The sequence below is a fragment of the Microcaecilia unicolor genome, chromosome 11 (genome assembly GCF_901765095.1).
Source record: "Microcaecilia unicolor chromosome 11, aMicUni1.1, whole genome shotgun sequence".
Taxonomy (NCBI): Eukaryota; Metazoa; Chordata; class Amphibia; order Gymnophiona; family Siphonopidae; genus Microcaecilia; species Microcaecilia unicolor.
The window spans coordinates 100,140,443-100,212,531 of NC_044041.1; the positions used below are offsets into that span (position 1 = coordinate 100,140,443).

Consider the following 72,089-nt stretch of genomic DNA (forward strand, 5'->3'; position numbering starts at 1 on the left):
AGCCATCCTTCCGGGGATCCTGGAAGGGCTGATGCACCAGACCGTGCCGGCACCGGGGGTGCTTGCGCCCTCGGCGCCATTGATGGAGGCGCCGGCGGGCTCTAGCCCGGTGCCGAGGCCTTCGAAGCCGCTTGCGGCACCGGTCTCGACTGCCACGCAGGTGGAATCCCCGTCGACGTAGGGAGCTTCATCCCCGCCGGCGCGGGAGTCCACCGCTCGACGACCGAGGTCTCGGTGCCTCGACGTCGAGCCGGGCCCGGTTGAGGACTGAGCTGCAGGAGCTCATGTCCGACACCGAGGAAGAGGCCTCGTGGGGGGAGGAGGAGGACCCCAGATATTTCTCCTCAGAGGAGTCTGTGGGCCTTCCCTCCGACCCCACTCCTTCACCTGAGAGGCCTGAACAAATTCCTGATCAAAGAAAAGTTCAGGATGCTTTCCTTGAGCACCCTTCTGCCAATGATTCAGAAAAACGATTGGCTATGTTCCCTGGATTTAAAGGATGCATACACTCTGTGAAAATGATGAGGCTATTGTGATGAGGAAGCTCCCACCTCAGGATCCCAGATCCCTCTTTCACTCAGGGTGAGCTGGTTCTCAGTATGCAGATTTTATGCAAATTAATATACTACCCTTTTCTGCTCAGGGTGACCTGCTTCTCAAAAGGCAAACATAGTCAGGTCTCACCAATCAGGCTATTTTCATACACATCTTTATTCCAGCCTCTGGGGCACACTTCTTTTAGCTTAAAACGCTTTCACAAGCTTACACAGTTCTTCCAGCTTAAACAATTCATTTCTTTCTACTCAGTGCAATCTTCCCTTTTAAACATTTCTTCTTGCACAGTTCAATATCCATGGATTTCTTCCCCCTGAGCCCTCTCACACAGGCATTTGGGCTCAGTACTAACTCAATCCCTGGACACACAGTCCCTCCTTGTAGCACCCAGCTCTAGACCCACAGTCTCTTCCTCTGGGACACACAGTACCTCTTCACTGTTCTAGACACAGTCTTTTCACCTGGGACACACAGTACCTCTTCACTGTTCTAGACACAGTCTTTTCACCTGGGACACACAGTACCTCTTCCCTGTTCTAGACACAGGCTTTTCACCACCAGGCCATAGGGCTCAGCCAGTACTTCTCATGGGGATACCTCTGCTTCAGTTACCAGCCCTCTTCCTCAGCTGCCAGCTCTTCTCCTCCCTCACAACTCAGGTGGAGTATAAGTGGTTAATAGCCAAACAGGACCCAGCCCATAACCTGCTGCACCTGTTTCTATCCCCAGGACTCTCCTCGGTCCTAGCGACCTCCTGCTATACCTCCCCTTTACTGGCTCCCTTCAGCAACTCACCCAGCCCTTCTCCCTGGACATTTTAGGGGAACCGCGCCCTCTAGGGGCCCAACCAGGGTAGGACAGCCTCTTCCTTATCACATACTCACATCCCGATACTGCCAGCTCACAGACAGTATCTCAGATTCCGTCTGGGCACACGGCACTTTCAGTATTGTGTACTGCCCTTTGGGCTCGCCTCTGCCCCACGGGTGTTCACCAAGTGCCTCGTGGTGGTTGCGGCGTATCTACGCAAGCTGGGAGTGCACGTGTTCCCATATCTCGATGATTGGCTGGTCAAGAACACCTCGGAGGCAGGAGCTCTCCGGTCCATGCAGTGCACTATTCACCTCCTGGAGCTGCTGGGGTTTGTAATAAATTACCCAAAGTCCCATCTCCAGCCAGCCCAGTCTCTGGAATTCATAGGAGCTCTGCTGAATACTCAGACGGCTCAGGCCTTCCTTCCCGAAGTGAGGGCCAACAACCTCCTGTCCCTGGCTTCCCAGACCAGAGCGTCTCAGCAGATCACAGCTCAGCAGATGTTGAGACTTCTGGGTCATATGGCCTACACAGTTCATGTGACTCCCATGGCTCGTCTTCACATGAGATCTGCTCAATGGACCCTAGCTTCCCAGTGGTTTCAAGCCACCGGGAATCTAGAAGATGTCATCCGCCTCTCTACCAGTTGCCGCACTTCACTGCACTGGTGGACCATTCGGACCAATTTGACCCTGGGACGTCCATTCCAAATTCCACAGCCCAAGAAAGTGCTAACGACAGATGCATCTCGCCTGGGGTGGGGAGCTCATGTTGATGGGCTTCACACCCAGGGACTGTGGTCCCTCCAGGAAAAGGATCTTCAGATCAACCTCCTGGAGCTCCGAGCGGTCTGGAACGCACTGAAGGCTTTCAGAGATCGGCTGTCCTGTCAAATTATCCAAATTCGGACAGACAATCAGGTTGCAATGTATTACATCAACAAGCAGGGGGGCACCGGATCTCGCCCCCTGTGTCAGGAAGCCGTCGGGTTGTGGCGTTGGGCTTGCCAGTTCGGCATGCTCCTCCAAGCCACATACCTGTCCATGCTCCATTCCAGAGTGGTACGCAAGATCTTCCGAGAGTGCGGCACCCCCTCGGTGGACCTTTTCGCCTCTCAGACCAACCACAAGCTGCCTCTGTTCTGTTCCAGACTTCAGGCACACAGCAGGCTAGCGTCGGATGCCTTTCTCCTCCATTGGGGGACCGGCCTCCTGTATGCTTATCCTCCCATACCTTTGGTGGGGAAGACCTTACTGAAGCTCAAGCAAGACCACGGCACCATGATTCTGATAGCGCCTTTTTGGCCCCGCCAGATCTGGTTCCCTCTTCTTCTGGAGTTGTCCTCCGAAGAACCGTGGAGATTGGAGTGTTTTCCGACTCTCATTTCGCAGAACGACGGAGCGCTTCTGCACCCCAACCTTCAGTCTCTGGCTCTCACGGCCTGGATGTTGAGGGCGTAGACTTTGCTTCGTTGGGTCTGTCTGAGGGTGTCTCCCGTGTCTTGCTTGCCTCTAGGAAGGATTCCACTAAAAAGAGTTACTTTTTCAAGTAGAGGAGGTTTGTCGTTTGGTGTGAGAGCAAGGCCCTAGAACCTCGTTCTTGTCCTGCACAGAACATGCTTGAATACCTTCTGCACTTATCAGAGTCTGGCCTCAAGACCAACTCAGTAAGGAATCACCTTAGTGCGATTAGTGCTTACCATTATCGTGTGGAGGGTAAAGCCATCTCTGGAGAGCCTTTAGTTGTTCGATTCATGAGAGGCTTGCTTTTGTCAAGGCCCCCTGTCAAGCCTCCAGCAGTGTCATGGGATCTCAACGTCGTCCTCACCCAGCTGATGAAACCTCCTTTTGAGCCACTGAATTCATGCCATCTGAAGTACTTGACCTGGAAGGTCATTTTTTTGGTGGCAGTTACTTCAGCTCGTAGGGTCAGTGAGCTTCAAGCCCTGGTAGCTCATGCTCCATATACAAAATTTCATCATAACAGAGTAGTGCTCCGCACTCACCCTAAGTTCCTGCCAAAGGTGGTGTCGAAGTTCCATCTTAACAAGTCAATTGTCTTGCCAACATTCTTTCCCAGACCGCATACCCGCCCTGCTGAACGTCAGTTGCACACATTGGACTGCAAAAGAGCATTGGCCTTCTACTTGGAGCGGACACAGCCCCACAGACAGTCCGTCCAATTGTTTGTTTCTTTCGACCCCAACAGGAAAGGGGTCGCTGTCGGGAAACGCACCATCTCCAATTGGCTAGCAGATTGCATTTCCTTCACTTACGCCCAGGCTGGGCTGACTCTTGAGGGTCATGTCACGGCTCATAGTGTCAGAGCCATGGTAGCGTCGGTGGCTCACTTGAAGTCAGCCACTATTGAAGATATTTGCAAGGCTGCGACGTGGTCAACTGTCCACACATTCACATCGCATTACTGCCTCCAGCAGGATACCCGACGCGACAGTCGGTTCGGGCAGTCGGTGCTGCAGAATCTGTTTGGGGTTTAAATCCAACTCCACCCTCCAGGACCCGAATTTATTCTGGTCAGGCTGCACTCTCAGTTAGTTGTTCTTCGTAGGTCAATTTCTGTTATACCCTCGCCGTTGCGAGGTTAAATTGACCTGGGTTCTTGTTTTGAGTGAGCCTGAGAGCTAGGGATACCCCAGTCGTGAGAACAAGCAGCCTGCTTGTCCTCGGAGAAAGCGAATGATACATACCTGTAGCAGGTGTTCTCCGAGGACAGCAGGCTGATTGTTCTCACCTACCCTCCCTCCTCCCCTTTGGAGTTGCGTTTTTGATCATTTGCTTGTCATTCAACTGAGCGGGAACGGTCGCGCACGGGCGAGAAGGCGGCCGCGCATGCGCGGTGGGCGTGCCCTGCGTGCGGGACCGCCCGCGAAGTTTTCTTCCGGTTGGTGGGGGCTGCCATGGACGTCAACCCAGTCATGAGAACAATCAGGCTGCTGTCCTCGGAGAACACCTGCTACAGGTATGTATCATTCGCTATTCTAGTGTCGCGTGCTCGAGGACCTTGGCAGACGGTCAGGCTTCTTCCCCGGGAGCACTGGGTTCGTGAGTCCTTGGGCCACTACCGTGGAGCGGCAGTGGCAGGCAAGATCACCTTCAAGGTAGAGATGAGACAAGACTGGACCAGAACCCCGGACTGGAGTTTGTGATAAACACAGTGCCTGCCCTTACATGAGGAGGCCGCCAGAGGGCGCTCTCCCATGGAAAACCTAAAAATGCCCATTCTGGCCACTAGAGGGAGCCCAAGGGTAGTCCATGGTAGTGACCAGAAGGAACAGAAAGGGGGTACTCGTGGCATAGGACCTGTACTTCCCTGGGGAGGCCACCAGGGGGACTCTCTGAGTGGAAGCTGGAAAGGTGGAGAGAGTTCTGGGTGCAGACCTTTCTGGAAGCAGGGGGAGAGGCCTAATGAGAGGTGGGATGGATTATTGGGCACCCTATAAAAGCCTCCTCTAAGCCTAGGGAGGAGGGAAGATGGGGGAACCTGTAACACCCAGAGCCGGAGGAGTACTAGCAGGAAGGCTGAAGAAGGAGGCCTGCTGGAGGAGAGTCAGGAGAGCCTGATGCAGGAGAGGGTTTCCTCCAAGACCCGAGAGGTACTTACCTGATGGGGACCAGCCCCGGAGTACTAGGAAAGGATTGTTATGAACAATGGCTACTGGAGTGTTTGACAAGAAATAACAGCCGTGGGGTGGAGGATAGGACCGTAAGGTTAATGTGAATAAAAGAAGGTCCTATCCGGGGGAGGAGGCTGTTATACCCTGAGACCCAGAGGTCCCCAGTAAATGGTCTCAGGGAAGATGAGAATTGCAGTCAGAGAAGAGTTGGAATGCCAAGTTCCCAAAAGACTGTAACCTAGCTAATAAACTGAATTTACATACAAACCAGCTAATTTGCATCTTTTGGCAAGCAGGGAAAGCTGTGCTATCTATCCAGAGAAGGGGACCTAGGGGCCCCACCAGAAGAACTGGTAAGGTGGGTCTGTTACTAGGGGATACAGCGGAGAGACCGGGCCAGGACTGCCGGTTAAGGAAGAGGTCACCCTGAGGGAAAGGGGAGGACCAAACCTAGAGGCCTGAATGAATGCAGTCACAGAGGAGTCTTGGTTTCAAGGTGGTTCCCTGAGGCAAAAGGCTGGTGAGGCCAGGCAGGAGCCACTAGAGGGCCAATGCACACCAGAGAGCGTCCCTGTGGGGGTTACAAAGGGCACTATCCCAGATGGGACCTTGTGGTTGAATAACCCCCTGAAGACAAGGACACCAGAGACTCCCTGCTACCCTTGACAGTTGAATAACAGTGACTGAAAGGTGAAACCAAGGGAAGAGCAGAGGGTGGGTGGGACCCAGGCAATAATTGTATCCCCAGGGAAGTGTGCAGAAAGGCCCACTGACTACAGGCTGGATCTGGGGGGACTAGAGAACTCAAGGGGAGGCTGAGTGGAAAAGGCATCAGGCTCCAGAGGAGGTTTCTTGTGTGGGTGAAGACAGACAGCACGGAGAGGTGCCGGTCGAGAGCAGACAGCACGGAGAGGTGCTTTCTTACAAGTTCTACACAGGAATAAACGGAACTGGAATGCACCGGACAGGTGCGCACTGGAGTGGAGCCCGCTGGACTGGAACACACTGAAGTGGCCCCACTGGACTGGAACATACAGGAGTGAAACCCGCTGGACTGGAACACACTGGAGCGGAACCCACGGGACCGGAACCCGCTGGACTGGAAACACTGGACCTAGGCTTCAGCTACGTTTAACCACCTTTCCCCGAGGGTTGAGCCCTCAGGTTCGGGCGGCTGGCAGGGCTTACAGGAAAAACCAGAACTGGAACTTGCAAGCAGGAACAGCAGGAATAAGGATCCAGGAGTGCCCCCTGGCACCTAGGCGAAGGCAAGGCAGACAGGCAGGGAATGTCCGGGTTCCGTCAGTAGGCAGGTTTAAACACAAAGACTAGTAAACTGTACCCAAGCTAATAGGAAGCTATGCCCAGGCAAACCAGTCATACACAAGAAACATACACTAAGCAAACTCAGGAGACTTAGTAAGCTATACACCAGCTAACAACCAAAGCTGTGCCCAAGCTAACCAGTCATACACTGGAAACAAACACAGTGAACTAGCAAAGCCACACACAGGCTAACAAGCAAAGCTGTGCCCAAGCTAACATGTCCTACACTAGGAACATACACAGAGAACTAGCAAAGCCACACAGGCTAACAAGCAAAGCTGTGCCCAAGCTAACAAGTCCTACACTAGGAACATACACAGAGAACTAGCGAAGCTATACACAGGCTAACAAGCAATGCTGTGCCCAAGCTAACAAGTCCTATACTAGGAACATACACAGAGAACTAGCGAAGCTATACACAGGCTAACAAGCAATGCTGTGCCCAAGCTAACAAGTGCTACACTAGGAACAAACACAGAGAACTAGCAAAGCTATACACAGGCTAACAAGCCAAGCGGTGCCTAAGCTAGCTAGTCAAACACTAGGAACAAACACAGAGAACTAGCAAAGCTATACACAGGCTAACAAGCCAAGCGGTGCCTAAGCTAGCTAGTCAAACACTAGGAACAAACACAGAGAACTAGCAAAGCTATACACAGGCTAACAAGCCAAGCGGTGCCCAAGCTAGCTAGTCAAACACTAGGAACAAACACAGAGATCTAGCAAAGCTATACACAGGCTAACAAGCCAAGCGGTGCCTAAGCTAGCTAGTCAAACACTAGGAACAAACACAGAGAACTAGCAAAGCTATACACAGGCTAACAAGCCAAGCGGTGCCCAAGCTAGCTAGTCCAACATAGAAACTCACACAGAGCAAACAATGTAGCAGTGAACAGAGCACTCCACATACCAGGGCCCTAAGACGAAATGCAAAGGCCCGGGCTGTAGTCTCTAAGTGATTAATAAAGCCCTTCCACACCAGAGGCACAGCTGCAGCAATCACCTTGCATCCAAACAGAGGCTTGGCACACAGAGAAGTCAGCCCAGCGGGAGCCATCTTGGATACTGGCATAGAGGAGTCGGCGGCAGCCATCTTGGAAGAGGCATAGCCCACACAGGTGAGGTTCAGTAGGGCAATCAGCACACAGAGCCAGAGAGAAACTAAGACAGAGACAGACACAGAGACAAGCAGAAGCCAGCACAGCCACTGACTCCCAGAAACAGGGTAAGTCTGAGGGTGGTCACGGGCACAGCCGTGACAGTATCCCCTCCTCAAGACCCCCCTCTCGGTCTCCCTGAGGCGGTCAGGTATCCAGGGGTAACTATGGTGAAACTTCCTGATGGGTCTCAAAAGCCAGACATAGATCACTGGACTGGAAGTCACAAGGAAATGCAAAACTGGCAGACAAAAGTAGAACTTGTGACCAGGAAGCTTCTTTGAGTCACCACGGGGCAACCTCAGGAACATGGATGCATCAAGAGGAACACAATTCAAAAGTAACCCTCCCCTGAGGGAACCCACAATGTCCTGGACCTCTTGGCAATTCCATGTAATGACAGGAACAAGGCTGGAGCCACTACCCCAGCTAACATCAACAGCTGGGCTGGGGCCCAAAGTGGCATCCCAGTCTTGACAGGAACTAGAAGTCTGAACAGAAGTAGATCTGGAACTGGAACCTGGGTTGGCATTCAAAACGGAGCCGGGATTGGGACCCGGACTGGAATCAACCCCTTGACTGTAATTGGAACTCAGCAAGAGGTCAGCCTCCTGACGGACACTGATACTGGAACCGGACTCAGCCTCCTGGCTGATCCTGGAACCTGGAGCGGACTCAGCATCTTGGCTGGCACTAGAACGCAGAAGAAATTCAGCTGTAAGGCTAGACGCTCCCCTCTGGCCGGATTGGGATGTCTCTCTAGCATTAGCTTCAGGAGGCGTCCGCCGAGCAGGGTTCAAGAGGAAACGGCCCTGGTAACCCCAGAGCATGCTAAGACGAAATGCAAAGGCCCGGGCTGTAGTCTCTAAGTGATTAATAAAGCCCTTCCACACCAGAGGCACAGCTGTAGCAATCACCTTGCATCCAAACAGAGGCTTGGCACACAGAGAAGTCAGCCCAGCGGGAGCCATCTTGGATACTGGCATAGAGGAGTCGGCGGCAGCCATCTTGGGAGAGGCATAGCCCACACAGGTGAGGTTCAGTAGGGCAATCAGCACACAGAGCCAGAGAGAAACTAAGACAGAGACAGACACAGAGACAAGCAGAAGCCAGCACAGCCACTGACTCCCAGAAACAGGGTAAGTCTGAGGGTGGTCACGGCCACAGCCGTGACATCTAGAAGGAAAATTTGTTTCTCAAGCAGCTAGCAGACATGCTGATAGGCTTCATACAGCCATCTTGACTCCTCCCCTCTCTTAAAAACCCCAAAACAATTGAAAGAATTCAATAGTTCACTATTTTCTTTACAATTTAGTTTCTTGAACATAGGTTTCAACTTACCTAGAAAAATCCCACTCTGCAATGAATAATTCACTAATCAAGCCAAGCAATTACTTATTCCTTCATTCTCTCAGGCCCCCTTAATCAACCAAGAGGGACATGGGTCGTTTATGCCTAGTGAGATGCATTATTGTCATTATTTCCACTATTTCTGATTTGCTCACATACTAAAAGAGTATCTCAATACCAGTTCGTCTTGCTTATAACCTCCAGTTCCTACCCCAATTTAAATGAAACATCCAGAGCCTGATCTTTATTTTATATTGATAAAAGCTATTTCTGAAAATACTTAGCCATACCATCACATCATTCCTGACTCCAATTATAATCATGAGTTAATGAGTGAGGCACAATCAAGTTAACTAACATAAACAGTTCTCTGGCATGGTTCTTGCTCCTCCCTGTCTTCTTGGACCAAAAGGGCTTCATCATCACTTTCACATTTTGAAGCTTCCCTATTAAACTCTAATTTAAGTTCTAATGACTAACTTTCATACCACATTCTCTCCTTTCTCTCCTTCCTTCTAACATTCCTCTCAGTATCCTAAAATCCTTTGTAAACCATGGAAGGATTTGGAGATTCTCAACTCCCTCCTAACTAATGGAATGATTTAATCCAGTCCTGCCCACTTTTCAGAATCCCTTTACAGTACTGCCTTATTCATATCAGTATTCAAACAAAATATTTCTATTGTCATACTTTGGCAAGAACTACAATTATGCATGCTTCCAACAGGAAGATAGCCTATGGTCTGGCCAAGGAACAGTTTGCATCCTCAGGTTTCTCAACCAGTTATCACTAGTTTTTTCCCCGTTGGTACAGAACCAAGTCTAAGTATGCCCGGCATCATATGTTGGCTCTGAAACAATTTGTATAAGATTCTCAATGAATTGAACAACTCTCAAACCCGTTGTTGGCACAATCCCATGACAAATTAAAATCCTCAGAAACCAAAAATAACTCGCTGACAATTAGACTTTCAGCTGTAGTAACTCTATCAATGATGACCCTGTATACTAGCCATAAAGGGGGAAATTTTATAAATGGCACTGTACAATGGGTGCCGAAAAGAATCACGCTTAGTGCTGATTCCCACGCCTAACTGTAGGCACCAGACATGCCTAATGAAACCTGGTGTAAATGCTGGTACCCAAGTTAGGCATGCTGAGACAATGTTCTGTAACTACATGTGCAGCTTTTCAAAACATGCTCTGACACACCCATGGCCATGCCCCCTTTTGAGTTGCGTGCTAGTAGAGTTAGGTGCCATGCCTTATAGAATAGCACACAGCCAGATGTGCATGCAAATCCTAAGTGGTGCCAATTAAATTTAATAATTAGTTATTCTCCGAGGACAAGCAGGCTGCTTGTTCTCGCAATTGGATCGTCATTGTCCACGGCAGCCCAGGAACCAGAAGAAAAAATTTTCCCAGCAAAAATGAAGATTTTCGGGAATGTTCCGCCGTGCGAGCAGGATGAACTGCGCATGCGCGAACGGCTTCCTGCCTGCCGCACGAGCATGTCTCCTTAGTCTTTTTTGCTCCACGGTTAGGTACAGCAGTGTTTTTTGCTCCACTCCATTTGACCCAGGACAAAGACTTCGCGATCCTTGTTTGCTTTCTTTTTCTTTTATTTCAACATATTTAAAAAATATATATATACAAGCCGTTAAGCCCATTAAAACGGGCAAGATTTTTTATTTCTGAAATGTAAAGAGAGTGAGAGTGTGTATATATATATGTGTGTGTGTGTGTGTGTGTGTGTGAGAGAGAGAGAGACAAAGTGTGTGTGTAATCGTCTGTGTGTGTGTGAGAGAGAGAGACAGAAAGTGTGTGTGTGCGTGCGTCTGTGTGTGTGTGTGAGAGAGAGAGACAGAGAAAGTGTGTGTGTATGCATCTGTGTGAAAGAGAGAGACTGTGAGAGTGAGTTAAGAGAGAGAGAGTGAGAGTGTGTATATGTGTGTGTGAGAGAGAGAGAGACAGAGAAAGTGTGTGTGTGTGCGTCTGTGTGAAAGAGAGAGTGTGAGTGAGTTCAGAGAGAAAGAGACAGAGTGAGAGTGTGTATATTGTAAAGAGTATGTAGGACAGGCCCCAAAGGAACCCTGGGATAGGCCAGAATACCCCCGTTATAGGCAGGCATTCCCCAGGAAAAAACTAGAAATAAAGAACTACAACTCCCAGCATGCCCCAAGGGAGACCGGGGATAAGAGGAATTATGTGCATTCCCAGGAGTCTCCAGAGGAGGGCCGCAGGGGAAGGAATAAGGCTGATTCTCCAACCTGGTGGAAGAGGTGGTGGAACAGGTGGGTGGAGAAAGAAGAGCCACCAAAGAGCTTTAATGAAAGAAAGGGTGAGCAGCTGGGAGAAGGGCGGGGCGAGGAGAATATGGATTGGGCTCCTGAGGAGAGAGAGGCAGAGAGTGAGCCTTGCCCTATGGAGTTGACTGAACCGGAGAACACCCTGGAAGAGCCGATGGACTTTTCGGCTCTGGCTCAGCGAAAGCCAAGGAAGTAGCGGGGCCAAGCCGGGTCAAGCGGGAGGAGGTCAGGTAGGAGTATGACTGACCAAGAGGGTGGGACCCTAGGCTTTGAGCCCGCGCAAAGCCAGAACTGAACTGTATTTTGAAAGCCTGACTAAACTGAGCTGTGGTTTTGCAAGCTTGGCTAGAACTGAACTTTGTTGTGAAAGCCTGGCTAAACTGAGCTGTGTTTTGAAAGCTTGGGCCTAAAATTGAACTGTATTTTGAAAGCCTGACTAAACTGAGCGGTGTTTTGCAAGCTTGGCTAAAATTGAACTGTATTTTGAAAGCCTGGCTAAATTGAGCTGTGTTTTGGAAAGCTTGGCTAGAACTGAACTGTATTTTGAAAGCCTGGCTAAATTGAGCTGTGTTTTGGTAAAGCTTGACTAAAAGTGAACAGGGGTTTTGGAAAAACCCGCTACACTGAACAGGGTATTTGTTTTTCTTTTTTTTTATTATTTGCTGCTACTCTTCCCCCAGGAGGGAGGGAGAGGAAGCAGCTGTGGAAGCCTGGACTGGGAAACTAACCGGCTTGAGAAAGGTGAACGATAACTGTGCTTTGTTTTGTGTTTTGGTGCCACAACTGAGGAAAGGAGGGAAACCCCTTCTAGGCAATAAAAAGCTTCATTGTTCTGAGGAAAGAAGGGAGCAGTACTGGAAGGTGTTCTTCAGGTTGTGGAGAGCTGCAACCGCTGAGAAAAGAGGATCCACTTTACAATTGGTGTCAGAAGTGGGATCGCTTTGCGGACCTGTCGCTCGAGGAGGCCAAGACTAGCAGGACAGAAAAGCCCGACGGAGGGGCCAACGCTGAGAAAGGCGCAGACCCGTCTGGGGTTCCGGTAAGCGGGGCCTAGATTGGGGGAAATAAAGGGATCGTAGTAAAAGGGGAAACATAAGTAGTGAAACCGCACTTGGAGGTGTCCTCTGTTTTTTTTCCCACCAGGAGTCGTTGTTCCGGAGCAAGGATGGACCCTAAGGAGATCTTCGCTTGGATGACGCTGCAGTTCCAGAAACAGCAAGAACTGACGGGGAAGATGGTGGAAGACTCCTTGACGGCGGCACGAGAGTAGCAACAACCGGTGCTGAATATGCTCCAGGACTTTTTTCAGCGAGGGATCGAGGCTCCCAGGGGCGGTGGAGCTGGAGCAACTGGACAGGGGCCAGGAGGAAGCGGTGCGGTAGGACCTTTATCCCTGAACTCACTTACTTGGGGAAAGTTGTCTGAGCAGGATAATGTAGATGATTTCCTGACCGCCTTCGAGAGGGTGGCAGTGGCCGCAGGGTGGCCACAAGAGCAGTGGGCCATGCGGTTAGTGCCTTCATTATCTGGGGAGGCTCTAGGAGCCTTTAGAGACTTGGCTCCTGGGGACGCTGCCAACTATGGGAGGTTGAGAGAGGCCATTAAAGACCGGTATGGACTGAGTACCCAGGCTTATAGGCGTAAGTTTCGGTCCACTAAATGGGAAAAGGGGGAAACCCCTAAAGCACTGGCCACTAGACTGATGGACTTGGTAAAAAAATGGTTGGAACCTGATCGCCACACCATGGGAGAGATTCTTCAAGAATTAGTAGTGGAGCAGTTCCTGCAGGGCCTTCCCAGGGAGATTAGGGCAGGATTGGTCCAAAGGGGCTGTAAGACGGTGGAGGCCGTGACAGCCGGGTTGGAGTGTTATTTGGAAGCCCTACATTGGGGAGAACCCGACCTGGAGGGGGGTAAGCCCCGACCTGTGGGAGGCTGGGGTTCCAAAAGTTCCTTCTTTAAGCCAGATCTCCAGGGGGGGGAACCCGATTACGGCTGGGGTGGTAAAAAGCCCGTAGTGCCCTCAGGCCCTGAAAAAAAGGCCCCCTCGTATGAAGGAAAACTATGTTATAAGTGTGGGAAGACTGGGCACTTCCGGAGGGATTGCCCAGGTCGAGAGGGATGGACCTCGCAGGTTGCCCAAGGGTTTAGACCTCGGTATACTGCTAAGGTGGAGGTTGAGGGTTTACCGATTGTAGCCATGTTAGACTCCGGGGCAGACCAGTCCATGATCTCCAGGAGGTTATGGGAACAAATAAGAAAGAGGAGGACAGGAGGTAAGGATACCTATGAGGGAGCAGTGGCTATTCAATGTATACATGGGGCCAGTACTCGTTATACCCTCCATAGGGTTCACGTGAAGGGGCCTACAGGGGAGATAGAGATAGCCGTTGCCGTTCTGCCCAGACTGCCACAGGAGATGATTTTGGGAAGGGACTGGCCCCCCTTTTCCGAGTGTATTAGTGAAAAAAGAGTGTTGGTCACTACCCGCTCGCAGGCTCGGCGAGACCCTGAGGCTGAGGAAGAGGGAATAGGAGGTATTTTTCCTTTTCAAGGGGAGGTTTTAGGGGAGCCGGGAAAAGAGAGAAAGGGGAAAGCTTTGAAAAAAAAAGGAGCAGAGGGGCAGACGGGAGGCCTTGGAGCAGGCAAGAAAAGAAAGTTATCTGCCAGTGGCCCCGAAAGAATTGAGCGAGCAGTTTCCCCAGTTTCATAGGGAGCAGGCCACGGACCCTACTTTAGAGTATGCCTGGGAACGGGCCCGACATTCTATATCGCAGGGTACCCAATTGGGAAAACTCGGAAGCGGGGAGACAGCTAGTAGTCCCCCAAGCTTTCCGTCCCCTAGTAGTAAGGCTCGCGCATGATCACCCTTTGGGGGGGGCATAAAGGCTCCCAAGCTACCCTGACTCAGATATTGGGCCGGTTTTATTGGCCAGGAGTTTATGGGGAGGTGGAGAGGTATTGCAAGTCCTGCCCCAACTGTCAGAAGGTGACAGACCGGCTACCACCTAAGGCTCCGTTAAAACCCCTTGCTAGAGTGGAACAACCGGGGAGGAGAATAGCCATGGATATTATTGGCCCAGTAACAAAATCTCAGAGAGGCTTCCTCTACGTTTTAGTGGTTATGGATATGGCCACTAGGTACCCCTGGGCCATTCCTTTGAGAAGCATATCAGCGAAGGTCATTGCCAGGGAACTGATAAAAATCTTTTGTGAGGTGGGATTCCCCCAAGAAGTTTTGACCGACAGGGGGTCCAACTTTATGTCATGTACCTTAAGGCAAGTGTGGGAGGCTTTTGGGATACACCATATCCGTACAGCGGCCTACCATCCTCAAACTAATGGGATGGTGGAACGTTTTAATAGAACTTTAAAGGGTATGTTAAAAAAAGCGTTAGGCGAGGATAGGACAGGTTGGGACCAACTGTTACCCTTCGTGCTATATGCCTACAGGGAGAAGGTGCAAGACTCATTAGGAGTTGCGCCTTATGAATTGATGTTTGGACGGAGGCCCAGGGGAATTTTAGATATTTTACAGGAACACTGGGTACCCCCGGACACCTCCGATCAGTCAGTGGTCGAATACCTACAGGATCTGAGGACCAGATTAGATAAGTTACAGGAATATTCCCAGGATAGGTTTGAACAGAGCCAAAATCGTCAAAAGGAATATTATGATAAGGGTACTCGTGAGAGGGAGTTTGTAATAGGAGATAGGGTCCTTATCCTAATCTCGGAGGATCCTCATAAGTTTGCCTCTAGGTGGAAGGGTCCCTGGGTGGTGAGGAGGAGACTTGGGCCTCTTACATATGAGGTGGCGAACGAAAAAGGGCGGGTCCAAACCTTCCACGTTAACCTGATGAAACCCTGGGTAGCAAGGGTAGGCTTTCAGACCCGGGGAGATGAAAAGGAGGGAGAGGAGTTGGGACCGCAAATAAGAGATATTTTCAAGCCCGGTGAACCAGGGGTTAATCCCCGGTTGACACAAGTACAAAAGAAAGAGATAGGAAGGCTCTTGAAAGGGTTTGATGATGTGTTGACGGCCTGCCCTGGAAATACTCATCTAGTGGAGCATGACATCATAACGGAAAGGGGTAAAGTAGTTCGGCAAAAGCCATATAGGCTGTCCCCCATGAAAAGGAGGGAGGTGATAAAACAGGTCCAGGAAATGTTAGACTTCGGGGTGATCGAAGAGTCAAATAGTCCCTGGTCAAGCCCAGTGGTGTTAGTACCAAAACCCGAAGGGGAGTGGAGATTCTGCATAGATTTCCGCCAGCTTAATAATATTTCTCAAGCAGATGCATATCCTATGCCCTATATTGAGGAGCTGGTGGACAGGCTAGGATCTGCACAATATCTCACCACCCTGGACTTGACAAAAGGGTACTGGCAGATTCCCCTTACGTCAGGGGCACAAGCTAAGACCGCCTTTAGTACGCCCATAGGCCTGTACCAGTTCAAAAGATTGCCCTTTGGCCTTAATTCAGCAGCTGCAAGCTGCCAGAGGTTGCTGGACAGGGTTCTCCGGCCACATCAGGCATATGCCGCCGCCTATATGGATGATGTGGTAATACATAGTGGAGACTGGAACACCCATTTAAACCAGGTAGAGGCAGTGCTGCAGGCTTTTAGGGAGGCAGGTCTCACCCTGAACCCAAAAAAATGTTATTTTGCGCAGTACAGGGTGAAGTATTTAGGGTATAATGTGGGAAGGGGAGAGGTCCGGCCCTTATTGAATAAGGTTAAAAGCATCCAAGAGTTTCCCAGACCAAACACCAAGAAACAATTGCGTAGATTCCTGGGGATGGTAGGGTATTACCGCAGGTTCATCCCTCATTTTTCCGCAATGGCCACTCCCTTAACGGACATGCTGAGGGGGAAGAATCCGGACCACTTGAGGTGGGGAGGGGAGGAGTTGAGGGCCCTGTGCCAGGAACCTGTGCTGAAAGCAGTTGATTTTGAAAAACCCTTTATCCTTCAAACAGATGCTTCAGGGAGGGGGTTAGGCGCAGTGCTGTCCCAAGAGCATGAAGGGGAGGAACACCCGGTGCTTTATTTAAGCCGGAAGCTCCTGCCTCATGAGGAACATTACTCCACCATAGAAAAGGAGTGTTTAGCCATACGATGGGCAGTGCAGGAGTGTAGTGTTTATTTAGAAGGGAGAAAATTTAAGTTGGTAACGGACCATGCTCCCCTGAAATGGTTGAATGTAATGAAGAATAATAATGGGAGACTAATGCGATGGTACCTAGCATTGCAGCCTTTCCAATATGCTGTGGAGCATCGTCCCAGGCGATGTTTAGGAAATGTTGATGCTCTGTCCCGGGTGGAGGAGGAGGAGGAAAAAGAGTGCGGGGGTAGAAATTTAAGGGGGGGGGGTATGTAAAGAGTATGTAGGACAGGCCCCAAAGGAACCCTGGGATAGGCCAGAATACCCCCGTTATAGGCAGGCATTCCCCAGGAAAAAACTAGAAATAAAGAACTACAACTCCCAGCATGCCCCAAGGGAGACCGGGGATAAGAGGAATTATGTGCATTCCCAGGAGTCTCCAGAGGAGGGCCGCAGGGGAAGGAATAAGGCTGATTCTCCAACCTGGTGGAAGAGGTGGTGGAACAGGTGGGTGGAGAAAGAAGAGCCACCAAAGAGCTTTAATGAAAGAAAGGGTGAGCAGCTGGGAGAAGGGCGGGGCGAGGAGAATATGGATTGGGCTCCTGAGGAGAGAGAGGCAGAGAGTGAGCCTTGCCCTATGGAGTTGACTGAACCGGAGAACACCCTGGAAGAGCCGATGGACTTTTCGGCTCTGGCTCAGCGAAAGCCAAGGAAGTAGCGGGGCCAAGCCGGGTCAAGCGGGAGGAGGTCAGGTAGGAGTATGACTGACCAAGAGGGTGGGACCCTAGGCTTTGAGCCCGCGCAAAGCCAGAACTGAACTGTATTTTGAAAGCCTGACTAAACTGAGCTGTGGTTTTGCAAGCTTGGCTAGAACTGAACTGTGTTGTGAAAGCCTGGCTAAACTGAGCTGTGTTTTGAAAGCTTGGGCCTAAAATTGAACTGTATTTTGAAAGCCTGACTAAACTGAGCGGTGTTTTGCAAGCTTGGCTAAAATTGAACTGTATTTTGAAAGCCTGGCTAAATTGAGCTGTGTTTTGGTAAAGCTTGACTAAAAGTGAACAGGGGTTTTGGAAAAACCCGCTACACTGAACAGGGTATTTGTTTTTCTTTTTTTTTATTATTTGCTGCTACTCTTCCCCCAGGAGGGAGGGAGAGGAAGCAGCTGTGGAAGCCTGGACTGGGAAACTAACCGGCTTGAGAAAGGTGAACGATAACTGTGCTTTGTTTTGTGTTTTGGTGCCACAACTGAGGGAAGGAGGGAAACCCCTTCTAGGCAATAAAAAGCTTCATTGTTCTGAGGAAAGAAGGGAGCAGTACTGGAAGGTGTTCTTCAGGTTGTGGAGAGCTGCAACCGCTGAGAAAAGAGGATCCACTTTACAATATGTGTTTGTGTGCATGCGTGAGTGAGAGAGAGAGAGACAGTGAAAGTGTGTGTGTGTGCGTCTGTGTGAAAGAGAGTGTGAGAGTGAGTTGAGAGAGAGACAGAATGTGTGAGAGAGAGAGAGACAGAGAGAGAGTGTGTGTGTGTGTGAGAGAGAGAGACAGAGTGTGTGTGAAAGAGAGAGAGAGACAGAGAGTGTGTGTGTGTGAGAGAGAGAGAGATGAATGGAATAGGATAAAGTGTTGTGATATTAGTATTGTAATTAATGGGTCTTGTTGCCAGTTTCTCTGTGAGTGCGGAGAGGGAGCCCAGTATTGCACTTACTCTAAGGAGTCCCAGGTCCCTGGCCCCAGGAGCTGAGCTGCAACTCCCCCTGCTAATCACTCACCGTTGTGACTGTCATAGCCCCACAGATGTGCCATCCTCTGCCTCTGTCCCGGTAAACGTGTGGCCCCCGGTTCGCTGTCTCTCTCAGCCCTCGGGTTCCTTCTGGGGCTTTTTACGGGCTCCCCCTGCCTGTATCTCCCTCTGACCGCAGCAGGTGAGTTTGGCTCCTGGAGCTCAGCCTGCCTCTGTCCCGGTGAACGTGTGACCCCAGCTCGCTGTCTCTCTCAGGCCTTGGGATCCTTCTGGGGCTTTTTATAGGCTCCCCCTGCCTCTATGCCCCTGTGACCACAGCAGGTAGGTTTGGCTCCTGGAACTCAGGCTGCTCGGGGGCGGAGAGAGAAGCACATGAATCCTGTATCCCCCCTTCTATCACCTCCTTCTCCCCATCCCCTCCAACCCTAGCCAGCCAGACCCAGCGCCTGCGGCCAGAGCCGCCCGGATTCCTGTCCTCACAGCTGCAGTCCAGACCCGCTGATTCCCCCCCCCCCCCCCCAATCACATCACCAGCTTTCCTCGCCAAGGCACCAGATACAAAGAACCCCCTCCTACCGATGTTCTGTCGGTCTTCTGGCAGCCCCGGTACCTGCTCCCGAGCCTACATGGATTTTGTCACCGCCTGTTCCACCAGCCCCACAGTCTTTTCCGATGGCGGCTCTTGACGAGTGTATCCGGGCCTTGTTTCCAGAACTTCTGGAAGGCTTACTGCGACAATCAGCTTCGATGTCAGGGGTGCTTGCGCTCCCTGTGTCATCTGCTGTAGCGGTACCTGGCCCTTCATCTGTGGTGAGGTCTCCGACCCCTGTGCCGCCTGCGGCACCTGCGTCTGCTGCCACCCAGGTCGACTCTCCGACGTCGGTGGAGGAAGCTTCGCCGCAGTCGGATCGGGCGTCGACTTCTCAACATCGCCACGGAGGACATCATTCCTTGGCGTCGAGAGAAGTCCAGTGTCAGCGTACTTTCACTCGGGTTGCGTCTGACACTGAGCAGGAGCACTCATGGGAATCAGAGGAAGATCCCAGATACTTCTCTTCCGATGAGTCTTTTGGGATTCCCTCTGACTCTTCTCCTCTGCTGGAAAGAGGATTATCTCCAGCAGAGAGTCTTTCTTTTTCCTCTTTTGTCCGGGAAATGGTTACGGCTATTCCTTTCCCTGTGGAGGTTGAGGGTGAGCCCAGGTCTGACATGTTGGAAGTCCTGGATTTTTCTTCTCCACTTAAAGAGGCTGTGACAGTCCCTCTCCATAAGGTACTGAAAGAAGTCCTTATGAGAAACTGGTCCGCCCCTATGTCTGGCCCTGTGGTTCCCAAGAAAGCAGAATCCCAATATCAGATCCACGGTAAACCTGGAATGATGAGGTCCCAATTACACCACAATTCCATAGTGGTGGATTCCGCTCTCAAGAGAGTCAGGAGTACTAGGGACTATGCTTCGGAGCCCCCAGGCAGAGAAGCTAGGACTCTTGATTCTTTTGGGAGAAAGGCGTATCAGGCCGCTATGCCCGCATCCAAGATCCAATCATACCAGCTCTTCACGAGTATACACTTGCAGGACTCGATAAGTCAACTGTCCAGCTTGGTTTATGCACTCCCTACGGAGTTGGCCGAGCCTTTTCACCAGGTGGCCAGGCAGCAGAAGGCATGTCGCAAGTTCCTGGCCAGGGGTACTTTCAATACTTTTGACGTAACATCCAGGATCGCTGCTCAAGGTATAGTGATGTGCAGACTGTCATGGCTGCGTGTCTCTGACCTGGATCATTCAGTGCAGCAGCGGATGGTGGATGTTCCTTGCCGGGGGGACAATCTTTTTAGAGAAAAAGTAGAGGATCTTCTTAACCAGATTAAAAAGCATAATGATGCTATGGATTCTCTCTCCCACCGGGTGCCTGCTGCTACAGCCTCCTCATCTAGGAGGTTTTTTGGAGGGAAGAGAAGTGCTCCCTATTCCTACTCTAGGCGTAGGTATGCTCCTGCTTCTCGGCGGCCTGCCCAAGCTCAGCCCCATGTGCTCGTTCTCGTCAACAGCGTGCGTCTAAGGTCCATTCTGCTCCCCAGCAAAATCAAGGGACGGGCTTTTGACTGGCTCCAGTTCAGCATAGCCTCTATCAAAGTGTCCGTGCCGGACGACTTGCCGGTAGGGAGGTTGATGTTTTTTCACCAGTGGCCTCTTATAACCTCCGACCAATAGGTTCTTCAAATAGTCCGGTTAGGATACACCCTCAATCTGATATCCAAACCTCCAAATTGCCCACCAGGCGCTCATTCTTACAGCCCCAACACAGGTAGGTACTTGCAGAGGAACTCTCCGCCCTTCTAAAGGCCAATGCGGTCAAACCCGTTCCATCAGGGGAAGAAGGGCTGGGATTCTATTCCAGGTATTTCCTTGTGCAAAAGAAAACAGGGGGGATGCATCCCATCCTAGACCTAAGGGGCCTGAACAATTATCTAGTCCGAGAAAAGTTGAGGATGGTTTCCCTGGGCACCCTTCTTCCCATGATTCAGGAAAACGATTGGCTATGCTCTCTGGACTTAAAGGATGCTTATACCCATATCTCGATATACTCCCAGCTCACAGGAAGTATCTTCGGTTTCGGCTAGGAACGCAGCACTTTCAGTACTGTGTACTGCCCTTTGGTCTGGCGTCTGCGCCCAGAGTGTTTACCAAGTGTCTGGCTGCAGTTACAGCGTCGCTACGCAGACTGGGAGGGCATGTCTTCCCTTATCTAGACAATTGGCTGGTGAAGAGCACATTGGAAGTGGGTGCTCTGCAGTCTATGCAAATGACTATTCAGGTGCTAGAACTACTGGGGTTCGTGATCAATTATATCAAGTCCCATCTCACCCCAGTTCAAAAATTGGAGTTCATTGGAGCACGATCACAAGGACAGCTTGAGCTTTGCTCCCCGAGGCGAGGGCAGACAATCTCCTGACCCTAGTGTCCATGGCTCGAGCGTCTCAACAGATTACGGCTTGGCAGATGTTAAGACTTCTGGGTCACATGGCCTCCACAGTTCACGTGACTCCTATGGCACGTCTACACATGAGATCAGCTCAATGGACCCCAATTTCCCAGTGGTGTCAAGCTGCAGGCAGTCTACAGGATGTGATCCAACTGTCCACCAACTTTCGGAATTTCTTGCAATGGTGGACGATTCGGACCAATCTGACCTTGGGACGTCCATTCCAAATTCCTCAGCCACAAAAAGTGCTGACAACGGATGCATCCCTACTGGGGTGGGGGGGGCTCATGTAAATGGGCTTCACACTTGAGCTTGGTCCTTTCAGGAAAAAGGTCTGCAGATCAACCTCCTGGAATTAAGAGCGATCTGGAATGCTCTGAAGGCTTTCAGATATCGGCTGTCCAACCAAGTAATCTTAATTCAGACAGACAATCAGGTTGCCATGTCTGCACCAAAAAGCAGGGGGGGCACTGGATCTCGCCCTCTATGTCAGGAAGCCGTCCAGATGTGGCATTGGGCACGCCGTCACGGCATGTTTCTCCAAGCCACTTATCTGGCAGGCATAAACAACAGTCTGGCCGACAGGTTGAGCAGGATAATGCAACCTCACAAGTGGTCACTGAACATGGGCGTAGTCCGCAAGATCTTCCAAGCATGGGGCACTCCCTTGGTGGATCTTTTTGCCACTCAGATCAATCACAAGGTCCCTCAGTTCTGTTCCAAACTTCAGGCCCACGACAGACTAGCGTTGGATGCTTTTCTCTTGTATTGGGGGACGGGCCTTCTGTACCCCTCTGGTAGGGAAAACTTTGCTGAAACTCAAGCAAGACCAAGGAACAATGATCCTGGTTGCTCCCTTCTGGCCTCATCAGATCTGGTTTCCTCTTCTTCTGGAGTTGTCCTCTGAAGAACCGTGGAGATTGGAGTGTTTTCTGACCCTTATCACCCAGAACGAGGGGTTGCTTCTACATCCCAACCTCCAGTCTCTGGTTCTCATGGCCTGGATGTTGAGGGCTTAGAATTTGCCTCCTTGGGTCTTTCAGAGGGTGTCTCCCGAGTCTTACTTGCTTCCAGGAAAGATTCCACTAAGAGGTGTTATTCTTTCAAATGGAGGAGGTTTGCCATCTGGTGTGACAGCAAGGCCCTAGATCCTCTTTCTTGTCCTACACAGACCCTGCTTGAATACCTTCTACACTTGTCAGAGTCTGGTCTCAAGACCAACTCCATAAGAGTTCACCTTAGTGCGATTAGTGCCTATCATCGCCTTGTAGAGGGTAAGCCTATCTCTGGACAGCCTTTAGTTGTTCGTTTCATGAGAGTTTTGCTTTTGTCAAAGCCCCCGGTCAAACCTCCACCAGTGTCATGGGATCTCAACGTCGTTCTCACCCAGCTGATGAAAGCTCCTTTTGAGCCACTGAATTCCTGCCATCTGAAGTACTTGACCTGGAAGGTCATTTTCTTGGTGGCTGTTACTTCAGTTCGTAGAGTCAGTGAGCTTCAGGCCCTGGTAGTTCATGCACCTTATCTTTCATCATAACAGAGTAGTCCTTCACACACACCCTAAGTTCCTTCCTAAGGTGGTGTCGGAGTTCCATCGGAACCAGTCAATTGTCTTGCCAACATTCTTTCCCCATCCTCATACCCGCTCTGGCGAAGGCAGATTACATACCTTGAACTGCAAGAGAGCATTGGCCTTTTACGTGGAGCGGACAAAGCCCTTCAGACAGTCCGCCCAGTTTGTTTTTTTCAACCCCAACAGGAGGGGAGTCGCCATCGGAAAACGCACAATTTCTAATTGGCTAGCAGATTGCATTTCCTTCACTTATGCCCAAGCAGGGCTGACTCTACAGGGTCATGTCACGGCTGATAATGTCAGAGCCATTGCTGCGTCAGTGGCCCACTTAAAGTCGGACTCCATTGAAGAGATTTGCAAGGCTGCAACGTGGTCATCAGTCCACACATTCACATCTCATTACTGCCTTCAGCAGGATACCCAACGCGACAGTCGGTTTGGGCAGGCGGTACTGCAAAAATCTGTTTGGGGTTTAGAATCCAACTCCACCCCCCCCCCCCCCCTTTGCCCATTTTGATTCTGTTCCAGGCTGCACTCTCAGTTAGTTGATTTTGGTTTCAGGTCAATCTATGCTATGTCCTCGCCGTTGCAAGGCCCAATTGACCAATGTTCATTGTTTTGGGTGAGCCTGGATGCTAGGGATACCCCAATTGTGAGAACAAGCAGCCTGCTTGTCCTCGGAGAAAGTGAAGATACTTACCTGTAGCTGATATTCTCCAAGGACAGCAGGCTGATTGCTCTCACAAACCCGCCCTCCTCCCCTTTGGAGTTGTTATTATGATTGCTCTTGTTTATATGCTTTTTGATTAAACTAAGGAGACACGCTCGTGTGGTGGGCGGGAAGCCGTTCACGCATGCGCAGTCCAACCTGCTCGTGTGGCAGAACGTTCCCGAAAATCTTAATTTTTGCTGGGAAAAATTTTTCTTCCAGTTCCTGAGCCGCCGTGGACAATGACGACCCAATTGTGAAAACAATCAGCCTGCTGTCTTCGGAGAATACCAGTTACAGGTAAGTATCTTCGCTTTAGTACCCAAATATTGATAGTTAAGGGCTTGTTAATTAATGAATACAAACTCATCTGTCGTGAGGGGATCACCATAGCCTTGATGAAGACATTCTACTGGCTTTGACTTTTTGTTATTTGCTAAGATAAGTAAAGGTTTTTATTACTATGATTGTTCTGAAATATAAAATATTGATGTACTTGGGTTTTAGTTCAACGAGGATGAAAAGTTCTGGCTAAAATATCTGTTTTGATTATTCTATTGCTACGGTTACAGATATAGCTGAATGAGCTCAATTTTTTTTTTTTTGTGTGTGGTATTTTGAGTGTTCATCTTAATGTAACATAACGTGAGTAACATAGTAGATGACGGCAGAGAAAGACCTGCACGCTCCATCCAGTCTGCCCAACAAGATAAACTCATATGTGCTACTTTTTGTGTATACCTAATGTAAATGATATGATTAATCAGTAGTGATGGGTATATGCAAAATGGTTTTTGAATAATTTAGACAAGTAAACATACAGTAGATCTTTTTGGATTTCAGAGATGGGAATCCATTTGTATGACAAAAATATATTTTTTAAATGTTTACACTAATTGCAGTGAGGCTGGAAAGCCAGGCATTCAAATGTCAAATGAAATTTAACCTGGGCAAAAGTAAAATGATGCACATTAGGAAGAATAACCCAAATTATAGTTACATTATGCTAGTAGTTACCACCAAGGGTCATCATGGACAATAAGTTGAAATCTTCTGCTCAGTGTGTGGCTATCGCCAAAAAAGCAAACACAATGTTAGGAATTATTAGGAAAAGAATAGAGAATAAATAAAAAAAATGTCATAATGTCTTTGTGTTGCACTATGGTGAGACCACCTTGAGTATTGTGTGCAATTCTGGTTGTCACATCTCAAAAAATACATAGTGGAACTAGAAAAGGTGCAGAGAAAGACTCATATGCAGAAAGGCTAAAGAGGTTAGGGCACTTCAGCTTGGAGAAGAGATGACTAAAGGAAAATATAATTCGGGTCTATAAAATCCTGGATAGAGTGGAATGAGTAAACATGAATGGATTGTTTTGCTTTCAAAAAATACAAAGACTAGGGGACATCCCATGAAGTTACATAGTGGCACATTTAAAACAAACAGGAGAAAGTATTTTTTTTTTTTTCACTCAGTGTATAGTTAAGCTCTGGAACTATTTGCTGGAGCAAGTGGTAAAAGCAGTTAATATAGCTGGGTTTAAAAAATATTTGGACAAATTCCTGCAGAAATGTCTATAAATTATTATTATCGTTTAGCCTTTATTGACATTTGGTCCAATCAGAACATATCAAGGTGAGTTACAAATATAAACCAAACATGAAACAAAAAGGAACTACAAAACTGATAGGCAAGAGCAGGTAGACACAGGGAAAACCACTGCTTTTCTTTGAAAGCTGGGTGTAGCCAGCATGAGAAGTCCCAGCGTCGGCGACTGGAGGCATGTTCAGACAATCTATGATGGCCCTTGTAGATCTCCCTACATAGACTAAATTACATGGGCATACTATCACATAGAGCACATCAAATGTATTGTATGTGGTATAATGCCTAGCCCATATCTTAGGTATGGAACCTTGTGCTTCCCACTGGCAGTCCCCAATCACTAACACACACCATTGACATCCACCACAACCAAAGTGACCCTTTTGGATGTTATCCTTCTGTATGTAATCTATCTTTTTATATGTGAGTAACTCCTCTATAGTTTTACCCCTATTATAGGATGATGTTGAAAACACTCATTAATGGTCAAAATTTCCCAATACCAAAAAATCAACTGAGTAACAACAGACACATTTGTAGAATATGGTAAAATCACTAACAGCTTATCATCCTGTGTTTGTTCTTTATCCCCTAACAGGAGTTCTCTATGAGCAAGCTTTGCGCATAAATAAGCCTTTCTAATATAAGATCTCAGATAATCTCGTTGCAAAAAATGTTCTTCCAACAAACAGGCTTGCTCCTTAAATTGTTCATTAGTTGAACACAACTAACACATCCGTAGGAACTGGCTAATTGGTAAACTAGTCCTCAAGCAAAATCGAAGGATGATTGTACTTCAGACAGTAGTGGGACTATATTTCTCTGAGTTGCTGTCATGTAAATCTGAGGCTTTTTTCTCCATCTTAAAGTTTTGAATAGCGTGAGCAGATAGTAGAGAATGACACGGGGATGGGGACAGGGACAGAGCTTGTGGGGACAGATCCCAGAGTGATGGGGTGGGGACAGAGTCCACGGGGATGAGGACAAACTTTGTCCCCGTGTCATTTTCTACTTTGAAGCCTGTTAATGAACTGGACTGTTATTTATGTTTGAGTGATGCAGACAGCGATATTTTGATTTTTTGGAAAAACAAGCAAACATGCTGGCCACAACTAGCAAAATTTGCATGGTGGATCCTGTACATCCTGCTACCAGCACATCTTCTGAGAAGACATTTTCTATTGCAGGAAGGACTGTGGAAGACAGGAGAGCTAGACTGAATCCTGAGATTGTTGATGACTTCTTATTCATCCACAGATTTAAAAAATCATACCGGTGCTTCATAGGGCATATTTCTCCCCTCTAGGGCATACAGAACGTGTTGTATTTTAACAGGATGGATTAGGATTCCTTGGGGTAGTAGAAATTAGCTATTGTTGGGGTTGGAAGGGTAGAGGGTAGTGGTGAGGAAGGTTATTATAGCTGCTCACTGTTATTATTGTTTCCTATTTGTAATTTATACACAACAGTTGTATAGCATATTGTTCCTTTTTATACTTTAATAAAAAGATTTAAATATAAAATCATAATTGTTTGAGGCATCTGCAGATGAGGACAGAGCCAATGGGGATGGGGCGGAGACAGACAGGGCCTGCGGGGATGGAGACAGAATCCACGGGGACGGGGCAGGGATGGAGACAAACTTTGTCCCCATATCATTCTCTAGCTGATAGTACAACACATGGTAGCAGTATATTTAGTTTGTCAGGTGGTTCTGTTGTCCCCTTTTGGATTGTAAGCAAAACTAACCCATATGAAGGCACTGCCTCAGAAAAACATTCAAAGCAACTGCTATGTGAGTTCTACAGAGAGACAAGTTCCAGGATATTCAACCAGAGGCCATGATAATGTGGCAGAAAGGAACAGAAATAGTCACTGTTGTCTTGGGTGCCACAGGACTGAGTTAAGCGAAACTACAACTGCATCAGTACGTTGCCTGTGTATCTTATACTGTGCAAGCTTTGGCACAACATAAGTATTAAGAAGGTTGTTGGCAGTAAATTCCAGAGACAGAGATCATATACATCATATCCTGGCTTAAGAATAAAGTTCTTTCCCGTTATGGTAAAGCACAAAAAAAGACCTATTTGGAGACACACTGACTTTCAATTCTAGGAGCTGTACCAGTCCTGGAGAAAGCTGGAGTTTAGTAGGCTGCAATATATTTCAAAGGATCATTAAAAAAAAGATTATTTTGGAAACCACAAAGGCCCCTTTATGAAATGCAAACTCTCTTTCCATCTGAAGAGGGAGCATGGAAGATCTCCAGAGCTCCCCTTCAACTTCTTATTTTTCTTGGTTGATCCTTTAAAAGGTATCACAGCCTATAAAAGAATGAATCTGTGAATCACTGTCAGCCGTTCTCACTTTATATCTTCCCTCACACTCCAGCCTGTGGGCTTCTCACTTGCAATAGGAGAATACTGTTATCTTTTCCCACAGACAGCTGCAGCTGGGTGTTAAAGAAATGCACTGTTAATCATTTCTGATTCCTGACTGTCTGCACTTCTACATATTACCGATTCAGCTGCACCAGAGATTTTAGTAATGTGAGCAGATCCCTTGCTGTGTCCAGCAATATGTTGCCAATTTTTTTTCTCAAAAGGCTCTTAGTTGAAAATAATCAAATGAAGCCAGAGATGTCCCTGGCCCTCTGGAGTGGAGGAGTAGCCTAGTGGTTAGAGCAGCATGCTGAGCAGGGCTTTTTTTGAGGGGGTACTGAGTACCGGCACCTTTTCCATTGTTTGCTAAAATTGACCCATGGTCCCCAAGTTTTAATGAAAGAGCTCAGGCTTTACACACCAATTCTGCCTTGTCATAGATTCTGTGACTGGTTGCAGGGGGCCTGGTTATTGTGGGGTGGGTCTTCAGTAATTACCCCACCCCTGAAGGGTGACCTGGCATTTGAGTACCGGCACCTTTTTCGCTAGAAAAAATGCACTGATGCTGAAAAACAGCAAATCCTGCTTCCCACTTCCTCTCTCCCCCGCCCCCCCCCCCCCCCCCCCCCCATGTTCCCTCTGGTAACTATCCTTGTACTTGGGTTTGGAAAAGGCTTATTTTATACACATCTAGGGCCTAATACTTTTTTAAAATCTGAGTTCCTACATTTAGCATCCTAGGGGGCCCTTTTACTAAGGCACGTAGGCGCCTATTCGCATCCAATGTGCGTGAAATTGGAACTACCGCCTGGCTACTGTGTGTCCTGGGCAGTAATTCCATTTTTGACACACGTCCAAAACATGCGGTAAAAAATATTTTCTACTGTGTGGTACTTACCCGGTGGTAATCGGCAGTTTACGTGCGCTGATGCTTACTGCCTGGTTAGCACATGAGACCTTACCGCTAAGTCAATGAGTGGCGGTAAGGTCTCAGGCTGAAAATGGACGCGTGTTGGTTTTAATTTTGGCGCACATCCATTTTGGGCTACAAAAAAGGCCTTTTTTTCCAGGTGCGCTGAAAAATGAACCTGCCCGCGTCCAAAACACATTCCTACACCAGCGCATGTCACTTTTAGCACGCCTTAGTAAAAGGACCCCTAAGGTTCCCAAATTTGTGCCCTATTTGCAACTAAATTTAGGACCCTTTCAGCTGAAAATTCATCTTAATGTAGGAGCTTAAAAGTAATGCTTAACATATTTTGGCTTTGGCTTGCCATTCATTTGCTTAAATGTATGAGCCTAATACAGCGTTTCCCAAACTGTGCGCCATGGCACCCCAGTGTGCCGCGGGGCAGATGGGAGTTAACATGCCGAGCGCTGGAACAATTGGTGAGGTATCATTCATCTTCCTTTCTCCACCCCTGCCCTGCCCGCTTGCTCACAACATGCTGCCTGCAGCAATGTAAGCACTTACTTTGTCCTGCCCTCGAAGCCTTATTTGCACGGCATCCCGCCTACGCGGGAAGAGGAAGTGGCTGTACAAAGAATGCCTTCGGGGCAGACTGAAGGCAGCATTTACACAACACTGCTGATGCCAGTGGCATGGACAATTAGAGCCTGCTCCCGCTCCAGGACCCTGGCTGCTCACTACTCAGCTGTCAGGGAGGGAAGCCGGGGCTGCAGGACATTATGTTCCTCCCTCCTGTGCTCAGCTCTGGGCTCTTCTTCATCTTCCTCTCCCAGGAACAAGGTAAAAAATGGATTACAAGGGGGCAAGGGTGGAGGGGAAGGGAGATGGTGCATGGGGGAGAGAGAGAGAGAGAAATATTGGACATGATGGGTTGGGAGGGTGAAGACCTGTGTGTGTGTGTGGGGGGGGGGGGGGGGGGTGCCGCGAAAAATTGCTCAGACACTAAGGATGCCATGATCCAAAAACATTTGGGAACCACTGGCCTAATATATGAACCTAGTGCAGAAATTCAGCGCTAAGCTCCTTATTTTTTCCCTTTACTAAATCCACCCCATTGCCAACAGCTTTTTATTCTCCTAAATTTATGACTTTAGTGAAATGGGGATAGCGTGTCAAATATCTGAGTGGGTGCCCACCTGGGCAGCAGTGACCATCAAACAGTTTGATTTAAGATCATAACTTTCAAAGTTAGATGCACAATTCCTTTGAATATCCGGCCCATATTTTATAAAGTATACATATAAATGCTAATCCCTCTCCAGTCCTGCCCCAGGAACACCTCCATTCAAGTTAAATAAACTTATACATACATAAGCTATATTTACACACATACTCCCAAATTTTATATAGTGCATCTTAAGTTGTGTGCACAAATCTGGTTGTATTCTGATTTGCTTGCACAACTTAATTGGCTTAACAAGCCAATCAGCACTGATAATTGCCATTTAAAAAGCAATTATCGACACATTAGAATTTACTTGCACAACTTTCTAAGCATATTCTGTAAAATGACGTGCGTAAATTCTAAGACGCAGCGCTGAAAATGGGCTTGGCCATGGGAGGGGCATGGGTGGGTCATGAGTGTTCAATGAATTTACACGAAGTGTTATAGAATATGCCCGCTCTGTGCGTAACTTAAGCCTGGACATTTACACCAGGTTGTAGTTGGCATAAATGGCCATGACTAAATTTAGTTGCGGGAATGGGTGGTAGGCATATTCTATAAACTGCACCAAACTTTAGGCGAGGTTTACAGAAAAGCGTTACATGCGATTTTTTTCGGCAGAGATTTTTCAGGCGGTACATATAGAATCTAGCCCATAAAAAGTAATGTTCCAGTAAAAATATTCAGCCAGCAGTGGTCAGCTTTGTTTATGCACTGACCATTACCAGCTACATTAGACCTGGATATTCAATGTCAGGCCATGTCTAGGACGTATTGTCTGCGGGAATTTACTTATTTATTAGGATTGCTTAACCCCTTTTTGATGAGATTTAGCCAGGCTGGTGTACAGCGTCACATACAATTTCATTGACCACATAACAATATTAAAATGACCAAACAAATGTATAAATACAATGAATGAGATAAATTGGAGATGGCAGACTGAATCCTAGTAATACGACCAACGAGATACAATATCAAGGTTCTAGGTGAGTTTCCCACCAGGATAATTCCTACTAGACAGTTCCCACCTACCTACTAATTACCCTCTGGATAATTACCATCTAAGTCTACTTCCCCCTAACCAATTCCCACACCTCCAGCAAGGACAATTCCTTTCCATAAAATTTATATTGCAAATATTCTTCTAATACAGTGTATATATATTGTAAAGAGGAGGTGGAACGGTCTAGGGGACAAGAAGAGAAAAGGAGAGAAAGAGACTACAAATCCCAACATGCACTAAAGGAACCCAGTGGTAGGAGAGGGTACGTGCATTCCCGAGAGTCACCAGAGGAGGGCTGCAGGGAAAGGAGTAAGGCCGAGGCTCCAACCTGGTGGAGGAGGTGGTGGGACAAGTGGGCGGAGAAAGAAAAGATACAAAAGATCCTTAATGAAGAAAAGGGGAGGCAGCTGAGGGAAGGGTGGGGTGAAGAGAATAGGGACTGGGCTCCTGAAAAGGGGGAGGAGGAGGCGGACCCATGCCCTATGGAACTGACTGAACCGGAGAACGCCCAGGAAGAGCCGATGGACTTTTCAGCGCTGGCTCAGCGAAAGCCCGGGAGATAACGGATGCCAAAGTGGGTCCAAGCGGGAGGAGGTCAGGGTGAGAGTGTGACTGACCAAGAGGGTGGAGGCCCTTGGCTTTGTTCCCGCGCAGAGCCAGAGCGAGAGAGAGAGAGAGAGGTACGGCGTGAAGGACTTGTTACGTGTTTGAAAAGCTAAAGAAGGACTGGGCTGTGACTCATGGGTTTTTGTTTCACAAGAGCCACTTACCTGTGAAGAGAGAACAGGCCAGAAGTTTAATGTGGGGTGTTTTTTTTGTTGTACAACTCTCCAGGAGAGGGAGAGGGGAAGCAGCCGAGAAACACGGGACTGTATTATTGATTTGTTTTTTGTGGCAAAGTTTTCCTCTTCTAAGAGGTAGAGGGGAAGTAGCTGCTGAAGCCTGGGCTGTGTATCGCCCGGCTTGAAGAGAGTAAAAGTGTTGAGGGCTGGGACTTGAATAAAAAGCCAGACCAAACGAGAGACTCTCTTCCTATCCCCTGAACAGTTTTCTTTGTGTTTTTTTTTTAATTGAACTGTACCTGAATTTGTTTGTGAATTTTGGAGCTGCGACGGATGAGTTAAGGAGGAGCGAGCTTACAATATATAAAGAAAAAAGAATATTACCTACATAAAACCAATTATGAATACTCAATTATAATTAAATAGCAAGTTAGAAATCAAGTCTTATTCCAAGAATTTAGCAAATATATTAAAAAGCAAGGTTATGAGCTATACCTCGGAGAAATTCTTTCACAGATTTCTTTCTAAAATATTCAACAAGAGCAACCAGGCATTCCTGAGATGCTTTATCCTGATGGTGCTGTGGAGGTGGTAGATGCCAAGCTATAAGACATTCCTGTTCAACCATGACCATTACCTGCTCCTTCTGTAACATTTTTATGACAGATTTAAGTGTGCATGCAAATATCAGTGATGTCAATATGCTAATGAATGTACTCTTGCCTGGAACGTGGTACTCAGCGCTCCATGCATATGACCTCAAAGTGTAATTATTCATGCAGTACAAAACCTGCCAGGAAAGCCTGAACAAGTAAACGTTTCAAGTAATCCTACAAGTTAAAAACAGTATAATTGAAATATCGAGGACAGTTGGTGGATGGGGGAGGGGAATTCTGCAGGTGGGAATTGGTTAGAGGGAAATTGACCTAGATGGCAATTATCCAAGGGTTAATTGGTGGGTGGGAATTATCCAGAAGGAATTGTCCAAGTGGGAACTCACCAGTGCTATTAAACATATTTATAAATTATCTGGAAATCGGAACGACATGAGAGGTGATTAAATTTGCTTATGACACAAAACTATTCAAAGTTGTCGAAACACATTCGGACTGTGAAAGTTGCAGGAAGACCTTAGGAAACTGGAAGACTGGGCATCCAAATGGCAGATGAAATTTAATGTGGACAAATGCAAAGTGATTCATATTGGAAAGAATAATCCAAATCATAGTTATCTGATACTAGGGTTCACCTTAGGAGTAAGCCCCAAGAAACAAATCTAGGTGTTATTGTAGACAATACACTGAAATCTTCTGCCCAGTGTGCAGCGGTGGCCAAAAAAGGAAACAGACTAGTAGGAATTATTAGGAAAGGGAAGGTGAATAAGACCAAGGATACTATAATACCTCTGTATCTCTCCATGGTGCAATCTCACCTTAAGTATTACGTTCAATTCTGGTCACCATATCTCAAAAAAGATATAATGGAATTAGAAAAGGTTCAAGAAAATCAACCAAAATGATAAATGGGATGGAACTCCTCTCATATAAGAAAAGGCTGAAGACGTTAAGAATCTTCAGCTTGGAAAAGAGATGGCTGAATGGGGATATGACTGAGGTCTACACGAGTGGTGTAGAACAAGTAAAAGTGAATCTCTTTTTCACTCTTTCAAAAAGTACAAAGACCAATTAAATTACATAGAAATACTTTTAAAACAAATAAGAGGAAGTAATTTTTCACTCAAAGAATAGTTAAGCTCTGGAACTCATTGCCGGAAGATGTGGTAACGTTTAGCCTATCTGGGTTTAAAAAAGATTTGGACAAGTTTCTGGAGGAAAGGTCCATAGTCTGTTATTGAGATAGACATGGGGAAGCCTCTGCTTGCTCTGGGATTGGTAGCATGGACTACTATTTGGGTTTCTGTCAGGTACTTCTGACCTGGATCAGCCACTATTGGAAGCAGGATACTGGGCTAGATGGTCCATTGGTCTGACCCAGTATGGCTATTCTTATGGATACCTATCAGAAATATAAATATTTAGTAGCACTGTAAAACAAGCATATATGATAAATGTCAGCAGAATATAAATGATACCGTAATAGGCAGCCTAGAAGAATATTCATATAACATAGATATGATCTTTACAATGCCAGCAAAATATAAATGAAGCCCCTTAATAGGAATGCATTAGAACAGTCAAATAACATAGATATAATGCTAACACTGTTTGTACAATACAATGAACCATGTTAATAGGTAGCCATAGGGGCAAGTGCAACTGAGATATATAGACAGGACAAGATGGTTAGTACAAAGTCATTGGGATAAATAGGTGGTTAAATGTGGGCCCCAACTGATATTCAGCTGGGACCTGTATAAGCACTTATGCAGGTCCTGGTTGAATACTAGCACAGATCTTTAAAAGAGGAGTCCACATTTCCCCCCTTCCATCCCTTCTGTTTAATATATTAGTGAGAGACATTGTTGAAGGGTTAGAAGGAAAAGTTTGCCTTTTTGCAGATGACATGAAGATAGCCAATAGAGTGGATACCCTGGAGGGAGTAGAAACCATGAGAAGGGATTGCCAAATGTTAGAGAAATGGTCTAGGGTCTGGTAGTTAAAATTTAATGTAATTCAAAAATCCAACTCATGTGTAGTTAAAATGTAATGCCAAGAAGTGCAGAGTGATGCTCTTGGGGTGCAGAAATACAAAAGAGATGTTGTACTGGATGGGAGGTAAGCTCGCCTCAAGAGAGGGACCTTGGGGTAATGGTGTCTGAAGATCTCAAGGTGACAAAACAGTGCGACAAGGCGATTGCCGCAGCCAGAAGGATGCTAGGCTGCATAGAGAGGGGAATAACCAGCAGAAGAAAGGAGGTGTTGATGCCCCTGTACAAGTTGTTGGTGAGGCTCCACTTGGAGTATTGTGTTCAATTTTGGAGGCTTTATCTCGCTAAGGATGTAAAAAGATTTGAAGCGGTTCAGAGAAAAGCAACTAAAATGGTAGGAGTTTACATAGCACGACATCCGTGGAGAGACTTACTGACCTAAACATGTATACCCTGAAGGAAAGGAGAAACAGGATTGAAATGATACAGACATTCAGATATTTGAAAGGTATTAATCCACAAACAGATCTTTTCCAGAGACAGGAAGGTGGTAGAACCAGAGGGCATGAATTGAGGTTGAAAGGGGGCCAACTCAGGAATAATGTCAGGAAGTATTTTTTCACTGAGAGGGTGGCAGATACTTGGAATGTCCTCCCGCGGAAGGTGCTAGAGATGAAAATGGTAACGGAATTAAAAAATGCATGGGACAAACACAAAGGAATCCTGCTTAGAAGAATCGGATCCAAAGAAGCTTATCGGAAATTAAGTAGGAAAGCCTGTGCTGGGCAGACTTCTATGGTCTGTGCCCTGATCAAGGCTGAATAGATTTGGATGGTCTTGAGTAGAGCTATTCAGCGTCTTTAACAACAAACTCAGAAATTTTAGATCAAGGCCAGTACCAGGCAGACTTCCATGGTCTATGCCCTAAAAATGGCAAGGATAAATCAAGATCAGGTATACATATGATGTATCACTTCATACCATATACAATGAGTTTATCTTATTGGGCAGACTAGATGGACTATACAGGTCTCTATATGCCGTTATCTATTATGTTACTATGTTGACAAAGTCTGAACACCTTCCTCTCAACCTCACTGACAAAAACCTGATTCCCCCTTCCATCCCCTGAAAAAGTCTAATTTCCCTCCCTCCTGCTCCCTGACAAAGTGTGACCCCCCCCCCCCCCCCCCACTCTATTCCAACTGTCTCCAACAAAGTCTGATCTCCCCTTTCTCCCACCCTCCCCTTTCTCCCACAAGGATCATCCTCCCAGCCTTCCCCCAAGCCATAGCAGAAACCGTGGACCTACCTTAACAGGTCTGGTTAGCTAGTGATTTTTAGGACATGAGAGAACCCCTCTCGCTCCTGCCCTTCACAGCTCCTGATTGAAAATTGCTGCTGCAACCTCTAGCAGTACTCTTGCAGCACTACCGCTAGGGATCAGCCTCTAGAAGTAGTACCGTGAGACTATCGATAGAGGTCATGGTGGTCATTTTCAATCAGGAGCCACAAGGGGCAGGAGCAAGTGGGGTTCGCTCCTGCCCCAATGACCACTAGACCTCCAGGCCTGTAAAGATAGACCTAGGATGGCCTGCTGCAATTTGGAGGAAATCAGATTTTGTCAGGGGAGGCAGAAAGGAGGAGGAATGGACTTTGTCACTGGACAGAAGGAGGATTGGACTTTGTTGAGAAGGACAGGAAGGAGAAGGGATTGGACTTTTATAGGGTGGAATGGGGGAGTGGACTTTGGTGAGGAGAGCAGTAGTCATGTGGGTGCCTGCCAATATTCAGTGCCGGTACCCTCATAGCTAACCAGGCAAAGTTAAAACTGATATTTATGTGGTCCTATATGCTTTTGAATATTGTGCTAGGAATTATTAGGAAAGGGATAGTAAATAAGACCAAGAATACTGTAATGCCTCTGTATCGCTCCATGGCATGAGCTCACCTTGATCCAAGGATCCTCAGCTTGGAAAAGAGATGGCTGAAGGAGGCTATGATTGAGGTCTACAGAATCCTGAGTGGTGTAGAACAGGTAAATGTGATTCTCTCACTCTTTCAAAAAGTACAAAGACAAGGGGACACTCAATTAAATTACATGGAAATACTTTTAAAACAAATAGGAGGGAGATCACGTGATGTGCTGAGGAGAGCGGAGGCAGGAAAGCTCACCTCTTAGGCCGAATCCCCCACCCCGCCAACAAAATAGCAGCCTAGTACTCCTTTGAACCAACATTCGCTGAGGTAGGGGTCGCGCAAGTGAATGGACCCTTTTATTACGCGATTGGAATCAAAAATGCCTCTGAAATCGACAAAAAAAGAAGCGGAGAGGCCCCGTGCCGCAGACCCCAAAATGGTGATGAGCCCGCAGCCTGAGGCGTCAACCTCGATGTTCTCCCCGCCACAGCTGCAACAAATCACCGATGCAGTAAAGCAAGCCCTAGAACCGCAATTACAACAGCTCTCTGGGCAAATGAAAGCGGTGGAAAGTTTGCTGGCTGACACGACCCGACGAACGGGAGAATTAGAACAGAGAGTATCATCTGCTGAGGATGAACGGGCGGGCATGGCAACGGAACTTGCAGATCTAAGACAAACGGTGAAAAAACAATCGCAACAACTTGATGATCTAGAAAATAGATCGAGAAGGGGAAACCTTCGAATTATAGGAATACCAGAAACAGTATCAGATCGTTCTCTGCCCTCTGTATTAGAAAAATGGCTTCAAACGGAATTTGCCCTGTCTGATAGTATTGGCGCGCTCTGCCTCGAACGAGCACACCATGTGGGCCGCAAGACAGACAGTAACCAAAGACCTAGAATGGTAATGATAAAAATACATAACTTTATTCACAAAGCAGAAATCCTTAGAGGAGCACGAGAGAAACGCAACACACTGGCTTTTGAAGGTTCGCCAATTAAAATCTTTCAAGATTATTCTCCTGCGTTACAAGAGCGACGGCGAGCTTATGGACCTGTTTGCCAAACACTGGTGGATGCTAATCAAAAATTTATGTTAATATACCCTGCCACGCTGCGAATCAATTTCCAAGGCACCTGGCGAACATTCTTAACCCCGAAGGATGCGCAGGAATGGCTGGCAGAGAACCTCAATGTCAAAGAAAGTAAGATTTCCTTCACATGAAGCATGGCGCCAGGCAGGTCTGGAGAATACAACTGTAAACCAAGAAAGCGATCCTGTAAAATAAGGAGGTACTGGGCAAGATTGGAAAATTCAAAGTAAGGGGGGGGGGGGGGAGGGAAAGCCTCACATTATTGATCCCCATATTTTTCACATTAGATAGGAGGAAGGGTAGTGATGCAAGGGAAAGGGAATGGGAAGAGACAAGGGGGGAGGGTAAGGGAGGGCATAAAGGTAAGGAATAGATACTGGAGAACCAAGCAGAATAAACAGGAGGGTAGACCACAAATAAAGTCCAAAATGAATAAGATTTATAGGAAGTCCTACATTACAGATCAAGGTGTATTTGCAACCCTGGGTGGGGCTGGGCACTCGGGGAAGATTATTGGTAGACAGAAACAGCAGATGAACGCATATAGAATAACTTCACATTAAGACCACAAAATTCGCCTCATGGAATGTGGGGGGGATCTTTACACCAGTAAAGCGGGCAAAAATACTTATGAGCTTAAAGAGACACAAAGTAGATATAGGATGCCTGCAGGAGACAAAACTTACCATGGAGGAACACAACAAATTAAAGAGACAATGGGTGGGCGAGGTCCATGCTGCATCCTCGGGGGATCGTAAAGGGGGGGTAGCAGTAGTGATCCGTAAAGGGATTGCCTCAAGATCAGAACTAATAAGAGCAGACCCAAACGGACGCTATGTCTTAGTACGCCTCTGGATCCATCAGAGGGAGCTCCTGATTCTAGGGGTGTATGGCCCCAATGTATATGATGCAAAGTTCTATACCAGCCTTGTGCAACTTTGTCTCCCATATAAATCTACACAGCTGCTGGTGATGGGAGATTTTAACTTAGTGGTGGATCCTAATGCAGATTGCTCAAACCCCAGGGTGGCATCAAGGGGGGGGCCTAGGGCCCATGCGCTCTCTTTTTTTTCAACAGTCCCTAGGCCTAATAGACACATGGCACTGCTTACATCCTGAGGAGCGTGATTACACCCACTTATCAAGAGCACACGGGACTTTTTCCAGGCTAGATTACATATTTATCTCCCAACTGGCGTTTTCCTGGGTGCTAGCATCGGAGATAGGCCCAGAAGAGGTCTCAGACCACTCCCTAGTGTGGGTTGACATTGAAGTGCCATTATTTTATCAGCAGACACGAAACTGGCGTTTCCCAAATTATCTAGCAAAGAACAGTGACTTCCAAGACTTTCTTCAAAAAAAATGGTCAGATTATCTTTATAACAATAGTGGCCACATAGATCAACCAGAACTACTTTGGAGTGCAGCTAAGGCTGTCCTTCGAGGCGAGATCATTGCCTTTGTTCATGCCAAAAATAAGAAGCAATCCATAGCAATAACACGACTAGAGCAGAGTCTACGGAAAGCCAAGTCACAATTTATTAAACACCCGACCGCAGAGACAAAAGAACAATTGCGAGCAGTGCAAGTAACCCTGAATGCTTTATTACATGAGCGGGGACAGAGATTTTTAGCGACTCAACGATGTAAATTTCAAAGATTTGGGAATAGGCCAGGAACACTACTATCACATCTAGTCAATGCATGGGGACCCCGTAAACCAATAGTGACGCTCCAAGATTCGACAGGGAAGATACATAATAAAAGTGACAAAATAGCTGAGATTCTCTCAAATTTTTTTGCCAACCTGTACAGCTCACCTGACGAACCAGATGTAGGGCAGATAAACCAGTTTTTAGATAAGGCAGGGCTATCAAAACTATCAGAAAAAGAAAAACTCGAAATGGGGGCACCCCTGGAGGCAAAAGAGATTCAGGAAGTCATCAAGTCAATGCCCACAGGGTCGGCTCCGGGCCCAGATGGATATTCTGGGGAGTTTTACAGGCTCCTGCCCAGCTCCTTCTACCCAGTGATACATGCATTTTATGAGCAAGTAATAGAAGCAGGCCACTTCCCGCAATACGCAAACTTAGCTTTAATATCATTAATTTTGAAACCCGGGAAGTCAGATGACCTGGCCGACTCCTATAGACCCATATCACTTATCAACGTGGACTTAAAAATCCTAGCCAAGATTCTTGCTAACCGGTTGTCAGGGATACTACCCAGGGTGGTGGGAGAGGAGCAGGTGGGATTCGTCAAAACCAGACAGGCAACTAAGAATGTACGTAGGCTCTTAATGGCAATGGCAGCGGGACAGCTGACGGAGACACCAACTGCTTTATACTCACTAGATGCCGAAAAAGCATTTGATAGAGTGAACTGGACATATCTGTTCGCTGTCCTGCGGTACATGGGCATTGGGGGATGGTTCTACAATGCAATCGAAGCACTATATACAGACCCATCAGCTGCAGTAATAGTAAACGGGATTAGAGACAAGCCTTTTGAGATAGCGAGGGGTACAAGGCAGGGTTGCCCACTCTCCCCAGCACTGTTTATCCTGTCATTAGAGCCCCTGCTGAGAACTTTGAAGAAATCAGAAGAAGTCTCAGGAGTGCAGGTGGGGAATAAAATTATCAAAACCTTAGCGTCTGCAGATGACTTGATGATTGTGACAGCTCATCCTTTAGCCTCGCTAGACCAGATTATACAGAAAACTGAGGAATATGGCCAAATCTCAGGGTTTACTCTGAACAAAAAAAAATCACTGGCCATGGAGGCATATCAAGACAAAGGAGGCCCGGACCGGGAGGACTGCCCTCTGACCAAAGTAACAGGGAAGATTAAATATTTGGGCACTAACATAACACAAGATCTGGACAGATTATACCAAGAGAATGTTGAGCCCTTGCTGGAGAACACACGTCTAAAACTAAGAATGTGAGAATCATATCCTCTGTCGCTGTTGGGGCGCGTCACTGTCTATAATATGATGATCGCGCCCAAGTGGATGTATGTTTTCCAGACTCTCCCTCTGTTTCTGAAAACAGAAGATGAAAAACAATTAAATAAGCTCATCCAGAGATTTTTATGGAGAGGGCGAAAAGCAAGGCTGTCGATACAATTATTGCACACCCCGCGAGAATATGGAGGCTTGGGCCTATTGAACATGCGTTATCTCACCATTGCCAGTGGTATGCGACACATCACAGATTGGTATAGGAATACCTCAGAATTTTCAGACACGCCCCTGGAAACTTCATTAACTCAAGGAGTCCATTTTAGTTGCTGGCTACATATGGGAATGGGCCAACAGCCTAGGATTCTCCAACAATCACATCTACTCCCAACAGCCAGATCAGTATGGAGATGGGTATGTAAAAAGCACAACTTTTCGTGGAGAGTGACCCCATATTTATCTATTTGTGAAAACCCGCAGTTCCAGCCCGGAATTATACATGATGGGTTCCGCAGATGGAGGCGAAACGGTCTGTTATATATTCATCAAGTGGTAACAGAAGAGGGACAAATGAGATCTTTTGAAGAACTGCAGACACAATTTACCCTTAAACTATGGGATCGTTTTCATTACTGGCAGTTGACTCACTATGTAAAAAGTTTGCCTTGGGAATGCCTCACAGAGGATGTGCAGGAGGAACTTTCATCGGCATACTCCCGGCAGTCCCAGGGTAGAGTGTCATTGTCCATGAATCATCGGCTTCTAAAAGACAGGACAGAAGAACCGGTCTACCAGTTGCTGACTAGGCAGTGGAACATGGACTTAGACACAATCTTGCTACCAATTATAATACAGGAGTATATCAACAATATCCAAAAAGCCTCCAAGATGGTTCAATACAGCGAAATGGAATACAAATTTGTAATGAGGGCATATATCCCTCCAAGGAGAGCCTTTCATATGGGAATATCCCCGGATGGTGCTTGCCCTAAGTGTGGGGCGCAGGGGGCGACACTTGGACATATGTTTTGGTCATGCCCCAACATCCAAAAATTTTGGACAATACTTACCCAGTCGATTTCACAGATGTGGGGTGCTACCTGTAAGAAGGGACCACAGATGTTATTTGGAAAACCCATGCTGGTGCGCCCGATTCCGACAGGGTTTAAGGGATTTACTCATAGAGCCATAATGATTGCAAAAAAAGTTATACTTACTGAGTGGATTACAAATAAAACTCCAACCTTGCAGCAATGGCGTGGATTGATGATAGACTACATGAAGTTTGAAAAGAAATTGACAGACTATAAAAGTGAAAGAAGATTTACAGAAAAGGACTTTTATCGGATTTGGACTGCTTCTGGCATACTATTCCCTTAGGGGGAAGAGGCCGGATCCTGAATTTGTAACAGAACTGCTTGGACAATCCAGTACAAACTGATCTACTAAGAACACAAGAACATAAGGGAGGGTGGAAGTGGGCGGGAAGGGGGGGAGGGGGTGGAGATAGGAAGCTAGGTACCAACAGGAAAGATCTCACAGGAATATTAAAAAAGGACATTGGAAGTAGGTTGTAGGTCATGGTAGATTAGAAGTTTATGTTAGCAAAATTAAGAGATAGTTGAAGTTATAAATATCTTGTTTATGCTAGACATGAACACTGTTTAGAGCCTATTTCTGAATTTGATATGGAATTTTCTGTGAAAATCAATAAACAAATGTAATATAATAAAACGCACCCTCAACGTTCTGAGGACAACGTTCTGAAGCCATCTGATGTCACTCCCAGGCTGAAGGGTTCGTGGATTCGTGGTGTGAAGCCTTCAAACCAACCAGCCGTCTCTGCCCCGCCCTCGCGTCAAACGTCATGACGTCGAGGGCGGAAAACAAAACCAAACAAATCCGGCAGCGAAGCGTCAGGGAAGGAGGCGGCGCTCCCGACATCTAGCCTTCCCTTCGCTGTGTTCCGCCTTCTTCTGACGTCAAGGATGACGTCAAAAGAAGGCGGAACACAGCGAAGGGAAAGCTAGACGTCGGGAGCACCGCCTCCTTCCCTGACGCTTCGCTGCCGGAACCGCCACGGAGGTAAATTTAAAAAGAAGAAAAAAAACAAAAAGGGATGTTGGGGGGAGAGAAGAGGGTGGCCAGTAAAGTAGAACAATGAGAGCGGGAGGGCAGGGGAGAAACGACAGCATGGATGCGAAGGGGGGGGGCATGGATGCGAAGGGAGGGGGAGAAGAGGGCGGGCCAGGCTGGGACATGGGAGAGCGAGGAGCATGGATGCGAGGGGGGGTCATGGAAGGGAGAGAGGGGACTTGCTGGAAAAGGATGAATGGAGGCGGCAGGGGACAGAGAAGCATGGATGGGCATGGATTGGGAGGGCAGGGCTCACGGAGAGAGGGGAATTGCTGGAAAGGGATGAATGGAGGAGGCAGGGGACAGAGGAGCATGGATGGGCATGGATTGGGAGGGCAGGGCTCAGGGAGAGAGGGGAATTGCTGGATAGGGATGAATGGAGGGGACAGATGGGCATGGATGGATATGGATTGCAGGGCAGGGCTCAGGGAGAGAGGGGAATTGCTGGATAGGGATGAATGGAGGGGGCAGGTGACAGAGGAACATGGATGGGCATGGATTGGGAGGGCAGGGCTCAGGGAGAGAGGGAAATTGCTGGATAGGGATGAACGGAGGGGACAGATGGGCATGGATGGATATGGATTGTAGGGCAGGCCTCAGGGAGAGAGGGGAATTGCTGGATAGGGATGAATGGAGGGGACAGGTGACAGAGGAGCATGGATGGGCATGGATTGGGAGGGCAGGGCTCAGGGAGAGAGGGGAATTGCTGGAAAAGGATGAATGGAGGGGGCAGGGGACAGATGGGCATGGATTGGGAGGGCAGGGCTCACACTCTCTCTCTCATATACAATGTCTTTCTGACTCTCACTCTCACACACTCTGTCTCACACTGTATCACATTCACTCTCTATGTGCCACACAGTCACTCACACACTCGCTTGGTCTCATACACTCACTCTCACAGAGAATCTGTGTCTCACACACACTCTCTCTCTCGCCCACACACACATACTCTCTCTCACACTGTGTCTCACATACACACTTGCACACACTCTCATTCTCACACACACACTCTCTCATAAACACACTCACACCCAGACTCACTCTCTCTCTCACACACTCACACTTTCACTCTGACTCTCAAACAGTCACTCTCACATACACTCTCCCAAACATACACACTCCGAGGAAAACCTTGCTAGCGCCCGTTTCATTTGTGTCAGAAACGGGCCTTTTTTACTAATTTAAACATAAAACAAATAGGAGGAAGTATTTTTTCACTCAAAGAATAGCTAAGCTCTGGAACTCTTTGCTGTAGGATGTAGTAACAGCGATTAGCGTATCAGGGTTTATAAAAAGGTTTGGACAAGTTCCTGGAGGAAAAGTCCATAGTCTGTTATTGAGACAGACATGGGGAAGCTATTGCTTGCCCTGGGATTTATAGCATGGAATGTTGCTACTATTTGGGTTTCTGCCAGGTACTTGTGACCTGGCTCGGCCACTGCTGGAAAACAGGATACTAGGCCAGATGGACCATTGGTCTGACCCAGTATGGCAGTTATGTTCTTACCAAATTGAAACTGTTGTTCTGCTACATCAATAGAGAACAAGCATCCAAGACATATGTGCTTGCTACCTAAAAAGATATCATACTCACAATTATCAAACCTTCATCCTTAATACTTTAGGTGCTCCATTATACCTCTGTAGCAGAGGTATGAACAGGGACATAATTTGGTCCCCATCCCCAGTCAATTCTATTCTGTCCCCACCCTATCCCCCATCATATTGCTACCATCCCCAGTCAATTCTTTTTTGTCTTGCAACTTCTGCCCTTTCAGGTCATGAAGGCATGAATGCTTCCAATCACTAGCACGTTCGTAAAGAACAAAAGTGCCCTTTTACTAAGCTGCAGCAAAAAGCAGCCTTAGCATGCCCTTGTGTGGATTGTCCTTGCATGCTAAAGCCATCTTTACCTCAGCCTAAAAATGGCACAAGTCATTAGCACATGGCCATTTAAAAAATGTTCTGTGTAAGCACTTACTGCCACCCAGGGCTCATGTGGTAATCCTGTGCTAACCAGTTAAAACCAAATTCTATATATGGCATGTAAAATTAACATGCATTAGGCAATTACGCCCAGGGTCGTGCCTAGGATCTCTGGTGCCCCCCTGCAGACTATCAGTTGGCACCCCCCCCCCCCCCCCCCCCCCCCCCGGTCTAGCATAAAATACCATAAATACCAAAATACCATACTGTGCAAAATATAAAGCCAGCAGATGTAAATTTGAAAAAAACTAATGAGTACCAATCACCACTTTATAAATTAACAAATAGAAATAGAACAAATATAGAAAATAAAATAATACCATTTTATTAGACTAATACATTTAGCTTTCAGAGGCCAAAACATCCTTCCTCAGGTCAATACAATATAGTGCTGTTATAGTATCCTATCCTGACCTGAGAAAGGGGGTTTTGTTCTCCGAAAGTTAACCAAAATGTATTAAAATTAGTCCAATAAAATTATTACCTTGTTTACATGTTCTATTATAAACATTTATTAACACAGCTACAATACTACTTTATCCTAAAGCAAAAAAATAAAAATATATATTTTATTTACAGTTTGTTGTCTCTGGTTTCTGCTTTCCTCATCTTCTTTTCATTGTCTTTCTTCCATCCAGCATCTCTTTGTTCTCGCTCTGCCATACAGTGTCTGCCCTCTCTGCTGTCTCCTCCATCCAATGTCTGCCCTCTCTCCCTGTCTCTTCCATCTATATCTGCCCTCTATCTCTGCCCCTTGCATCCACCATCTGCCCGTCTGCCCTCTCTCTCTCCCCCTTCCATTCACTCCCTGCTCTTTCTATCCCTTCCATCCACTGTCTGCCCTTTCTCTCTGCCCCTTCAATCCACCATTTGCCCTCCCTCTCCCATCCATCCAGGATCTGTCCCCTTTCTCAGCCCCCAGTTCCAGCCTCACTATCCCACCAGTCCCCAATTTCAGCCCCCAGCCACTTCTCCCTGTCCCCTTTTCAGTCCCCAGTCCCCATAGTTTCAGCCCCTGCCCCTTTTCAGCCCCCAGTCCCAGTACTAGCCCCCTTATCCCACCTACCCTCCTTTTCAGCCCCTAGTTCCAGCCCCCTTCATCCACATGCCTTGCATTAGGGCCCCCCTTTTCAGCCCAACCCATTCTCCCACCTGACCCAGGAATGCCCAATTTTCCCTCATGACCCCTTCTCAGACCCCAGTTCTGTTGGAATGTAATTGTATTTTACATGCATTGCCTGTCACCTATTATTTCTCTGTGATTACTCTGTGACCTCTGATGTGAATTACTTAGAGAGGTCACATAGCTATGCAACTTCCTGTGGGGGTTAGACACTGCAGATGCAGCACATGGAGCACATGGAGCTCATGATCTCTCCTAACCTGAGAGGATCTATGGTGGTGTGAGCATCCATTACCATCTAAGCACATGGAAGGAGCTGATAATACAAATGTATAGTAATATGTATATATAAGCCTGTCTGATTATAATCTAACTACAAACTGTGAGTAAACAGATGTTTTGTTACTTCAACTTTAAAGTGACTCAGCAGTGAATTATTCTGGGGTGAATGAGAGAGAGATGAAGAAAGAAATTAACATTTCTAAAGCTGAAGCTGTGTGTACTAAAATCTGCTAATTATTTACTACAAATAATCCAACAAAAGGGTTATGGGCCCAGGGTCCAGGAATTGAAAAAGAAGAGAAATATTACCAGGCAGAAAAAAAGGCCACATTTTTCTCTTAAGTTTTAAAGGAAAGATTCAGTCTGTCTCTCTCTCCCCCACACAGCAGACAGAAGGCTAAGAAAATGGCTGAGGGAGGAAATTCACCATTTTTCTATTCTCTCAAGGTGCCTAAATTAACTGAGTTTAATTATCAGCAGTGGGAACTAAGATTCATATGTCTCCTTCGAGCAAAAGGATTACATATATGCTTAGACCAAGACAGAACAGCTGAAAATATGGCTGAATGGGACAATGCAAACTATTATGTGAAGTGCATGCTTTTGGAAGCTCTCTCAGAGAAACAAGCCATATTAGTGGAGGGAAAAGATACACCAAAGGACATTTTATATAAACTGAGAACTATGTATGCAACTACATATGCAAAGCAGCAACCAATTTGGCTGGCAGAGTTGAATGAAACCAAATTAAGGGATAAAAGTAAATGTAATGATCACATTATGCATCTTATGTCTTCATTTCAAAAGCTAGAACTTTCTGGAATTCCCATGTGTGATGCATTGAAAAGAGCATTTCTTTTTACCTCACTATCAAAGAAGTTTGATGTTTTTAGGTCTGTAAATGAGGCCATTGAAGGGCAATCTTTTGAACAGGCAACATCAAAACTAAGGCAGGAATGCATAATAAATGATTCTGAGGAGATGTGTTCTCAAAGCAAGTCAGAGAGAAATGAAACAAATTTCTTGGCAAAGAACAGAGGAAGGCGGAGCTATGGGAAAACTCCACCCAAGGGCAAGCTGATTTGCTACTCATGTGGAAAGGAGGGACATGTATCTAAATGGTGTAAGGAAACACAAAACACTCCCTCTAGCTCACCTAAGCCAATGGAACTAAAGAATTTTCAAACCAGGAAATGTATGAAGGACAAAGATAAACACAAGGGCTTTCTAATGGCAGAAAAATCTTTGACTATGGTAAATAATAATTCAAATGAAAGTACTTGGATTTTGGATTCGGGGAGCACATGCCATTTAACCAATTGTAAAGATTTCTTTCAGGAAATGTGTCCAGAGGAAGGTATTCTTAAAACTGCAAACGCAGGGACTGCTAAGATCCAAGCAAAAGGTATTGGATTCTTAAAATGCAAAGTGTCTAATGAAGTTAAAGAAATTCCTGTAAGTGATGTCTTGTATATTCCCCAAGCAGTTTGCAATATGCTTAGTGTATCTACATTAGATAAGAAGGGATTTGTGATTCATTTTGAAAATAGTAAGTGCACAATCTCTAAAAATGATGAAGTGTATGCTGAAGCTTTTATGCATAATGATGTTTATAAGCTGAACATTTCAGGTGAAGCCTCACATATGGCGCAAGTAAGGAAGAATGATGGTAAATGTAGTCTGGAAATCTGGCATCGCCGCCTGGGACATCGTGATTCTAAGGTGATCCAGGATCTTTACAGTAAGCAACTGGCCACCGGCATTCAGATAAGTGCAGATGCTGGTAAAATGGAGAAATGCATAGACTGTGTTACTCAAAAAGGTGTAAGACCCTCATTTCCTGCATACACAGGAAATAGGAGTAATAAAGTGCTGGACTTAATACACAGTGACTTATGTGGACCGTTTAATATCCCATCATTGGGAAATAACAGATTTGTGCTAATATTCTTGGATGATTTCTCTAGATATTGTGTGGCCTATTTGCTGAAAGAAAAAAGTCAAGTCACAGACATGCTGAAGAAATACGTAGCCATGGTGAGCAATAAATTTGAAAGAAAACCAAAGGTTCTTCAGACCGACAATGGTGGTGAGTTCACTTCACAAAGCATGCGCACATTTCTAGAACAAGAAGGCATTCAGCATATCACAACAGTAGCTTATACACCAGAGCAAAATTCTGTTGCAGAGAGAAAATTTAGGTCAATTGTGGAAATGACCAGATGTATGCTGTCAGATAGCAATCTCCCTAAAAGACTATGGGGGGAAGCCATTCTCACAGCAGTGTACCTACAAAACAGAATGCCAACTAAAGGCGCTGAGCGCACACCACATGAGACATGGCATGGTAGGAAGCCAAACCTGTCACACATAAGAACATTTGGAAGTACAGCATATGCTCATATACCAAAGCAAAGAAGGCATAAGCTGGATTCCACAACAGAAAGGGGCATTTTAGTTGGCTATGCTCCAGGACACAAAGGATATAGAATTTTGAATCTGAAAACTGGCATTGTTGGCATAAGACATGTTACATATTTTGATGAAAACAAAAGGGTTGATAAAGGCTGGATTATCCCAGATGAGCCTTATCATCCAGAATATGAAACTAGAACCATAATAGACATGCCAGTGTATATAAATGCCATACCAAGGCAGATGTCTGAAAGCAACTCACCTGTATCTAACGAGGAACAGGCAGAGGAAGCAGACACAGAAAGGATCATTGAAGAAGACAGTACAGTTGGAGAAGGGGAATCAATTGGAGAAGAACTCTCAGATTTAGAGGATGCGGAAAGGTCAGACCAACCTGTTGTCAGACGCTCATCCAGGGAAAACAAAGGTGTTCCACCCCCAAGACTGTCTTACCTAACAAAGTCAGCAGAAGCTCAAGAGCCCTTAACATGGGATGAGATTGAGAAAATGCCAGCAGAAGAAGCTGCTGAATGGCGTAAAGCTGCACAAGAAGAAATTGATGCATTGGATAAAAATAATACTTGGATTCTTACAAAATTACCTCCTGGCAAGAAAGCTATAGGATGCAAATGGGTATTCAAGTTAAAAAGGAATGCACAAGGAAAAGTGGAAAGGTATAAAGCCAGATTAGTCGCAAAGGGATATCTTCAAAAATATGGAGAAGATTTTGATGAAGTGTTTGCACCTGTAGTGAAACACACGACAATAAGAACACTTCTGAGCATTGCAGTCTCAAAAGGCATGCAAGTAAACCACATTGATGTGAAAACAGCGTTTCTTCACGGAGATATAACTGAAGACTTGTACATGGAACAACCAACAGGTTTCATAAATACAAAACAAAGACAGCTAGTGTGTAAATTAAACAAAGGTCTTTATGGATTAAAGCAAAGTGCAAAATGTTGGAATGATAAATTGCATGAAATATTGACAAATTTAGGATTTAAGCAAGGTGAAGCAGATAAATGTTTGTACACTAGGTGCACAAATGGACAATATGCATACATTTTAGCTTTTGTTGATGATCTGCTCATTGCAAGCAAAAGTGAGCAAGAGTACAAGGACATTGTAAAGTGTTTAAACCACAATGTTGAGATAAAAGAACTTGGTAATGTGTCATACTATCTTGGTATAGAAATTGAGAAACAAAATGATGGTTCTTATCTTCTAAGCCAGAAGCAGAAAATAAATGAGCTTATTGAAAGTTTAGGTATGCAAGATGCCCAAGTTGTAAGCACTCCCATGATCACTGATTTTCTGAAGGATGAAACAGTAAGAGAACCTTTACCAGATAACATCCAATATAGATCAGCCATAGGTAAGCTTTTATATCTAGCTACCACATACAGGGCTGATATAGCAAATGCAGTAGGAATTTTGAGCAGAAGGGTCAGCTCACCTACCAAATCAGATTGGACTGCAGTTAAAAGGATGGTAAGGTATTTAAAGGGTACCATTGATTGTAAATTAAAGATTTCAGCCAATAGTAATCCAAAACTAATATGTTACTGTGATTCAGATTGGGCAGGGGATCATTCTGATTATAAATCCACAAGTGGATATGTGTTTATGTATGGAAATGTACAAATTTCATGGGCCAGTCATAAACAAAGTATTGTGAGTTTGTCTTCTACAGAAGCTGAATACGTGGCTGTATCGGAAGCGTGCAGAGAACTGATGTGGATTGAAAAACTTTTGCTGGATTTTGGAATAGCTGAAAAGAAACCAATCCAGATAATGGAAGATAATCAGAGCTGCATCCGACTGTCACAAAATGACAAGGTTCAGTCACGCACCAAGCACATCGCAACGAAATACCACAACGTGCGAGAGTTGGCGAAAGAAGGGGTCATAAGTCTACACTATTGTCACACCAGTGAGATGACAGCTGACATCATGACCAAACCGTTACCCAGAGAACATTTTGTGAATCTGCGTATAAAGCTTGGACTTTGTATGAATAAATAATTGCATGACAGTTATGCATGAGAAGGGGTTTGTTGGAATGTAATTGTATTTTACATGCATTGCCTGTCACCTATTATTTCTCTGTGATTACTCTGTGACCTCTGATGTGAATTACTTAGAGAGGTCACATAGCTATGCAACTTCCTGTGGGGGTTAGACACTGCAGATGCAGCACATGGAGCACATGGAGCTCATGATCTCTCCTAACCTGAGAGGATCTATGGTGGTGTGAGCATCCATTACCATCTAAGCACATGGAAGGAGCTGATAATACAAATGTATAGTAATATGTATATATAAGCCTGTCTGATTATAATCTAACTACAAACTGTGAGTAAACAGATGTTTTGTTACTTCAACTTTAAAGTGACTCAGCAGTGAATTATTCTGGGGTGAATGAGAGAGAGATGAAGAAAGAAATTAACATTTCTAAAGCTGAAGCTGTGTGTACTAAAATCTGCTAATTATTTACTACAAATAATCCAACAAGTTCCAGCCCCCTTCTCCCATCTGAAAACCCCCACCCCACCCCTTCTCCCATCTGAGAATCCCCCCTTCTCCCATCTGAGAACCCCCTCCCCACCCGTCCCCTGCTCCCATCTGAAAACCCCCTCCCCATCTGAGAACCCTCACAACACCCCTCTCCCATCTGAAAATCCCCCCCTTCTCCCATCTGAGCATTCTATTTTTCTAGTTGGTCTTCTGCTCCTTCCCTCTGCTCCCCACCCCTCCCAGTCCCATCCATCTTCTGTTCCTTCCCTCTGCTCCCCACCCCTCCCAGTCCCATCCATCTTTCCTCTGCTGCCCCCCGCCCTCGCGAGTTCCAGGATTTTATTTTTTATTTATTTTAGTTACATTTGTACCCCACGCTTTCCCACTCATGGCAGGCTCAATGCGGCAGGCAATGGAGGGCTAAGTGACTTGCCCAGAGTCACAAGGAGCTGCCTGTGCCGGGAATCGAACTCAGTTCCTCAGTTCCCCAGGACCAAAGTCCACCACCCTAACCACTAGGCCACTCCTCCACCCTAACCACTAGGCAAGCCCCCCCAAACGGCGATCGTGACTCCGTCTACCCCCTCTCTTCCTCCCTCCCTCCCTCCGGCGCAGCAGCCTTTCTGTGCTCCAGGCAGGCAGCGGTAGCGATGTATACACGCTGCCTTCGGTCTGCCCCGGAAGCCTTCTCTTCAAGTTCCTGTTCCCACCTATGCCTGATCTGCGGTGCTTACCCCGCTTACCGTGTTGGCACGGCCCTGATTACGCCTAAGTGTATTCTAAATACCATGTGTAAATCTATGAGCAATATTTAGCATATGCTTAGGTATAGTTCATTTGACTAAATCTATTCACATCCTGGCGTATGTCCCTGCATGTAGATTTACGCGCATTGGCCCATATTTTATAACAACACAAGTAGATTTTGGAGTGCCCATTTCCATGCCCCTAAGCACATCCATTTTTACCTGCGCACATTAGATTTTAGGCACAGTACATTACAGAATACGCTTAGCAATATACGTGCGTAAATTCTAACTTTTGCCAATTAGTGCTCGTTATTGCTTGTTAAGAGCTGTTAACGCTTAACAGCTTATTAAAACAATCTACGCACATAGTTATAGAATACGCTTAGATTTACACGTGGAATCATGGATAACTCTAGGCATGCTATATAGAATCCTGGGGTTAGTGCGTGGTAATATAACTGTGCTGATTAGCGCAGGAACGCCCCCTGACATGCCCCCTCAAAAAAACAAAAGAAATATTTTTTAGCGTGTGGTAATCCTAAATTGGCACATAACACAGGACACCTGAGCGTGTCCTGCAGAACATCATTTAAATCTGCATTAGGTGTGCATTAGCATCTAACACAGCTTAGTAAAAGGGCCTCAAAAGCATTTTTACACCTTCTTAGGCTAATCATAGTTGTTCTTCCCACCCATTTGTCATAAACCTCCCCAAGGCAGCTTGAAAGAATTCTGAGTTTGTTTCCTGTGATTTCAAGCTGTGTGTAGTCATTTGACTACTTTTTCATCTTTTTCCAAAGAGGAAGGGGGTCCACTTGCAGCTGCTCCCAGATCTTCTGAACTCTCTCTACCCTGGAGGCCTTTTCAAAATTGCTACTTGGGACCCGTTATTTGAATTCTATGTCACAGCTCAAAATCTGTTCCTGAGTTTCAGCCCCTGTTCCACAATTGGCAGCCTCAATATCTGCTCATCGTATGACATTTTTTGTCATTCTTCTAAATCTAGGGCAGAAGGAACAGAATATAATACTTAATATGTGGTGTCCTGAAATCAAGTCTTCAGACAGCTAGCTGACAACACTGGACAATCATATCCAACATGGTAGAGCCATGTGGCTTTCTGTATGTAGGTCACAGAATTGGGTATGCCAGGATGGGTGTACTGAAAGAGATGAATAGGATTAGAAAAAAATGCTAATTTTCTCTTGCTTCAGTATGAGACATTGCATGATGGCCAGCCAGACTGTATTAAATCTATGATTATTTATCATATTTTTAAGAAGAAAATAATTTGTTTCTGGATTTGGTTTTTTTTTAACCTAAACACAGTTAAACTACCCAAACTTGTGAATTTAGGGGTCCTTTTACTGAGCTGCATTAAAAAGGGCCCTGCAGTAGCAGCAGGGGCCATTTTTACCGCAGCAGGTAAAAAGCCCCCACCCCACCCCCCAAAAAATGGCCATGCATTAAGATTACTCCTACCACATGGCCATGTGGTGGGGAGCACTTGCAGCCACCCATTGAGATGGTAGTAAGGGTTCTGCGGTAACCCGGTGGTAACCAGAAAGCATGCAGCACTGCCCAATTACCATCAGGTTAGCGCCACAGTAAAAATTCTAAAAATATTTTCTGGTGCACCAGAAATGGCATGCGCTCAAGCCAGAACTACCGCCGGTGGCGGCAACCTTTTCATAAAAGAGCCCCTTGGATCTACAGCATATGAGGATCATGCCCTGTGAAAGCAATGCTTATAGGTCCAGCCTAACCTTTAGGCAAGACTAGGTAGTTACCTAGAGTTACAGCTTTAGGGGGAGAGAGATGCCAGCAAAAAGCAACTACGATCAAAGCAAAGTAATAAGTCTTGGTAGCCATATTAGTTCAAAACAAATCACCATTTTGAGAATTTGTTTTATTTTATTTTAACCTTTTTAAAGGGGGGTAATTGTATAAAGCCTCTTGTAAAGTCTGTTTCACATTCAGAAAAGGGATTATATAGAAATTATGTGACTCACTGCATATACACATGAAAAGTAGGCAACCTACTTTTAACATAAGAATAGCCATACTGGGTTGTCCATCTATCCCAGTATCCTGTTTCCAAAAGTGGCCAATCCAGGTCACAAGTACCTGGCAGAAACCCAAATAGTAGCAACATTCTATGCTACCAATCCCAGGGCAAGCAGGGGCTTTCCATGTCTATTTCAATAGCAGAAGATGGACTTTTCCGCCAGGAACTTGTCCAAACCTTTTTTTAAACACAGATACTCTAACCGCTGATACCGTATCCTCTGGCAACGAGTTCCAGAGCTTAACTATTCGTTGAGTGAACAAATATTTCCTCCTATTTGTTTTAAAAGTATTTCAATGTAACTTTCTTAAGTGTCCCCTAATCTGTGTACTTTTGGAACGAGTAAAAAATTGATTCACTTCTACTTGTTCTACACCACTCAGACGTTTGTAGACCTCAATCACATCTCCCCTCATCTGTCTCTTTTCTAAGCTGAAGAGCCCTAACTTCTTTAGCCTTTCCTCATATGGGAGCAATTCAGTGGCGTACCTAGGGTAGTTGACACCCGGGGCTGGTCATTTTTTAACACCCCCCCCCCCCCAAATCCAGTAGTAGGCATGCCGAGAATACAAAACACTCAGGACCTATAGAGCAATTCTACCATACCATAAGCAGTCATTTCTACGAGTCACACAAGGAAAAGGAAAGCATCTTAAACACTACAGTGAGCACTAGAACATCAATTCACCTATTGTAAAATGAAACCAGACAGAATAGTACAGATCGTAGATCCTGCACAGTCAATGCCAACTGAAAGCCATGTCTTTTTCACAAACACAGATACACCCTAATCCACTATAGAATAAGTAATCATAAACTTTCTATTTAGACAAAAATTAAACTGAACCCCCAATGCCAGACTCTGCATACAATGCAACACCACAGAAACAGAAACTGTCCCCTAGTACTGTGCAAAATATAAAGACAGCAGATGTAAATTTGAAAAAAACTAACAAGTACCAATCACCACTTTACAAATTAACAAATAGAAATAAAACAAATATAGAAAGTAAAATAATACCATTTTATTGGACTAATACATTTAGCTTTCAGAGGCCAAAACCTCCGTCCTCGGGTCAGTACAGTATAGTGCTGTTACAGTATCCTATCCTGACCTGAGGAAGGGGGTTTTCTTCTCTGAAAGTTAGTCAAAATGTATTAAAATTAGTCCAATAAAAAGATTACCTTATTTACATGTTCTATTATAAACATTTAACATATCTACAATACTTTATCCTAAAGCAAAAAAAATAAAAAAATATATTTTATTTACAGTTTGTTGTCTCTGGTTTCTGCTTTCCTCATCTTCTTTTCACCGTCTTCCTTCCATCCAGCATCTGTCTTCACTCTCTCTCTCTCTCTCTCTCTCTCTGCCATCCAGTGTCAGCCCTCTCTGCCGTCCCTTCCATCCACTGCCTGCCCTTTCTCTCTGCCCCTTCAATCCACCATTTGCCCTCCCTCTCCCATCCATCCAGGGTCTGCCCTCCCTCTCGCTCCCCCTTCCATCTAGGATCTGTCCCCTCTCTCTGCCCCTTTTTTCAGCCCCCCAGTTCCAGCCCCCTTCTCCCCTCTGAACACCCCCACCCGTCCTTTTCTCCCCTCCCCTTCTCCTGTCTGAGACCCCCACCACAGTCCCCTTCTCCCCTCCCCTGTCTGAGACCCCCACCACAGTCCCCTTCTCTCCTCTGAACACCCCCACCCCAGTCCCCTTCTCCCCTCGGATCCCCACCCCAGTCCCCTTCTCCCCTCCCCTGTCTGAGATCCCCACCCCAGTCCCCTTCTCCCCTCCCCTTTTCCCCTCTGCACATCCCCACCCCAGTCCCCTTCTCCCCTCCCCTTTTCCCCTCTGCACATCCCCACCCAAGTCCCCTTCTCCCCTCTGAGATCCCCACCCCAGTCCCCTTCTCCCCTCCCCTGTCTGAGATCCCCACCCCAGTCCCCTTCTCCACTCCCCTTTTCCCCTCTGAACACCCCCACCCCAGTCCCCTTCTCCCCTGTCTGAGATCCCCACCCCAGTCCCCACCCCAGTTCCCTTCTCCTCTCCCCCTCCCCTGTCTGAGATCCCCACCCCAGTCCCCTTCTCCCCTCTGAACACCCCCACCCCAGTCCCCTCCCCTGTCTGAGATCCCCACCCCAGTCCCCACCCCAGTCCTCTTCTCCTCTCCCCCTCCCCTGTCTGAGATCCCCACCCCAGTCCCCTTCTCCCCTCTGAACACCCCCACCCCAGTCCCCTTCTCCCCTCTGAGATCCCCACCCCAGTCCCCTTCTCCCCTCCCTTGTCTGAGATCCCCACCCCAGTCCCCTTCTCCCCTCCCCTTTTCCCCTCTGAACACCCCCACCCCAGTCCCCTTCTCCCCTGTCTGAGATCCCCACCCCAGTCCCCTTCTCCTCTCCCCCTCCCCTGTCTGAGATCCCCACCCCAGTCCCCTTCTCCCCTCCCCTTCCCCCATCTGAGACCCCCACCCCAGTCCCCTTCTCCCCTCCCCTTTTCCCCTCTGAACACCCCCACCCCAGTCCCCTTCTCCCCTCTGAGATCCCCACCCCAGTCCCCTTCTCCCCTCCCCTGTCTGAGACCCCCACCCCAGTCCCCTTCTCCCCTCTGAACACCCCTACCCGAGTCCCTTTCGCCCCTCTCCTTCCCCACCGGCTAAGCAGCGTCGCAGGCAGCGCCTCGTGCCCTGCTTGTAAAAAAAAAAAATCAAATCTCCTTCCTTCTCCTCGTCTTGACGTCTTGACGTCGACTCGGGCCTTCCAATCAAATTGATTGGAAGGTCCGAGTCGACGTCAAGACGAGGAGGAGAAGGAAGGAGATTTGATTTTTTTTTTTTGCAAGCAGGGCATGAGGCGCTGCCTGCGACGCTGCTTCGCCGTTTTTTTTTTAATGTGCGGCGCCGCAGGAACGGCCACGGGAGGCGGCGGGAGCGGAGCACCCCCCCACCCACTGGCACCCGGGGAGGACCACCCCACCGCCCCCCCTTGGTACGCCACTGGAGCAATTCCATCCCCTCTATCATTTTGATCACTCTTCTTTGAATTTTTTCTAATTCCACTACATCTTTTTTTAGATACAGTGACCAGAACTGAACACAATACTCAAGGTGAGGTTGCACCATGGAGTGATACAGAGACATGATACATGATCTGCATATAGGTGACCCTCGGGATGTAATATGGATGAAGTGGAAATGGAGGTGCAATGCATGGGCATATTTTATAAAATAAGCAGGTACACACGTAGAGTACACACATAGACACTTACACCTTTGGAGCAGGGGTATGCATGGGCATCTATGTGCTGCAAGGGCAAGTTCTGACATCCCATTTTAGAAACGTACATAAGCACCTATACTGGGCACCTTTTGGATTTCTTACAAGAGGATGCCCATGTGATAAGTCCAAAAAGGTGCAACAAAAAAAATATTACAGCAATTCCATCAACAATTTCAGCGTCAATTATTTTAGGCGCCATATATAAAACCTTTCCCCTCTGCGCCTAATTTCGGTGTCAGGATTTACACCAAGTAACACATGGCGTAAATGACCATGGCTACATTTGGTCACATGGAGAGGTGTTTGGCATTATTCTATATACCGCGTGAAAATTTAAGCCTATTCTATAAAATTTAGGCGTACTTTACAGAATACGCCTGGGCATATTTTTTTCCATGCAAAATTTATTTATTTATTTTCCAAATTTCTATACCTTTAAATCCAAGCAGTTTACAAGAAACAAAGTATACATAATATACAAACTAAAAACATAAACACAACAAAATTTAAAACACTGACCCCCCTGTTTACTAAAGCTTAGTTCGAGTTATCTGCAGCAGGACCCATTTTATTCCTATAGGCCCTGCTGCAGATAATGTGAGCTAAGCTTTAGTAAACAACCCCATAATTCTACTAATGCTAAAATATACTGTTACAATGCCACTCAAAACTGTCTCAAAGTTACAAAAATGCCTCAATAAATAAATGTCTTTAACATTTTTTTTTAAACTGTGAAGTCTCTGCACACAAACGCAAATGCCCCTTCAAAGAATTCCACAAGAAAATACCAGCTATAGAAAAGGCTTAAAACTTTGTGTCACGGTATCTCATATGAACAGATGAATCAATGGAAGGACGCATTGCTGTCTCTGATTTCAAATTCCTACTGAGACAGTATCCACAAAAACAATTCTTCAGAAATTGTGGAGCTGACAAATTTTATTTATTTATTTATTTATTATATTACTTCATGCACAAAACAAAGCACTTTGTACTCTATCTGAAATTGAACTGTTTCAAAATAGGGGTGATATGTGTCACCATACTCCAGTAACCAACTTTGCCACTGCATTCTGTACCAACTGCAATGCTCTAAAACTAGACTTACACATTCCAAAATAAAGAGCGTTGCAGTAATCCAACTGGGACAAAACTATACTCCAGATAAATCATTTAGGGGTCCTTTTACTAAGGTGCGCTGAAAAATGGCCTGTGGTAGTGTAGACGTGTGTTTTGGGCGCATGCAGAATTATTTTTCAGCGCACCTACAAAAAAATGCCTTTTAAAAATTTTTGCTGAAAATGGATGTGCGGCAAAATGAAAATTGCCATTTTGGGTCTGAGACCTTACCACAAGCCATTGACCTAGCAGTAAGGTCTCACATGGTAACTGGGCGGTAATGGTCTATGCACATCAAATGCCACTTGACACACATAGCTGCCACGCGTCAGAAAATACATATTATTTTTTGGATGCAAGTAGAGGATGCGTGCCAAAATTGAAATTACCACAAGGGCCACACGGTAAGATGGATGTGAAGCGTCTGTTCATGCTTTCCAAAAATACTAGGACTAGGGGGCATGCGATGAAACTACAGTGTAGTAAATTTAAAACAAATTGGAGAAAATGTTTCTTTACCCAACGCGTAATTAAATTCTGGAATTCGTTGCCAGAGAATGTGGTGAAGGCGGTTAGCTTGGCAGAGTTTAAAAAGGGGTTAGACGGTTTCCTAAAGGACAAGTCCATAAACCGCTACTAAATGGACTTGGGAAAAATCCACAATTCCAGGAATAACATGTATAGAATGTTTGTACGTTTGGGAAGCTTGCCAGGTGCCCTTGGCCTGGATTGGCCGCTGTCATGGATAGGATGCTGGGCTCGATGGACCCTTGGTCTTTTCCCAGTGTGGCAATACTTATGTACTTATGTACTTATCTATAAGGGCGGCCATCTGTAATGACGGCCCCATAAAGCGGCTTACCCGACCATATTATTGAAACAAGATGGCCGGCCATCTTTCGTTTCGATAATATGGTCGGGGACACCCAAATCTCAACATTTGGGCTGCCCTTAGAGATGGCCGCCATTGGTTTTCGCTGACGAAGAAGGGCAACCTTCGAAAGCTAATCAAGAAATGTATTAAGTTATGTCCAATGGAAAAGGTATCATCTTATTTTCTTTTCCATGTTTTATTTTGTTTGATTTCTATTGATAACCGCTGATATTGGAAACTAATGGCGGCCATCTCAAACCCGGCCAAATCCAAGGCATTTGGTTGTGGGAGGAGCCAGCATTTGTAGTACACTGGTCCCCCTCACATGCCAGGACACCAACCGGGCACCCTAGGGTGCTGAGCCCCCCAAATCCCCCCCAAAACCCACTACCCACAACTGTACACCACTACCATAGCCCTTAGGAATGAAGGGGGGCACCTACATGTGGGTACAGTGGGTTTTGGGGGGGGGTTTGGAGGGCTCCCATATACCACCACAAGTGTAACAGGTAGGGGGGGATGGACCTGGGTCCGCCTGCCTGATATGCACTGCAGTACCCACTAAAAACTGCTCCAGGGACCTGCATAGTGCTGTGATGGAGCAGGGTATGACATTTGAGGGAGGGGTGACCACTGGGGGGGTAAGGGGAGGTGATCCCTGATTCCCTCCGGTGGTCATCTGGTCAGTTCAGGCACCTTTTCGAGGCTTGGTCGTGAACAAAAAGGGACCAAGTAAAGCCGGCCATATGCTCATCAGGGCCGGCCTTTTTTCCATTATCGGCCAAGGCCGGCCATCTCTGAACCACGCCCCTGTCCCGCCTTCGGTACACTGCCGACACGCCCCCTTGAACTTTGGCCAGGCCTGTGACGGAAAGCAGTTGAAGCCGGCCAAAATCGGCTTTCAATTATACCGATTTGGCCGGCTTTAGGAGAAAGCCGGCCATCTCCCGATTTGTGTTGGAAGATGGCTGCCCTTCTCCTTCGAAAATAAGCAGGATAGGCACCTACACGGCTTAGTAAAAGGGCCTCTTAATGGCAGCATTTTCGCTCATAGTAATAAAGCGTCTATGAGTAACATGGGTAGGAGAAACACTATCAGGCTTATTTTCGAAAGAGAAGGGCGCCCATCTTCCGACACAAATCGGGAGATGGGTGTCCTTCTCTCAGGGTCGCCCAAATCGGCATAATCTAAAGCCAATTTTGGGTATCCTAAACTGCTTTCCGTCGCGGGGACGACCAAAGTTCACGGGGGCCTGTCAGCACCGTGGCGAAGGCTAAAAAACCATTAGCTCCAGCTACCATTGCGGAGCTGCCCCGTTGCCTAGCTGAACCCTAGCCCAATTTTGTACAAACTGGCTTCATTGGGTACTGCAGTGGTCTGCTTTTCTCCCCGGCACCTGTTTCGGACAGGAACTCCGGGGGGCACGGTTTTCTGTCCTTACTCGCTGTGTCAGCGGTCCGGCTGCGCACTCGATTTCATTGATGGACCGTTGCTGGGTGCGGGAGTGTGGGGACTGGCTCCTCACATGTGGGGCGCTGGTGTGGCTGCTGGTTGGCTCCTTCCCAATGTTGATTTGAACCAGCTCTCCTTCTGCCTTTCCATCGGACTGCTCTAGTCTGCGTTCGTCTACTGCGCTGCTTGGAGCTGGCAGTTGGGCATCGAGGCCTTCTTCATGACGGGGAGATCTCTTGTGCCCTGCTGCATCTGTTTGGGTACTTGCTTCCTTCTGGGACGCCAGTTGATGCTAGGGGCTGCTGCCTTTGGTTCCGGTGGACTGCGTCTCTTGTACCTCGTCAGTGCTGGTGCTGGATCCGTTGGCCCCGCCAGCTTTGATCGCCTGCTGTCTTCTACCTCCGTTTGACCACCTCTGCTTTCCAGGCTGCATGCTGCTTCTTCTATGCTTTGGCTGTGCTAGCTGTATCTCACTACAGTGCCTTGTTGGGAGCTGTCCAGCTACTCTGATGCCTCTCAGCGTCTGGTGAGAGCCCTTTGATAAGAATCTGGGACCACAGGCTGGATGGAGATGCAGTCAAAGCAATCACTGGACAAAACAGGCACTAACATTTCCAAATGGAGAAGAATAGAAATAAAATAAACAAGTAAAAGAAAAAAAAAGAAGATGGTATATTTTATGACTAGTTTTGAAGGCAATACCTTTTTAATTGGTTCAGAAAACAGCAAAAGATGACAAATATCAGAATATGTAAGTGAAACATAAAAGCATTCCAATGACAGTCTCATGGGGAAAGGTAGGAGTGGAGGGGAGTGAGAAAGAGGGATTGATGAATGGCTGATCAGAGGGTGACAAAACAGTATAATTTTATGGTTTATAATGTCATAAGAAACTCAGATGTTTGTTAAGTCCTGTCTGGTAGGTGTCAATATATTTCATAATTTTAACTTCAAAGGTCTTACATTCCGGGATTGTTTTATAATTTCCTTTTATTTTTCTCACCATAAAGTCATTGATGCAGTGCTCTGGTCTTGCAAAGTGTTCTCCCACTGAAATGTCACCCTGGTTAGCTTTGTGGCGTTTAATGTGGTGCCTGTGTAAGTTGATTCATGTATTTAGCATTTGGCTTGTCTCTGCAACATAGCATGCTTCTTCAAATTTTTACATTGAATGATATACTGTATACTACATTTGAAGAAGAGCATGTGTCGGATCTCCTTATGCTGAATGCTTTTCCCAGGACTTAACAAAGACCTGGGTTTCCTATCACATTATAAACTATAACATTATTCTGCTTTGTCACCCTCTAATCACCCATCTCTCGCTCCCTGTTACTTATCCCCACCCCTACCCCTACCTTCCCCATGAGAGTGCCATTAGAATGTGCAGGGAAGTGCAGAGCTTTCAAAATCCTCTCTACTGACCCCATGGCCAATTGAGTTTTTAGAATATCCACAACGAGCATGCTTAAAACGCATACATTGGTCCTCCAATATATATAGATTTCTTTCATGCATATTGATTGTGCAAATCTTGAAAGCTATGAAAGCTGTAGGGTCACTAGAACAGGTTTGAGAAACCCTACCCTCAGAATCAGTGGAATCACTACATAAAAACATAAGCAATGCCATATTGGGGCAAACCAAACCTCCATCAAGCCCAATCCAGGCTATTTCCAACCGTGGCCAATCCAGGTCACAAGCGGCAAGATCCCAAAAGAGTAAAATAGATTTTATGCTGCTTATCCCAGGAATAAGCAGTGGAGTTTTCCAAATCCATCCAGTTAGACTATGCAGTCTCCTAGAGCACTCTAATTTTAGGAGTGAAAGAAACACTCCAAAAAGACTGGCTTCACATTAGTTCAATTGTTAATGCAGAGTGCTGCTGAAGGGCCCGATCCATGAGACTAAGATGAGGTGCTGGTGAACAAACATCTATCTCTTCCTCCCCAATCCAGGTATCACATTATGCCTGTGCATGCCTTCTGGTTGTAGACTGATACTCCAGTGCTGAGGGGGGCACAATATTACAGGAGAGAAGTGCAGGAGTCGCATGCTGTTACTGTTGGAATGTAATTGTATTTTACATGCATTGCCTGTCACCTATTATTTCTCTGTGATTACTCTGTGACCTCTGATGTGAATTACTTAGAGAGGTCACACAGCTATGCAACTTCCTGTGGGGGATAGACACAGCAGATGCAGCACATGGAGCACATGGAGCTCATGATCTCTCCTAACCTGAGAGGATCTATGGTGGTGTGAGCATCCATTACCATCTAAGCACATGGAAAGAGCTGATAATACAAATGTATAGTAATATGTATATAAAAGCCTGTCTGATTATAATCTAACTACAAACTGTGAGTAAACAGATGTTTTGTTACTTCAACTTTAAAGTGACTCAGCAGTGAATTATTCAGGGGTGAATGAGAGAGAGATGAAGAAAGAAATTAACATTTCTAAAGCTGAAGCTGTGTGTACTAAAATCTGCTAATTATTTACTACAAATAATCCAACAAAAGGGTTATGGGCCCAGGGGCCAGGAATTGAAAAAGAAGAGAAATATTACCAGGCAGAAAAAAAGGCCACATTTTTCTCTTAAGTTTTAAAGGAAAGATTCAGTCTGTCTCTCTCTCCCCCCACACAGCAGACAGAAGGCTAAGAAAATGGCTGAGGGAAGAAATTCACTACTGTTCTATTCTCTCAAGGTGCCTAAATTAACTGAGTTTAATTATCGGCAGTGGGAACTAAGATTCATATGTCTCCTTCGAGCAAAAGGATTATATATATGCTTAGATCAAGACAGAACAGCTGAAAATATGGCTGAATGGGACAATGCAAACTATTATGTGAAGTGCATGCTTTTGGAAGCTCTCTCAGAGAAACAAGCCATATTAGTGGAGGGAAAAGATACACCAAAGGACATTTTATATAAACTGAGAACTATGTATGCAACTACATATGCAAAGCAGCAACCAATTTGGTTGGCAGAGTTGAATGAAACCAAATTAAGGGATAAAAGTAAATGTAATGATCACATTATGTATCTTATGTCTTCATTTCAAAAGCTAGAACTTTCAGGAATTCCCATGTGTGATGCATTGAAAAGAGCATTTCTTTTTACCTCACTATCAAAGAAGTTTGATGTTTTTAGGTCTGTAAATGAGGCCATTGAAGGGCAATCTTTTGAACAGACAACATCAAAACTAAGGCAGGAATGCATAATAAATGATTCTGAGGAGATGTGTTCTCAAAGCAAGTCAGAGAGAAATGAAACAAATTTCTTGGCAAAGAACAGAGGAAGGCGGAGCTATGGGAAAACTCCACCCAAGGGCAAGCTGATTTGCTACTCATGTGGAAAGGAGGGACATGTATCTAAATGGTGTAAGGAAACACAAAACACTCCCTCTAGCTCACCTAAGCCAATGGAACTAAAGAATTTTCAAACCAGGAAATGTATGAAGGACAAAGATAAACACAAGGGTTTTCTAATGGCAGAAAAATCTTTGACTATGGTAAATAATAATTCAAATGAAAGTACTTGGATTTTGGATTCGGGGAGCACATGCCATTTAACCAATTGTAAAGATTTCTTTCAGGAAATGTGTCCAGAGGAAGGTATTCTTAAAACTGCAAACGCAGGGACTGCTAAGATCCAAGCAAAAGGTATTGGATTCTTAAAATGCAAAGTGTCTAATGAAGTTAAAGAAATTCCTGTAAGTGATGTCTTGTATATTCCCCAAGCAGTTTGTAATATGCTTAGTGTATCTACATTAGATAAGAAGGGATTTGTGATTCATTTTGAAAATAGTAAGTGCACAATCTCTAAAAATGATGAAGTGTATGCTGAAGCTTTTATGCATAATGATGTTTATAAGCTGAACATTTCAGGTGAAGCCTCACATATGGCGCAAGTAAGGAAGAATGATGGTAAATGTAGTCTGGAAATCTGGCATCGCCGCCTGGGACATCGTGATTCTAAGGTGATCCAGGATCTTTACAGTAAGCAACTGGCCACCGGCATTCAGATAAGTGCAGATGCTGGTAAAATGGAGAAATGCATAGACTGTGTTACTCAAAAAGGTGTAAGACCCTCATTTCCTGCATACACAGGAAATAGGAGTAATAAAGTGCTGGACTTAATACACAGTGACTTATGTGGACCGTTTAATATCCCATCATTGGGAAATAACAGATTTGTGCTAATATTCTTGGATGATTTCTCTAGATATTGTGTGGCCTATTTGCTGAAAGAAAAAAGTCAAGTCACAGACATGCTGAAGAAATACGTAGCCATGGTGAGCAATAAATTTGAAAGAAAACCAAAGGTTCTTCAGACCGACAATGGTGGTGAGTTCACTTCACAAAGCATGCACACATTTCTAGAACAAGAAGGCATTCAGCATATCACAACAGTAGCTTATACACCAGAGCAAAATTCTGTTGCAGAGAGAAAATTTAGGTCAATTGTGGAAATGACCAGATGTATGCTGTCAGATAGCAATCTCCCTAAAAGACTATGGGGGGAAGCCATTCTCACAGCAGTGTACCTACAAAACAGAATGCCAACTAAAGGCGCTGAGCGGACACCACATGAGACATGGCATGGTAGGAAGCCAAACCTGTCACACATAAGAACATTTGGAAGTACAGCATATGCTCATATACCAAAGCAAAGAAGGCATAAGCTGGATTCCACAACAGAAAGGGGCATTTTAGTTGGCTATGCTCCAGGACACAAAGGATATAGAATTTTGAATCTGAAAACTGGCATTGTTGGCATAAGACATGTTACATATTTTGATGAAAACAAAAGGGTTGATAAAGGCTGGATTATCCCAGATGAGCCTTATCATCCAGAATATGAAACTAGAACAATAATAGACATGCCAGTGTATATAAATGCCATACCAAGGCAGATGTCTGAAAGCAACTCACCTGTATCTAACGAGGAACAGGCAGAGGAAGCAGACACAGAAAGGATCATTGAAGAAGACAGTACAGTTGGAGAAGGGGAATCAATTGGAGAAGGACTCTCAGATTTAGAGGATGCGGAAAGGTCAGACCAACCTGTTGTCAGACGCTCATCCAGGGAAAACAAAGGTGTTCCACCCCCAAGACTGTCTTACCTAACAAAGTCAGCAGAAGCTCAAGAGCCCTTAACATGGGATGAGATTGAGAAAATGCCAGCAGAAGAAGCTGCTGAATGGCATAAAGCTGCACAAGAAGAAATTGATGCATTGGATAAAAATAATACTTGGATTCTTACAAAATTACCTCCTGGCAAGAAAGCTATAGGATGCAAATGGGTATTCAAGTTAAAAAGGAATGCACAAGGAAAAGTGGAAAGGTATAAAGCCAGATTAGTGGCAAAGGGATATCTTCAAAAATATGGAGAAGATTTTGATGAAGTGTTTGCACCTGTAGTGAAACACACGACAATAAGAACACTTCTGAGCATTGCAGTCTCAAAAGGCATGCAAGTCAACCACATTGATGTGAAAACAGCATTTCTTCACGGAGATATAACTGAAGACTTGTACATGGAACAGCCAACAGGTTTCATAAATACAAAACAAAGACAGCTAGTGTGTAAATTAAACAAAGGTCTTTATGGATTAAAGCAAAGTGCAAAATGTTGGAATGATAAATTGCATGAAATATTGACAAATTTAGGATTTAAGCAAGGTGAAGCAGATAAATGTTTGTACACTAGGTGCACAAATGGACAATATGCATACATTTTAGCTTTTGTTGATGATCTGCTCATTGCAAGCAAAAGTGAGCAAGAGTACAAGGACATTGTAAAGTGTTTAAACCTCAATGTTGAGATAAAAGAACTGGGTAATGTGTCATACTATCTTGGTATAGAAATTGAGAAACAAAATGATGGTTCTTATCTTCTAAGCCAGAAGCAGAAAATAAATGAGCTTATTGAAAGTTTAGGTATGCAAGATGCCCAAGTTGTAAGCACTCCCATGATCACTGATTTTCTGAAGGATGAAACAGTAAGAGAACCTTTACCAGATAACATCCAATATAGATCAGCCATAGGTAAGCTTTTATATCTAGCTACCACATACAGGGCTGATATAGCAAATGCAGTAGGAATTTTGAGCAGAAGGGTCAGCTCACCTACCAAATCAGATTGGACTGCAGTTAAAAGGATGGTAAGGTATTTAAAGGGTACCATTGATTGTAAATTAAAGGTTTCAGCCAATAGTAATCCAAAACTAATATGTTACTGTGATTCAGATTGGGCAGGGGATCATTCTGATTATAAATCCACAAGTGGATATTTGTTTATGTATGGAAATGTACAAATTTCATGGGCCAGTCATAAACAAAGTATTGTGAGTCTGTCTTCTACAGAAGCTGAATACGTGGCCGTATCGGAAGCGTGCAGAGAACTGATGTGGATTGAAAAACTTTTGCTGGATTTTGGAATAGCTGAAAAGAGACCAATCCAGATAATGGAAGATAATCAGAGCTGCATCCGACTGTCACAGAATGACAAGGTTCAGTCACGCACCAAGCACATCGCAACGAAATACCACAACGTGCGAGAGTTGGCGAAAGAAGGGGTCATCAGTCTACACTATTGTCACACCAGTGAGATGACAGCTGACATCATGACCAAACCGTTACCCAGAGAACATTTTGTGAATCTGCGTATAAAGCTTGGACTTTGTATGAATAAATAATTGCATGACAGTTATGCATGAGAAGGGGTTTGTTGGAATGTAATTGTATTTTACATGCATTGCCTGTCACCTATTATTTCTCTGTGATTACTCTGTGACCTCTGATGTGAATTACTTAGAGAGGTCACACAGCTATGCAACTTCCTGTGGGGGATAGACACAGCAGATGCAGCACATGGAGCACATGGAGCTCATGATCTCTCCTAACCTGAGAGGATCTATGGTGGTGTGAGCATCCATTACCATCTAAGCACATGGAAAGAGCTGATAATACAAATGTATAGTAATATGTATATAAAAGCCTGTCTGATTATAATCTAACTACAAACTGTGAGTAAACAGATGTTTTGTTACTTCAACTTTAAAGTGACTCAGCAGTGAATTATTCAGGGGTGAATGAGAGAGAGATGAAGAAAGAAATTAACATTTCTAAAGCTGAAGCTGTGTGTACTAAAATCTGCTAATTATTTACTACAAATAATCCAACAGTTACATCTTCTGTGCTGCAGCATGCCTCTCTGGAGGAGATTGGAGCTGAGTGATACAGAGAGGACAGCCCTTGCTATACTAGGACTAGACAAGGTAGGAGGCCAGAAAGAGAGATAGCAGAAGAAGGGGAGGGGGTGGATACATGCAGCTGGGATGAGAGGGGAAGGGCAGAGGAAAATCTAGATGCTTCTGGGACTGGGAAGAGGAATCTGGATGTGGTTGGCATTGGGGGAAGATTACAAATGGAAACTTGATAATTGCCTCTGTGTATGTTGGTAGGGGGGGTACAAGACTGGCAGTTCAACTAAAGTGTTTAATACCCTTGTACTGGCTCTGCCTGCCCTAGGGTAACAGCTCTATGCTGTTATCACTTGCTTACACAGTTGGGCTGACCAGCAGGACCAATTGGCCCAATCCTTGATTTTCCCTGGAGCACACGCACAAACCCAATGTCCTGCTTTTCTGAGGGAAATCAGAGCTACAAGTCCCTCTATGCAATTGGTAAACAGGAGCAGATGGAAAACTAGAATTGTCTCAGCCTATCCATAAAGAAAAACACTTTTAAAGTTTGCATTTTCATACTTCTAAAAGATGTCACCATCTATATACCTATTAACCATGGCATTACAGAAATACTACACAAGGTCAAAAAAGGCCTGGACCTTATGGAAAACCTTCAAACTCAAATTAAACAGAAAGAAAGCAAAATTCCTGGTCCATACAACACCACACCTTACCAAATTGAAACACAACTAAAAATACCTGGAATCACTCTTGATAAACACCTATCCCTGGACAGCCAAGTTTCAGCAGTTGCATCACAATGCTTCAAAACACTATGGAAACTGAGAAGGATCAGGGACTGTTTTCCTAGACAATCATTCTGGCTAATAGTACAATCGATGATATTATCAAAACTAGATTACTGCAATGCTGAACATGCAGAATGCAAAGAAAGCACAATAAAATCATTGCAAACAGTCCAGAATATGGCAGCAAGGCTGATATTTAACAAATCAAAATACGAGAAAGCAACCCCACTACTTGAAAAGTGCACTGGCTGCCAATCAAGGCAAGACTATTCTTCAAAATAAGCACCCTTATCTACAAAATACTATTTGGTATATCTCCTGAATATATGCTAGACCTAATCAAACTATCCTCAAGAAATGCAAGCCCAGAAACCAAAGGCTACTTCTCCACTTACCCAGCTGCAGAAACATACTCTACAAAACCATACACATGGCCGGATTCAGCTACCTAGGCTCAAAATGGTGGAAAGCCATAAGAAGTATCACTAACTATTTCCGGTTCAGAAAAGACCTGAAAACCCACCTTTTCAAAAAATTATTTAAATAAACACAAACTACAGATGCTCTATAATACTTTGTAACTGAAAAACACTACTGTAATGTCACCCAAATGTAAAATTGTAAGTCAATTTGAACCGAAACTTGTTTTGGATAATAGTAGGATCCAAGAATACAGAAATAAAATAAATAAATACATACTCTGTATTCAATGACACATCGAGACATGTCTTCCTCCTAAGATCTGTTGGCTGTGTATTGCTAGTATCGGTCATGTATGAGACTCCTGTCCAAGTCAGGGCTGTGATCAGTTCCCTCTGCTTTACTATAGGAGCCAATGAATAATGTAGTTCAAAGAATTGACTAGTCTCATAGTTGCAAAATTCCAAATGCAATGTACCTGGCAGGACCTCTTAAAGATTTATTTAATAGATCTTTAGAGACGGGAGAGGTTCTGCTGGATTGGAGACGAGCAAATGTGGTCCCTCTTCACAAAAGTGGAGACAGGGAAGAAGTGGGAAACTACAGACCGATAAGTCTCAAGTCGGTGGTAGGAAAAATAATGGAGTCGCTGCTGAAAGAAAGGATAGTTAACTTTCTAGAAGCCAACAGGTTACAAGACCTGAGGCAACATGGCTCTTTACCAAAGGAAAATCCTGCCAAACGAATCTTATTGACTTCTTTGACTGGGTGACCAAAAAACTGGATGAAGGATGTGCACTAGATGTAATCTACTTGGATTTCATCAAAGCCTTTGATACGGTCCCCCACAGAAGACTTGTGAATAAGCTGAAAGGGTTGAACTTAGGATCAAAAGTGGTGAACAGGATAGGAAACTGTTTGACCGTCAGGTGGCAGAGGGTGGTGGTAAATGGAATCCACTTGGAAGAAAGGAAGGTAAGCAGTGGAGTTCCTCAGGGCTCGGTGCTGGGGTCTAGTCTGTTTAATATATTTGTGGGAGATATTGCTGAAGGGTTGGAAGGAAAGGTTTGCCTTTTTGCGGATGACACAAAAATAGCCAATAGAGTGGATACCCTGGAGGGAGTAGAAACAATGAGAAGGGATATCCAAAAGTTAGAAGAATGGTCAAGGGTCTGGCAGTTAAAATTTAACCACCTCAAAAAAAAAAGCTAAGTGTAATTTTTTATCTACATGTTTGAACTTTTGAACTAGTTGCTGAGTAAAGGTGACCTGTTCTATAGGTAGGGTAGTTAGTTTTTTTGTGCTTTGATGGCAGGATGGTGTCATGTTCCTTGTTTACGCAAGGTATGGGCATCTGAGGATATGGTGGCCATCTTGGATTTGGGCATCTCCAGGATAGGACGGCCATCTCAGAGGTGGGCGCCTTAGGTTGGGGCGGCCATCTTGGAGCTGGGCAGCCTCAGGAAGGAAGCCCATATTTGGGCTTGAGGGCGTCTCCGATGGGGGCAGCCAGCTTGAAGACAGCTGTGCATGTTTGGGCTTAATTCCTGTCCTATTTAAAGCCCTGCCTCCAGTCCTTCCACGCTTCGGTTTCTATTCAGTTTCCTGGGTAGTTGCAGTGCTTCTGGTTTTGCTTCTATTTCCTGCCTGATTTTGACCTCTGCTTGATTCTGGACTTGCTACTGTTTGCAGCCTGGTACTGACCTCTGCCTGACTGGATTTGCTACTGTTTGCTGCCTGGTATTGACCTCTGCCTGATCCTGGACTTGCCACTGTTTGCTGCCTGGAACTGCCTGTGCCTGATTCTGGATTTTGTGATAAAGTCACATCCAGGATAGTTGGGTTAAAGCAGTTTCAGTCTGAAATACAAGTCCCAGAAGGCATTGCAGGCAAGGAGCCAGGGGATGAGATGAGGAACCCAGACTGGACTCCTAGCTGCAATAGGGGAAGACATGGGTGTAAGCTGGCAGGATGTGTAGAGTGGCTGCCACTAGGGGGAAAGAGAGATAGGAAACTCGGGGTGCAGGAGCTCCTCATTAGTCTAATGCTGAACTCAGCTGGTATGGGTGTGGTGGAAGCTAGTGGAAGGAGAATGATTGGTTGTGAGAGCCGAAGCCGGGGATTGATTAGGCAGGTGGGAAGGAGTCCCAGGAGAGTTCAGTTCAGGAGGAGAGAAGCAGTTGCAGGCTGAAAATTCTTGGGCAAGAGAGGTCCCTAAAGTACTGAAGCAGGCTGAAATCCCTTGGGTGTGAGGAAGTCCCTAAAGTATTGAAACCTCCTGAAAGTAAAGGCTGCTTTATGATTGAAATGGGATGATGAACTGACTGAACTGTTTGTCTTGGGAATTGAACTACTGTTTATTGTGCACTGGATAAAGAGCCAGACTGAAGTTGACTGTGAGCCTGTATTGAATCCTGGTAGGTGCTGGTAGCCTACTGCTTAAAGGGGACTATTTGCCACACACTTTCAGGTGGCTTACATGTGCTTAAGATTAAAGGTGAATGCTGCTGTTGGAACCGTGTATCAGGTCTACTAGAAACCTGCATGGAATAAAAGCCTTAAAATTGAAGTTGCTGGTGGACATTTGTTTTCTTGACTGTACCAGGAGCCTGTGGCTGAAGGAGATTGTTCTATCCTTGGCTGCACCTAGAGGCACCTGCTTACAAATGGCATCCCAGATGGGACCTGAACATGGATCCATCCAAGCCGGAGAGTCTGGTCATCGTGGCCTGAATGCTTAAATCCTGGATGCCTCAGGTAAGAGGTACCTAGGGGGGGGGCAAGGCTGGATAAAGAGTGGGCGAAGGAAGAGAAGTGGGGGAAGACCAGGAGTGGACCTGGCTGACTTTAAAAGGGGGACCAGTGTAAAGATATCACACTTGGGTCTATTTCTTTTTTGTTTGGCTTTTCAGGGTGAATGTGATGGAGCCGGAGTGGAGATCTGGAGTGGGACGCTGAGAGCTGGATGCTGGGAGCAGAAGCTGAGAGCTGGATGCTGGGAGCAGAAGCTGGGAGCTGGATGCTGGGAGCAGAAGCAGCAGCTGGATGCTGGGAGCAGAAGTTGGGAGCTGGATGCGGGGAGCAGAAGCTGGGAGCTGGATGCAGGGAGCTAGGAGCTGGAAGCGGGTAGCTTGGACTGGAATCTCCATGAGGTCTGAAGAGAGTGAGGCCCTCTCTAGAATTGCGAATCCCTGGGAAGGTCCCAAAGGGACTCGCAATTTCTTAAGTGGGGGGTATGTGATAAAGTCACATCCAGGGTAGTTGGGTTAAGGCAGTTTCAGTCTGAAATACAAGTCCCAGAAGGCATTGCAGGCAAGGAGCCAGGGGGTGAAATAAGGAACCCGGACTGGACTCCTAGCTGCAATAGGGGAAGACATGGGTGTAAGCTGGCAGGATGTGTAGAGTGGCTGCCACTAAGGGGAAAGAGAGATAGGAAACTCGGGGTGCAGGAGCTCCTCATTAGTCTAATGCTTAACTCAGCTGGTGTGGGTGTGGTAGAAGCTAGTGGAAGGAGAATGATTGGTTGTGAGAGCCGAAGCCGGGGATTGATTAGGCAGGTGGGAAGGAGTCCCAGGAGAGTTCAGTTCAGGAGGAGAGAAGCAGTTGCAGGCTGAAAATCCTTGGGCAAGAGAGGTCCCTAAAGTACTGAAGCAGGCTAAAATCCCTTGGGTGTGAGGAAGTCCCTAAAATATTGTAACCTCCTGAAAGTAAAGGCTGCTTTGTGATTGAAATGGGATGATGAACTGACTGAACTGTTTGTCTTGGGAATTGAACAACTGTTTATTGTGCACCGGATAAAGAGCCCAGACTGAAGTTGACTGTGAGCCTGTATTGAAACCTGATAGGTGCTAGTAGCCTACTGCTTGAAGGGGACTATTTGCCACACACTTTCAGGTGGCTTACATG

At 45.9% G+C, this 72,089-nt stretch overlaps 1 long non-coding RNA gene across 1 annotated transcript; it reads right to left on the bottom strand.

Annotated features, from left to right (window-relative positions):
* Positions 1–1,115: 1,115 nt before the first annotated feature.
* Positions 1,116–18,119, bottom strand: LOC115480554. Its single transcript, XR_003943842.1, has 4 exons — positions 18,020–18,119; positions 9,617–9,625; positions 1,812–1,823; positions 1,116–1,125 (listed from the first exon to the last, which is right to left on the bottom strand). It is a non-coding gene; the product is annotated as an uncharacterized LOC115480554 (long non-coding RNA).
* Positions 18,120–72,089: the final 53,970 nt, after the last annotated feature.